A 72089-nucleotide genomic window follows, 5' to 3' on the forward strand; every position below is an offset into this window, starting at 1 on the left:
GAACTCTTGCATATTGTTTCAATCAAGTGTAATTGTTTTTATGGATGAATAGAATGTTCAACCTGAGTTTGCAAATTTTATCTTGATTGTACTTTTCATTCGCTCATTCAAGGGGGGCTCACTTGATGAGTGAATTGCTTTGTTAGTATAGAGTTTGTTTTCTGTTCATTTAGATGTTTTAGAACTTTGTTGTTCCTGTAGCCACTAATACTAGAATTAGTAGTTTGTTCCTACAACATAGTCAGTTGGAGTAGTTCCTAAACGTAGTTTCCTACTTTGATTAGAATACAATCGCTTATTAGTTTTAGTTTAGTTTTCCTGAAGCGTAAGCATTAAATTCCTTAAATAGGCTTAGAAGAGGAAGTTTGAAGCATATACTTTGCAGATGCCATTCCAAGTTTACATCCCTGGTCAATAATTAAATGAGACTAAATAGTGCATTAGGAGTCATTTGGGGTGTCCAATCTTGAATTAAGTAATCCATTGCTTTGGGTTTCTAATACCATTGTTTGGCCAAGCAGTTGGACACCTTAAGGTCAAGGCAATGTAACTAGGCAAGGTAATGTGATAAATTAGAATAATAATACTTGGTCTACTTGTTATTTATGTGTAAATTATGGATATATTATAGAAAATTGTGCAAGGATACATCTAAGATGAAGGATAGGAAATCAGAGAAACTTTGGTCCAGTAAGTTTCCATTGTCAAAAGTTTGGTCACCTAAGCAAAGATGTTATGAATGGACCACCTGCATCTAATAATAAAGAGAACAATATAAAAGAAAAGGTTAATTTAGAAGAAGTGAGAAGTTAGATGAATCAGACCTAGAAAAAGAAACATGAAGGTAGCATTGATGCAATTGATGAAGTTGTGATCACCCAATCAAATGGATCAGGTGATTCCCCATCACAAACTAAATAAAGAGGTATGTACGAAACCATATTGCAAATTGCTAAATTCTACATTAGTTCCTAATATTGAATGTATGAAAGTCCAAGTTAGCATATGATTAGATGCATAAGAACATATTTGAAGTTTCAACTAAGCAATGTGTATGGATGTCGAGTATTAGTAGTGGAGAATTAAATTGTTAAGTGGCTGAGAAAATATTGTTAGCATTGATCAAGTTGCGGTATCGATCGAGTTGAAGGAGTTTAGGAGTGTGACTATTGAGTTTTGCAGAGAAGGTGAAGACAGTTGTAGTGCACCCACTATGTATACAAAACATTTATGAGGCCCTAAATAAAAAAATTGAGCATTATAATGAGTTTTGTTAATCATTTGAAGAACCTTGCATTCAAGTTTTCAAGTGTTAATAGAGTTTGAACGATTTCAAAGAAAAGTTGAATGATTGTTTAAAGATATCATAGTGTGACGTCGACGTTGGAAGTGATATGGATAAATTATGTTGATACCGAGTGAAGCAGAGTTACAAGACCAAACCCTAAATGTGAAAATGGTATTGAGTTCAATTTTTGCAGAGAAAGGTGAAGCATCAAATAGTAGTAATGTGCAATTATTTCAGATTGAAGTTGTTAAGCCACCAAGTTCAAGGCTTGTCTTGAGATTTTTGTGAAAGGAGATTCATCTAGTGTCCTATCCTTTGTCCCATTGAGGGTTATCTTAATTCATGATGTGAGATATTGTTATACATGTAAGATTGGTGAAGTTAGAGATTTCAAATAATGTGTATGATAAGTTGTGCATTGATAGAAAATTAAAGGATGAACACATGCATATTGTTGAGACAAGAGTCATGCATCCCCTAGATTTTCTGAGGGTTTTCAAAATTGAGTGGATAAAGATTGTTTTGAGCTGACTTCTTGAAATGAAACTATGGTTGGCAGGTATATTAGTAGAGATCACAAAATAGATTGTTCACCGATTTATTCAATGCCCTATTACAAATAAAGTGAAGACACTTCACTATCAAAGAAAGAATGTGATTGAGGCTAACACAATAGTAGTATGGAACAAGCATAGAGTGAGTATTTCCACCATCAAGGATGCTAAGATATACTTTGTAGTGAGTGTTATTTCTCACAAATTCTATCAGTTAAGGTAACTAAATAGTGTCCCCTGCGTGGTTGTTGATGTCGCATGGAAGACTGTGAAGAAGGGTCATACCTATCACCTTGCCAACCTTCAATTGACACAATTAGTTGAGAATTTGGAAAGCATTAGGAAATCCAAGAACACAATGTGTAAGTTTGAATCCTTGCTAGTTTTCATATTCTCTTATATGCAAAATTATTTTTTGTACTTTAGGTGATATCACAAGAAATAAGAAGAATATAGTAACACAATAGATTAATGAGCTCATTAGTCAATTGGAAAAAAAAATTGAGATATTAATGAATGGTTTTTTTGAGGATTTCAAACAAAAGATGAAGAGTAGGTCAAGGACCCCTAAATATTTAGTGGATAAGTACTCTGACAACATCTTTTTTCTAGTAGACATAGATAGGACCTATATTTAGGTAGTCATCCCTGGATTTGCATGGTTAAAGTCATTGGGATATGAAATCAATATTGATGAAGCTATAACACATATTACAACATTACTAAATGAGCCTATTGACAAGGATTCTGAGCCATTTGACACAAAAGAGACTACAAAAGTGAAAATAATGACGGAGACAAAATTTCCTAAGTTGCAAAGAAATGGAAAAGTCATGATAGAGAATTTGGAGAGAGTTATGGGAGAAGGTGTCAAGCAATAGGCACCACTATGAATAACTAAAGGTAAAGGTGAAGAATTATCAAGTGATGAAGAAGAAGAAGAAGATAGTGAAGAAGAGGAATTTGAAGGAAAGAGAAAACAGGTAGCTATAGTCGAGCCTCAGGCATAAAAGGGAAAAAGAAGGAAGCTAAGCCTACCCCTGCTATGCCAGGAGTAGCTAGGCAGAGAACTAGGGCAACTACTTCTACAATTGTCAAGCCAAACAATAAGGGAGTGGTTAAAGTTACAAAAATAACACAAGGGAAGAGCTCAACAAAGAGAAAAGGTACCACATATGAAGTTGAGATGAAAAAACTTTTTAAAAAGCTAATAATAAAGGTTATAATCTCAAAGGATGATGATGATGAAGAAGAAAGAGTTGAAACAGAGGAAACAAGTAAGTTCGGGGTTGTTGTTGTTATTGGAAATATAAGAGGAGTAACTGATGTGGGAGGGGTGAATCCTTACCACAAAAATAAATCCCTTAGATGTTAGCACAAAACACAAACTTCACTAAAAATATTTTTTGCTTGACAAACACATATGCACTTGGTTAATACTGATAATATGCTATAACTCGATAACCACTCGAATGACTTCTATAACTCTATAAATGCTTAAAATACAATTCTTAAGATATTATTTGTGATTAATCTTACTTAACTTAGTTGCATACACATGAAAGAAATAGCATGAACACAAGTGACACCAAGATTTAACGTGGAAACCCAATTTGGGAAAAACAAAAAATTACAACTAGTTAATGTTTTTCACTCTTACGAAGTGAGCTCTATTAGGAGCCAACCCTGTTAAATGTTACAAAACAAACTGTTAGGTGTGATCCTGTTAGAGTATTTAATCACCCTGTTAGGAGTGGCCTTGTTAGAGGTCTTTATATACTTCAATCTAGAAATGCCACCTTGTTAGAGGATTTACAAATAGTTGTTAAGCCAACTCTATTAAGAGATTTAGATCACTGTTATAATGGTAAGAGAGTAACAATGAGAAAACCTAATTTTTGATGCAACTAAATTGCTGATTTTAGATCTCAATTGTGGCTCAAATACTTGATCCTTTTCTAATCAAATGTATCTTTGCAACTCCACAAGGACATTATGTTTATCCTTCTAATTCGCTTCCTCTTACCATCTTCTATTATTCCACACACTTGCACACATTCAATCTTCAACTTGACCTTATATTTATATCATATCCATTGCCAAGTCAACTTGAATACAACTTAGAATAATTAAGGTTCATCTCCATAGTCGGCTAGAGCCAACAAACAAATTCATTAAACTCAATATGCCAAAACAATAAAATCCTTTGTTAGCTGACCCTACTCGGTAGACACTAACTCACAAATGATTTTCCTGTGTTAACCAAGTGAACTAGGTTAACACTACATCTTCATAAAGTTCCTTTGGTAACTGAGTGAGCTCGATTAACATTGGTTCCATCCAACTTTCCTTTGTTACCCGAGTGAACTCAGTTAACATTCAACTTTTGTAAACTTCTCTTTGACACTTGAGTAAACTCAGTAGACACTGTCTTCTGATCTTGCCAAACACTAGAATGCTCGACAGACACAAGAAACTATCTTCATTGCCCAAGTGAGCTTAGAAAATACTAATTGGTAAAGATATGACATTTTATGTAACATCAAAGACAATACACAATTAACCAATTGTATTCAACAGTTGTGTACAAGAAATCCTAGACAATTAATGAGGTATGTGAAAACATTAGGGGAAGTGCATGCTTATCTTGATTTCATTTTATAAAGTTTAAGAAATTGAGTAAGGTTGATAAGAATAAAGTATAAGAAGCTTTTGTTGACATGATGGAAAACTTCAAGTATACTCCATTAGAGCTAAGAAATATGATACCTAATGAGTTATATAGAAGAATAGATGAAAAATCAAAGTTTGTACTAATGAATGAGAGGCAAATAAGGGAAGGCACACTTTCCCAAGCGATGTCAAAATTGAATAAGAAATAAATTTTGAAATCTATGAAAGATTACAATAATAGACTTGTTCCTAAGATGAGAGACTTTAAGATTTTAAAGAGCAAAGTAGAAAATGTTGTAGAAGAAAGCAATGTGATATAAAAGAAGATATTTGGGTTTATTCCTAATGATGAACAGAAATATGAGGAATAAAAAGATAAGCAAGAACAAGTTGAATTGGACAATATAGAACATATTTACGATGACACAAAAAATCTTGTTGACATTATTCACAATATGGTACAACATAGTGAAGGGTAAATTGAAATAGTTGTAATTAAAGATAAACCAAAAGAAAGACCAATGAGGAATTTAGAAAATGTAGAGAGTGTCACAGGTAAGCTAGACAAGCAAAGTAAAGGTCACACACATATTGAGTCAGTGCAAATGCCAACCCATGAAACATCAATGGACCCAAATCTAGTGATAGTGCAAGTAAGAGATTACCCAAAGACTGGTGCATATGAGTCCACACAACAGGTAAAATCTACACTTGTTACCTCTACTATTAATGTTATTGTAGCTAGTCCAAATCAAGCACAAGGTGAAGGAAATGTTGGTCATGCTGGTCAAGAGAGTCTATTGGCCAATGAAGAGAAAAATACACAAGTGCTTGAACAACAAAATGATGCCACAGAGAGCAACACTGATGTAAATAATGAAGGTAAGAAAGAAGAAAAGAGACAACATGATAAAGTAGATCAATCTACTATAGGTGAAAGATTAAGTGCCTCAGGACCTCTAATTGAGGGAATTAAGGAGGATGGACAAATGAGTTCCACTAGTGAACTCCAAACTAATGGGGACAAGGAGAATCAAAATGAATATGTATGGCAAAATGGTACAAAAGAGATAAGAGGTACTAGTACTAAAGAGGCAAGAACAAATGTGGAGTAAGAAAAAGCTAAGGAAACTATAGTGGAGAATCAAAGGCCAAATTTGGAGGTCCCAATAAAAGAACATCAGTTTGTGTCGAGCTTCAACACACTAGACTCCAAAGACAAAGGATTGGAGAAGCAGTCTCTACAAGGCATCAAAGGTAAACCTATTACAATTGATGAAGAGATTGTGATTCCTAATTAGGACACAAATAATTTACTTGTGATTAGATGAAAATATTAGGTGAGTTGCTAGCTAGAAAGACCAATCAAGAAGAGATGAGAAGAGAGCGCTAATAGAAAAAGGTACTTCATGATATTAAATATATATTTCTTGAAACTATTGATGTAGAAGATTTGAATCAAAAAGCCCCTATCATTAAGTAGTTGGAAAAAAATGTAAAGAAGTTAAATGAACCTGATATAAATACAAGGGAAAAATTAATGTAGTGGTTAGAAAAGAAATTTGAGAACAAGGCGATGGAGAAAGTTGCAACAGAGATTGCAATCAAATAGGTTTAACTTTCTAATCTTGTAAATGATTTTGAAAAGTTAGTTTTGAATGTAAATACATTGTTTATGAAGTTTTCTCAAGTCCCATCATTGACAAGGAAGATAAGAGAATGAATGGATAGGATTGATGTTGATTTATAGCAGTAATACAATTACCTTAGATGCAAGTTCAAGTTCAGTGCATTTTTCAAAATTAAGATTTTTGCAAGGCAAAAAGTCCAAATTGATGTAAGAAGAATGCAAAATAAGAGCAGAGATCACAGTAGTACAAGCTTTGTTGATACCTCATTTCGAGGAAATGCAAAGACATTTGCAAACTACTAAGGATCTCATTAAGAGCAATCAGAATTTGTCTATTGCAGTTAATATGGCAAATTTAGATACCAAATTGGAGATTGAATGCTATGTTCCCGAGACCCTCAAGACAAATTGGGATAGTACAATGTCACTAATTATGAGGAAACATCAACCATTTTTGGTTAGTTTGGTATAGTTACTAGTCCCCATCTTAATGTTACTATGATGCAACCATGATAAAAACAAGGGGGAAATATATTGTATAGACAAACACAAGGGGTGAATTATATATCAATAAATAGGGAAATGTATATAGTTACTTAGATAAGGAATAAGGCATGCCCTAAGGGGGAGTTACAGTTTTGAAGTTTTGTTATGTGTGTATTCTTGATAATGATAAGTATTTTTGCCACTAATGGAAAAGGGGGAGATTGTTGACCCTAAAGGCTATTGTCTATTACTAAAAAATACTTAGGCATTTACTAGGAAATGTTGGTTGGTCACCACTATGAGTGAGCCATCAAACAGGCTGAGCTACAATGTGAAGAAGTGTATATATTCAACATGTGCTAAGCAATAGTAGTTGTCAAGCAATCCATACTTGCCAAACATTTCAGTGGTGACCGAATAATTCAGAAGGCTACATGTGTTAAGCAATTGAAAAGGAAAATTTAGTTTTGGCCAAGTCAAATTTACACCAAGGGACAACATGAAGAACAAGCATAGCCAACCACCATAAGCCATATGTTTCAAGATGCACAGATTTTGTACTTGAGTCTAGAATGGCACAAAATCCTATGCAAACTATTATTGCCAAGATGGAAACACGTTTCTAAGTTTAACAAGAGAATCAAGGAGGTAATTATGTCTCTGATCATGCTTCATTAATCCCTATATTATGTAATCAACCGATCATAAAATTAGAAGGACCAATTGGTAAAAAAGGATGAATCCTAATCATTGATCAAGATCTAGAAGATTCTTTAGATGGCTATAAAGCAAGGGTTAAGATATAATTTTGTGTTGTTGAAGTTGTTAGCAAGATGTTTATGAAGTTGAAGGTGAATCAGAGGTTGAAAAACTAAAGAAACTAAGAAATTCATAGAGGAGACATTGCATATCAGTCACATTGAGGTGATTACATATTGAAAAGAGAATATACGTCATCAACAATCAAGTGCAAACCAAAGAATCATGGTATTGATTACATTCTAACTAGTGTATTAGGTTAATATCTTAATGGAGTGGTCCTAACAAACCTATTGTAAATCTCCTAACAAAGTGCTCACTTTATTGTCATGTATAAATTCTTTAATCAACATAGACTTAACATACTTATTAGCTTTTAATAGAGCAGACCCCTCACATGGTAGATCATAAAAAGTGATCAAAATTATAGCCCTTACATGATCACTTCATTGCTGCAACAGTGAATATTTTGTGGGTGTCATCCCCACCTTAGTTTTATGTTCTCATTGGAGGGTTTTTGCGTTACCATATCTTGTGTTATGTGTTGATTACATGTTTATGAGTTTTGTTCATGCAAGTAGATGTTATATCTGATATTACATGTTGTACATGATGAAGCATGGTTTAGGTACATGGTGAATTAAGTTTGATTTTTTTTTACATTTGAGGTGGTAAATTTTTTAGAAATCTTGATTCACCCCCAACCCTCTCAGAATCTCACTTTCCCATTATTTTTCCAAAAAATAGTATGAGAGATGAGTTCTCCAAGCAAGAAGTTTAACCACTTGAGAGTCAAAGGTCTTGGAAATGAAAGCCTGCAAATTGGGAAAGTGATTGAGATTCAAAAGCTTGATTTGCAACTTGCATATGAGAAATTCAAGGCTGCAAAGGAGGAACTGAAGAAATCCTTGAAAAGAAGGAAGGAGATGGAAATCCAACAAAATGACACAATACCAAGAAGAAAGCATTGAGCACTTATGTAATGAAGGAAGATTCAATGAAATTGATGCAACAATAGCAGATCTATTAGAGAATAACAACATCTAGAAAGAAGAAATAACATCACTGAAAAGAGAACATGAAATACAATCAGTAAGACTATGTGAAGTTATTGAATAGAAGAAAAAGGTTGAAGAAGGCAAGCTAATGGTTGATGAGGAAAAAAGGCAAATGACTACAAATCTTGATGAGAGGATCAATGAAGTACAAAGACTGACTCACAATCAATTTGGTATGGTCAATTAGTCATTAAGTGCTAATCATGAAATTGCTAGGAAAGTAGAAGATATTGCTAATCTAAGATAAGAGAACAATCAACTAAAAACTAATTTGAGAGATGAAAAGGAAATCATTGAAAGAATGAATAGATCGAAAGAAGCAATGAGAAAACTTGATGAACAATTGAAAGCATGAAGAAGACCTTGAGCAATCCATAGTTTTTGAGCATTTCAGTGGTGGTTGAATGATTCAAGAGGTTACATGTGCTAAGCAATTCAAAGAGTACATTTAGTTTTGGTTGAGTCAACTTTATGTCAAGGGACATCATGAAGAACAAGCATAGACAAGCGCGATAAGCCATATATGCTGAGTTAAACAATTTCTGTATTTGAGTTTGGAATGGCACAAAATCCCATTTAGATCATTTTTGTTGAGCTAGAAACATGTTTTTAAGTTCGAGGAGAGAACCAAGGAGGTAATTACATGTGTGATTACACTTCATTATCCCTATGTTATGTGATCAACCAAATTTTTTTTTGGAAGGAATAAGAAAAAAAAAGGATGAATCCCAATCGTTGATCAAGATCCAGATGTTTCTTTAGATATCTATAAAGCAAGGGTTCAAGAAAAAAATTCATGTTGTTGAAGTTGTTAGCAAGAAGATTGTGAAGTTGAAGGTGAATTAGAGGTTGAAAGAATAAGGTGACTATAGTGCAGAGAGGAGATATTGCATATCAGTCACATTGAGGTGATTGCATATTGGAAAGAGAAGACTTATCATTAACAATCAAGTGCAAACCAAAGAATCATGGCATTGATTACATTCTAACCAGTGTATCAAGTGAATCTCTTAACAAAGTGGTCCTAATAGGCCTATTGTAAATCTCGTAATAGAGTGCTCATTTTATTATGATGTATAAATCCTTTAATCAAGGTAGAATTAAAAATATTATTATCTTTTAATAGAGCAAACCCCTCACAAGGTAGATCACCAGAAGTAACCAAAATTGTAGCCCTAACAGGCACACTTTATTGCTGCAGTATTGAAGATTTTGTGGGTTCCATCTACACCATAATTTTACGTTCTCATTGGAGGGTTTATGCATTATCACATATTTTGTTATGTATTGATTACATTTTTATGTGTTTTATTCATGCAACTAGATATTAGATATAATATTACATGTTTTACATGATGATGCATGGTTAAGGTACATGGTGAATAAAGTTCAACTATGGTTTATGTTTGAACTGGTAAACATTGTAGAGATCCTGATTCACCCCCCTCTTACCATCTCAATTCCCCACTAGATTTATAACACGTGCACCATATAGTTAATAAAATAAAGAGTGTAGGCCTACTTAGCACCAAATTAGGAGTCCATTTGTAGTATTCATAAAATTAGTGTTTTTTAGCATGCTTTTTGCAAGGAGAAAGCCCCAGATAAAAAAAATTGCATGAAAGACAAGGTTTCTTATAAATAAAAAGATGTATATGTATTCAAGGCCAGTATTTTGATGCAATAAAGTATGTTTTTGGTGCTCTCATTTTGTGTCTAGTGTTTCTTGTTAGAATGTATGTTTCATTTATGAATTTATGTTCATCATTAACAATGGAGCCCATAGTTTTACTGTGTTAACTTTCTCATGTGATCAATTAGTTCTAGTGTTTGTCATACTTGTTAGCAAGATCCTCTATAGTGATGAATTGGAGAAAGGATCACCTTCAAGTTTTTTGTATAAAGATTTGTCTCGTGCGTGTGCACTTTCCATGGCTACACAATTTGATGAGTTGTGAAACATCATACGATTTTCATTAGTTCTATTGACTGTTACATCAGTGGAGTTAAGGATGTGTTGCTCTTGATTTCACTCATTTCCTTCTTGATTCTTTTGAAGATTTAATTCATAGACATGTTGCTATTATGACTTATGTCCATTAGGAAATTTTTTTTAGTAATTTGATTTGATTTTTTGTTACCCCATCTCAGTAATTTGCTTTTGAGTATGTGGTTAGAATAAGAATTCATATAGCTATATTGTTAGAATTCGCATTCATCATAAAATTCAAAAATTACAAAACTAATATTGGTATATGATCATATTTCTTCAAGTTTTGCATAATTTACAGTTACCAGCAAAGGCATCCTTATCAACATACATATTTATCTTCAATTGAGCTACCTAGTAGGTTGAAAAATAATCATATAGAACCTCGGAGTTGATTAACTTGATCAAATTTTCATGAGAGAAATTTGTAAGGATTTCTACCATTTCTACCGTGCAAATCAATTGCTCAATAGAAGTGGTGCTAGAAGAAGGGCTTTAGTGTTGTAGTTTTACAAATCTAAAGGTTCATAATCACAAAGGTGTGTAGGTGCACAACCCCAAAAGTGGGCAAACTAGAAGATCTTGATCTAGCATCTCCCTTTAAGTGAGCATTGAGGTCTTCACCCAACAAACATGAAGTCCTAGAGCTCAACCATTTTTGTAAACCTCATAGGGGAAAAGGGATCCCTAAACGTTGTCCATTCTCACTACATGTTCCATCATCATCATCTACTTTACAGTCCACTACCCCGCTTCACACCATGTCACTCAACCCTTACCAACATAAAGTTAGCTACCACCATCATGCACAATGGCCTTATTCAACATACAAAATTTTCCATTAGCCATTGTTGGGAAACAACACCACATGCCCAAAAATACTAAAAAGTTCTACTCACAGTTCATCTATGGAGAATCACAAAAAATTGGAGAGAATATTAAAAATTTCAAGGAAATTTGCAATCGAAAGCAAATTTAGCATATAGATGTGGTATATCACTTGTTCCCTTAAACTTTGGGGGAAACAACATCCAATTGGTACTTCAATCTACCACCAACATCAATCATCGATTGGAACTCTTTTGAGAGCAAGTTTCTAGCACAATTCAAGGTGTACATTGATCCACCTGTCCTACATGATCAATTCATCTCAATTAAGAGGGATCCCCATGAGTCTATTTCATAGTTTAATTATTGCTTCTATAGGATGTATCAAAGAATGGAGTCTCCTTACACTATCCCCCAAGAGGCTGCTATCTAGATCTATTTGGGAAAAATGAATTTATTGACTTTTATTTTCTAAGAAGGATCCCTCCTAGAGACATTAATACCCTTGAGAAGGTCTTAAAAGAGGTCATTTCATTCATAAAGCAGGCAGATCCCATGGTGGAGGAAACGTATGTCTCCCTTCATTTTGAATAATGCAAAAACCATACCACAACTTCTAGAAAGAGTGCCTACTATGCCCAATCAAATGCCCCTACTAAATCTAGTGCCTTTACTGCAAAATGTTACTGCTACTCTATTGCCAACAATCACATATTTAGGGTACAAGTGTAGTGCCTCTCGTGTTTGTAGTCTGTACCCTATTTATTTTGATCTAAGAGATACTTGTTACTCATGTTGTTATTTTTGCCTTTAAGATGACCTAAGGGTTAGATGTTATATTTTGATTTTAGTATCATAGATGTTTCATTACCATGTTGTTTAGTTGATCATATTTTCATGTTGATGCCATTTTGAGATGACAATATGTTTTATGATGATATTTGGTTATTCGGTATTTGGACATATCTCTGATTATGTTATGTGATGGATTTAATGCTATGGTTATTTACTTCATTCTTGATTCATTATGCTTATGCGAATATGAGTGATGTAAATGGATTATTTTAGTATAATTGAATAAATGGTTAAATTAGGTGATTTAATACATTTATTGCTCTGGCTATGTTATATGCAATTGCACTTGATCATGTGTTTTAGCGTGCATGATTTATATCCCTAGAAGTGGCACATGGAGATAGTGATTTAGCTGTTCATTTTACCAAGGTCATCCCTATATGGTCAACGTATCTTATTTAAATGTTAAATTAAACCTTCCATTGATTTGATAAATCCAGACTCATTTTCATTACGTGACTAGATCTATGAACGTGTTTGTGCATTTAGAGGTTCAAATTGTCATGAAGGTTGTTAAGGAATTTTTGTGATTTTTGTGTTTTTTGGGCTTTATTTTATTGATTTTTAATTTATGGAAGCTTTTCCATAAATGAATTCCAATTGCTTGGAATAACTTGTTTTCATTTGGGTTGATTTGGGGTCTAACTAGTTTAATTGATTATTTACACTAATCGATTATTCACTCGAAAAGTGAATAACTATTAAAAGAAGAAATTAATTCCTCAGTTCTCACTTTTGGAAATTGAGAATTTGAGAGCTTTTTCCAAAATCCTCTTCTGGAGGATTATGTTTCTGTTCATTGTGAGAGCTGCGGGCGTGGGATCTTTGTGAGGTTAATCTCACTGGATCCAACTCGGGGAGATCTTGCTTTGCCATGATTTCTAGCAGCTTATGTGAGTTATTTATTTTATTGTGTTGTTTCCTGGTTTTGCCCCTTTGCTGTTAGGTAGGGCTCTCCCATTTTTGTGTTTCGACTCCATTTATGGTTATGTTTATGATAGTTATCTATTAGAAGGTTGAGAATTAGTGTTCTCCTCTATTTTTTGTTTGCTAGTTCTATCCACTTGGTCAGGTATGAACATTTTCCCTATTTTTTGAGATGAGGGTTTGGGGTTTTGTACTCTTATGCAGGTCATTTTTGCATATAGTGTGTAAAACCAAATTTTATTATTTTTCGTGGCTTTTATTCCCTAAGACCAAATGGGTTTTATTTTCAAAGTTTTCTAGTTTTGGAGATTTTACCTCGATTTGCATGTTGCCCGATTTTTCTTGAGTTTTATTGGCATGATGTTGGTCGTGGACCTGGATCATCCTTTGGGATGCTAGTTAGATCATTGTTGCACTTTTATGTTGCATGCTACATCCATCCTCCTGAGCTTGTTTTCAGTGGAGTGATGTTTTTCTTGTGTTCTCATCCAATCCTTATGATATGATCTTCGTCGTCGTGGTGGTGCGCCACGCATGAGCACCTACGCGTGCATTTGTCAGGTGACTTGTGAGGCCTGATCTTCTATGGTACTTTAGGGAGTTATGATCATTTGGGATTGGGTTGGGAATATGCATCCCTATGGGAACTCATTGTTGGATGAGCATGGGTAGGGTAGGATAGCATCCATGGAGGAGGCTTCTATCTCGCAACCTAGTGACCATTGCCCAGTGGGTTAGTAGAGGAAGTTTTAATTAAGGGATAACTAAATAAAACACGAGGTGGTAATAAAATTTAAGATAATTAAAAGTTGTATTGTGCGCCTTCCGTTGGGAAGTTGATGTTGCCAGGATTGTGCGCCTTTTGCTGGGAAGTTGATGCTGCCAATATTAGCTTGGGCTTTCTCATGCCAAATGACTCTCCATGTTGTCAGCCCTACATAGTAACCCATTGAGTGTTTGACCATGACTTGTAGTACTTGCATTATCTTATGATCTTGATTTCAGTCATCATTACTATCTAGCATGAGTGTTAGCCATGGACATCTATTTTATGTGTGTCTATGGTTACATCATTATCTCCATCATAATGGTGGGAGTGGACTTATGGCTTTCACCTGGTTGGGAGGCGTAGCTAGCTATATCACTACTAGGGACCAGTGTACAGAGATGGAATATTGTCCTAGGAAGACCATTGCTAGATGTATTCACTTGGTACTTCGGATTCCAGAGTATGCTTTCTTGTGATTTATGATTTCATTGGAATGCTTAGATATCATGTTTAGATGATGTTAGTTTATTTGACACATTCCCTTATTATGATGTTTAGCATATGATTAGATGATGTGGTTTGCTTAACTTGGAGTATCTATTGGTTATTGGTTTAACATGTTAGATTTCATGTTCTTATGATGTTATTACATTTTAGTAGTGACATCCTCATAAGACAACTCTAACTATCTAGTTGGTAGTTTGGGATGTTACATGCAGGGATGGCTAGGACCTTCAAGGTCTCATGATGCTATTATGGTTGGGAGGAACCACACACGAGTTTTGTTATGTTTTTTCATTGCCATATCACTTTCAGTACTTTCCTTCTCTACTATGTTTAGATGGTTAGATTGAGTTTCCTTCTTGTAGTTATATTGTTCGAGTGTCTATGCCTCAATTGCGGATCTGGTACTCCCCAGTGTGGAATGTCTAACTTCTTATTTTACCCTTCGATTTGTCCTTAGAGTGTTTCTTGCTTTTCCTAGGTGACAATGTGTCAGCATTGGGCAATACTTATAAAGTACTGCATGCCCAAAGAAGAAGAATTGTACAATAGTGGAAAGTATCACACGCCCATAGGAAAACTATCACATGATACTTGAAAGTATCGCACACCCTTTAGGGAACCATTGTACGATATTGGTAAAGTATCACACGACCTTTGGAGAAGTATCACCCACACCTTGAAAGTGTGGCATGACCTCTTGAGAAAGGTCGTATGAATACTGAAAATTATCGCACAATACTGCATGAAAGTGTTCCTTGAGTCTTAGGAAATCCTATCTAGGCAAACAACTGGCACTTTTCAGTTTGTCTGGAAGATTTTAAGAGGTTTTTTGACTACCCTTTATGGTCTTCTTGAATCCCTTGGTTTTGGATTTTGAATTCAGAATGTTTCGAATTTGCAATCGTTTGTGTCCTTCTCTGGGTTGTCATTTTTGGTTAGTAGTGGCATTTGGAGATCTATTGGTGTTTGGATGCTTATTTAGTCTACCATTGCAATCTTTGTGATCCTTATATAATGTTGTCATGTGAGTTCATACCTTTTTAAATTAATTTTTTTTTATCTTGGCTTATATTTATCCTTGTTCCAAGGATCTTCGGGCGGGGCATTACAGTTGGTATCAGAGCCCATGTTGCAACATTGGGATCTCTTTGTTATGCTTCCATTATGGATTTATTTTCATTATGTGTATTGCTATCTTAGGTTTTCATATCTTAATATATTGCTTTGTTCATGCTTGCATCTCTTATGTTTGTGACATATGATTCTAACCCTATCTTGTTGCTTCCATAGTGATGCCTCTTGCATGTAGGTCTGGTGGTTGGGGTGGTAACCGATGAGTTGTTCAAGAAGAACACCATGAGGAGGAACAAAAGGATGGTGAGGGAGAACAGAGTAACAATAATTAGGGTGGCATTGGGGCATTGATGTTGGTGTTACAAGAGATTCTCGCTCGGTTGGGGCCTCGTATTAAGGAAAACCAATGTGACAATAGTCAAGAAGAGGGATCTCATCCTGGAGATTCCCACTAGTCAGAGCATAGAGAGGAGGAGCATGAACGTGAATGTTTCGTACACCACTTGGCAGTAGAGGGCACCAATAGAGGGGTCATGGTTGGAATGATAATGATGAATTCACCTAGGTGGAGATGATGTAGGAACTTCAAAGGTCCAAACCACCACTATTTGATGGCCATGGGACAAGGCTCAAGGCCGAGACCTAGTTACTAGATATGGGGCATTTCTTCTCCTTACTATCCTATGGGAGCAACGTGAAGGCCCATTGTATTATCACACAGTTGAGAGAACATGATTCTATTTGGTGGGATATGGAGAGGGAGAAGCTTCATGTTGATGTGATAGATCTCACTTGGGAGATCTTGGAGTAGAGATTTTGGGAGAAATTCCTTTCTCCATAGTATTGTGAGGCCAGTACTGATGAGTTCCATGAGCTCAAGCAAGGGAATATAATGGTGGACTAGTATGAGAAACATTTTCTTGGGTTTAGACAATATTCAAGCTATCAACATGATGAAGTACTCCTCACCCAACATTTTGTTAAATGCCTTAGGGACTCTATCATTGGAGATGTCTATGTTCACCAGTCGAGGATGCTTGCATTTATCGTGGAGAAGGCAAGAATTTTGGACAATAATGTGGCTAAGCTATTTAGTGGTGAATCTAGTTCTAAGAACCAAAGTGCACAGAACTCAGGGTAGGATACATAGTTTGCTCAATCCTTAGGAAAGAGCCAAACCTAGTCAACACCCTCATAAGGTGGCAGTAATTATCATAATATTGACAAAAAGGAAATTGGTCTAAAGGTGGTCAGATTTTTGGTACCTCAAGAAAGAAAGGAGATGAATAGAGCAATGGACAAAAATCTCAGCAGGATCACCCTCCTTAGAGCAGTCAACAAAACTCTAGCAAGGATAGTGCACTATATTCTAGTGCTACTCAGGGTGGTCATGGAACTACTTCTAGTTTTGTAGAGAATTGTTTTTCTTGTGGCTAGCCAAACACTAAAGCTTTGGGGTGTCCTATTAAACCATCTATAGGATTTGGTAGAGGTGCAACTAGATCAGAGCCTACTACGGGAGATACAAGAAGGAATCATCGAGTTTTTGCGGTGGTTGATAACCATCAACCCAAACATTAAGGTACAGTAATCAAGGCTATAGGTATGTTGCTTGGTATTTCATCTTCAGTATTATTTAACTCTGGTGCTTTAGATTCTTTTATCTTGCCATCTCTTGTTCAATAATGTGGGCTAATGGTAGCACATCAAGTCGATAGGTGGTAGGTTGAGTTAGCCATAGGATCCAAAGTGGTTGTAGAATCCTTGGTTAGTGGTTGTAGTTTGAATTTGGGAACCTTCACCACCATAGTGGATCTTCACATCCTAACTTTAGGAATATGATGTTGTGTTGGGCATGAATTGATTAGCTACCCATCAGGTGAATATAAATTTTCGCCATAAGTTAGTACAATGTGTTGATGACATAGGTGAATAGGTGAAACTTTTGGGGGTCCAGAGACCAATCTCACTTTAGATGATGTCAGCTAATCAGTTGAAGTAGAGTGTGCGAAAGGGTTGTTAGATGTTTGTAGTTTCTGTCAGCAATCTTGAGGATTCTAAGAGCTATACGATGATACTTGATAATCACCCACTCCTTTAGGAGTATGAAGACATGTTTCCTAATGAGATACTAGGTATGCCACCACAATGTGAAATTGATTTTTGGATCGACTTCATACCAAGATTAGAGCTAATTTCACTAGCTCCTTACCATATGACTACTCAGGAGTTGAGTGAGATCAAATTGTAGTTGGAGGAATTGTTGGCCAGGGGCCATATTTGTCCTAGTGTATCCCCATGGGTGCACCAGTCATCTTTGTGAAGAAGAAAGATGGATCATTGCATTTGTGCATTAACTACCATTAGTTGAATAAGGTGATGATGAAGAACTGATACTCTTTGTTGAGGATAAATGACTTGTTCGATCAGATGAAGGGAGCGTGAGTGTTCTCAAAGTTTGATCTTAAGTTGAAATACCATTAGCTTTGTATCCAAGAGGCTGACATACATCATATAGATTTTTGTACATGATATGAGCATTATGAGTTCAAAGTTGTAACCTTTGGGTTAACCAATGCGCCATCAATGTTCATGAGTTTGATGAATGGAATATTTTGCATGTACCTTGATTAGTGTGTCATTATGTTTTTGGATGACATATTGATCTATTCAAAGATTATGGAGGAACATGAAGTCCATTTGTGCCAAGTTTTACAATCCTTGTGAGATCATTAGTTTTATGTTAACTTGGGTAAACGTAGATTCTTCTAGTCAAAGGTAAAGTATTTGGGGCATATCATCTCTGGTGATGGTATTGCGGTGGACCCACAGAAAATCTGAGCTATCATGGATTGGTTGGTACCACTAATGTCTCAGAGGTTCGTAGTTTCATGGGATTAGTGGATTATTACTGTCACTTCGTGAAGGATTTCTCATGTGTGGCTCATCCCATCACTTCTCTTCAGCAGAAAGGGAAGAATTATGTTTGGTTAGATTAGTGTGAAGCAACATTTAATGCTCTTAAGGGGTGTTTGACTGGTGCAATAGTCCTTGTAGTGCCTGATCTTGTAGGCGACTTCATGGTTTGCACATATGCTTTGTTGGAAGGCGTGGGTGTAGTGTTGATGCAAGATGGTCGAGTGATTGCTTATGAGTCTAGAAAACTCAAGGACCAAGATGGGGACACAACCTAAGTACAGAATGGATACAACAAGAAAGGGAAAAAAATTATTAACTATGAAAATATGCTAGTACACTTAGTGCAGAGAAATAGATGCCAAAACATGCCCTATGGGCTTACAATGACATAAATCTGGAGATAAATTCATCTCTGAGTACCTTCTCTCAAACTCCACTCAGAACTACCTTTTATAATGCCAGAAATGTTCTTAAATAGACCCCAAAGGGTTAAGGATTAGGAATACATTCTAAAAAGTGCTAGTTGGCATCCACCGACCAAATAGAAGGCTCCAGAAGCTGCGTTAGAAGTCGGCGCAAAACTAGAAGAATCCAGAAACGGTAATCGAACTTTCGGGAGGCATAACTTTTGAATCGTAGCTCCGATTGACGAATCATTTACATTTTTAGAAAGCTCTTGAAGCACTTTATAGCCATATTGACCAGCTTTGCTCATCCCCCATTTTTTGGCCTTGTTTGAGGCCATTTAATGCCCCTAACCTGACTTTGAAGCATTCTTAGGAGGTCTCTAGAAACCAAAAAATTGCGATAACTTTCAAACCGTGGGGCCTTTTGACCTAATTCTTTTTTTGGAATGCTCTAAATTAAAATGAAAATCATCCGACCAATTTAAACCTTCTAGTTCACCAAAATGATTGCTCAATTACATACTCCTTTTTTGGCATTTACACGTATCCCAAGGTGATTAAAAACTCTAACCTAGAACACTAATAGTGGAACTGTGAGAGTTGGAACCTTTATTTGACCCAAATGGGTATCCAAAAATGAAAATACATGAAACAAAAACTAAGTCCAAGTACATTTTTTTGGGTGACACAGGATTGCCCTTATACCTCTGGATGCTTCTGCATCAGACCATGAGGTTAACTACCCAACTCATGATTTGGAACTTGTGACCATGGTACATGGTCTTGTTCATTGGAGACATTTCCTTTTGGGATACAGGTTTGAGTTGCATAGAGATCATAAGAGCTTGCAATATATATTTACTCAGCTAAACCTGAATGCATGACAACATCATTGGATGGAGTTCGTGTGTGAATACGAATTTGATGTTCACGACATTAAAGGGAAGGAAAATGTCATCATAGATGCCTTGAGTAGGAGGCGGCATGAGATATCAGTTATGTCATTGGAAGTGGATTTGTGAGGCCGTATCTTAGAGGCCCAACCTAGTGACACATGGTATTTGGAGGTGAGGGTGGAGACCGAGTCTGGATGTACCTTCGAGGGGAGGTTTTCAAGATATTGGCTTGAGTTCGATGGACTATTGTGACACTTGGGTCATATCTATGTACCCATGTTTGGTGATCTTCGTACCTTGGTTTTGTTGGAAGCACATCGTGCACCATATTCTACACATCCTGGCATCAAAAAGATGCATGTTGATCTTAAACACTTATACTTTTGGGCAGGGATGAGGCATGATGTTGTTAATTTTTTTGCTTGATGTCTTGAGTGCCAGTGAGTGAAGGAAGAGTGTTAGTATCTGATGGGTCTCTTACAGTTGCATGCCATTCTAGAGTGGAATGGGATACAATATCTATTAATTTTATCATGGGGTTGCCTATGTCATCACAATGACATGATTGTATCATGGTGACAGTGGACAAGTTATCTAACGTAGCACATTTTTCACCCATGAGAACATCCTACACAACTTTTGTAGCACATGTTTTCTTGGAGGATATTGTTTGTTTACATGGGATTCCTCATCGAATTATTTTAGATAGAGATCCAATGTTTACTTCAACATTATGGACATCTCTCTAGCATGCTTTGGGTATGCAACTCAATTTTAGTTTAGCTTATCACCCAGAGATCGATGGCTAGACTAAGAGAGTGAACTAGGAAGATATGCTTCACATGTATGTGATGGATAGGCAGGCAAAGTGGGAGGATTATGTATACCTTGTTGATCTTTCTTATAATAATGGGTATCTGTAAGAATTTGCCTTAGGGAAAAATTCACCCAAGAACTAAGAACTCAAACACAAGCACAACTGTAGACCAGAAAGAGAGAGTATGATCAAAATGATGATATATTCATTCAATATGCATTATGAAAGTACACTAGAAGTGCCTGTATATAAAGGCCTCTGAGATGCATCTAGAATGCCTCAGAATCAACTACATGATAAGTCATACGACCAGGCACATGTCCTCCAGATATGGGTTATCCTCCATTAAGCACAAAAGTAAGTGTGATGATGAGAGGATAAGCCTACAAGGGTGCAACATGCAAATCAGTGTTGTAGACAACATGTGCTAAGAAGGGAGTGCATATAACTATGTTGTCTATATGACAACTCAATGAATGATGCAAACTCTAGTGTTGTACACACCATGTGCTGAAATAGAGTTGCATACTTCTGTGTTAACATGACAACTCAAAAAGGTTCACAAACTCCTAAGTGTCTCACAAAATAAAATAATAAAATAATGCATTAACCTAAGTAAACTTAAGTAAGTGTAAATAGTAAATAGTAAATATGTATTTACACCAACACCCCCCCTTAAGTGCAACTCAGGGAAATACCCTTAAGCTTACAAAAACTAGGATGAAGTATAGGATGGGTCCTGGCTACTAGGCCATGTTAGGTACCCATATACATAATGAAATGCAATTTCTCATAAAGTGGAGAAAGAGGGAAAACCTCGTGGGAAAAACCCTCCCCCAAAAAGAGAGATAAAAAGTGATGAATGGATGGATGAGTAATCAAGACCCCCCCATTATGACATACATCTAGTATATACAAAAATGAAGAATGAGAAGAACAAGAACCTCATAAGAAGAAAAAGTCCCCCCCAGTAAGAAAGAAGAGGAAGAGAGACAAGGTAGTCCCCCCCAATGAAGAATTCTTGTCAGTGAAAACCACTCCAAGGAAGAAGCTGTTCCAAAAATGTAGAATGACATTCCTCCCCTTCGGAAGAAACAATGGCAAAGGTACAATCCCAAAGATGTATGGTGGCCTTGAAACCTGCTCAAGTATTCTTGTGTTGATACTGATGTTTGCCCCTTCCAACTGTGCTAAAAAGAATGAAAGAAGATTTGATAAGGATGTCTGTGGAATCTATTCCAATGAACCATCTGTCTCTTCAACTAACAAGGAGACCTCTGACAACTATTGTACATAAGGATCCACAATCACGCCAACCTGTGAAGATCGATCATGTAAAGAATGGACACGAGGGTCAGAGTGAGCCCTCGCAACAACTGTAGAAGGATCATATTCATCAAAGAGAAGATGTAAATCATCAAGACTGTCTCCCAAGTTTGTTGTGTGTGACTCCAAGAATAAACCTGCAATGTCTGCCATGTAGTCATCTATTGAAGCTGGAGCTAGAGGACAACATGTACCATGCTATACTAGACCTTGTTGGAAATATAGATGGAGTAACTGGGGGGGGGGGGGTGGGGGGTGGGGGGGTGAGTCAGTTACCATAAAAAAAAATCCACAAATCCCTTAGATGTCTGATAGAACTAATTATTGTTGTCATTTGGTAAACATACAAAAATTGTTGTAACTCAGTAGATGCAGTGTATGTTATACTTATTACCGATCTTTAAACATTCACAGTGATTAACATACAAGCATAAAAGAAATAACACGAACACAAGAGACACCAGATTTAACGTGGGAACCCAATATGAGAAAAATGACTAAGTAACTAGCTATTGATTTTCACTCTTCTGAAGTGAGACCTGTTAGGAGCCAACCTAGTTAAAAGTTACAAAACACAATTTTAGGTGTGACCTTGTTAGATGATTTAATCACCCTATTAGGAGTGGCCTTGCAAGAGGTCTTTAGAATAATTCAATGGAACTATGACCTTGTTAGAGGATTTACAACTGGCTGTTAAACCAACTCTGCTAAGAGATTTTGGAATCACTGCTACAATGGTAAGAAAGTAACAATGAATGACCTGAATGAGATGCAACTGAATTGCTGATTACAGATCTCTATTCTGCTTCATGCTAGATCCTTCCTGATCAAATATAACTTTGTTTCTCCTCAAGGATATCTGACCATCCTTCAAGTTCGCTCACACTTTCCTTCTCCAAACAATCAATACACTTGCATACTCGCTCATACATTTTAGAATCACAATTTGACCTTTTATTTATACCATTTAGATTATCAAGTAGGCTCAATTACAAGTTACAATCACCAATAATCATTACTTCAGTCAGCTGGAATCAATACTTGAAATAATTAAACTTCATATAAAAATCCTTCATTGGTCGACCCTGCTCGGTAAACACTAATTTTGAAATGATTTCCTATGTTAACGAACAAACACTTGGTTAGCACTATGAACTTGCAAAATCCTTTGTCAACTAAGTGAACTCGGTAGACACTGACTCTGACCATCTTTTCCTTTGTTAGCCATGAGAGCTCAGTTAACACTGCTTTCTGCCATATTTTCTGTCGACGCCCGAGTGAGCTCAGTAGATACTGAATGTGTAGAGGAATATCTAGGAATGCTCAATAGACAAGGAAAATTGCCTTGCTGACTAAGTGAGCTTGGTAAGCACTATTTTCCATCTGATATGACATTTGTGTAACATCAAAGACCTCCCTCTTTGGCATTGATGGCAACACAACATGTCATAGCACAATGAAATTTGAAAACAAGTTTTTTCTAACAGATAATTTCTCCCTCTTAGATTTTATGCCACAAAATTCTCTTATGTAGTAATCTCCCTCTATCAAGTAGTTACATAGCTTCAAACAAATGACAGTAAACTCTTCCTCATATAAATTTCAGAAAGATATGATAGTAAGCTCTCCCTCTTTGACAACACATGCCAAAGACAACACATACCAAATGAGTAACAATGTACCTTGAGTACTGATTCATATGCAATGTTTCTTTGACTATGCTGCATTAATTGATAGTTCTTCAACTTGGTTCCTGTTGATGCATCACTAAAACTTTTATTTTAGTAAGCTTCAGATATGGGAATGACCCCTAGCTTACCTCTTAGATAAAAAAATGCATCCTTAGGTAATGGCTTGGTAAATATGTCTACAATCTATTCTTTTGTATGGACATATTCCAATCTAATTTCTTTATCCTACACCGATTCTCTGACAAAATGATATTTTATAGCAATATGCTTGGTTTTGGAATGCATCACTGGATTTTTACATATGTTAATTGCACTTGTATTATCACAAAACATGATAACTGGTTCTTTGATCTCAACCTTCATTCCTTCCAACAATTACTATTTAAAACAAACAATATTAGAATAGTTCACTACTACTACAACATACTCTACTTCTGCTGTAGATTGAGATGTGCAATTTTGCTTTTTGCTTGTCCAAGATACCAACCTTTTTCCAAGAAAGAATGCTCCACCACTTGTACTCTTTCTGTCATCAATGTTTCCTGCCCAATCAACATCAGTAAACACTTTTAAGTCTAGATTTCCTCCAAGTTTATACCACAAGCCATAATCTTCAGTACCTTTCAAGTATCTCAAGATTCTTTTGGTTGCCATCGTATGATTTTCTCTAGATTTTGCCAAGAATCTTGTCACTATACCAACTGCAAGAGCAATATCAGGCCTTGTATGAACTACATACTATAATTTTCCAATAATTGATCTGTATAAGGTCTAATCTACCTCTTTTGATTCATCATCTTTGGTAAGCTTTAGTCCAGTACACATGGGGGTTACAACTGGTTTACAATCTTCCATACCAAACTTCTTGAGTATCTCCTTGATATATTTAAACTGAGTAATGTAGATACCATTCTCACTCTGTTGTATCTGAAAACCAACAAAGAACTTAATCTCACCAAACATAGACATTTCAAACTCTTTGTTCATTTGCTTTGAAAATTCTTTGCATAGATTGTCATTCCCTGTAAACAAAGCATCATCCACAAATATTTTTGCCAAAACAATCTTGTTATCTGGTCCTTCCTTGATGTACAAGCTACTATTATCATTAGTTCTCTAGAAACCAATCTGAATAAGGTAGTTATGCAATCTCTCATACCATGCTCTAGGAGTTGTTTTAGACCATACAATGCTTTGTGTAATTTGTAGACCATGTCCCTTCTGTCTGGATTAACAAAACCTTCAGATTGTTCAATGTAGACTTTTTCATCAAGAATACCATTGAGATATGCAGATTTAACATCCATCTGATATACTTTAAATCTTTTATGTGCTGCATATGCAAGTAAGGTTCTGACACCTTCCAGTCTTGCAACAGGAGCACAAGTTTCACCATAATCAATTCGTTCTTCTTGAGAGTAGCCTTTACATACCAATCTAGCTTTTTTTCTTGATACCTTACCATCTTCATTCAACTTATTCATGAATACCCATTTTGTTCCAATCACATTTTTATCTTTAGGCCTAGGTACAAGAGTCCAGGTTTTGTTCTTCTCTATTTGCTCTATTTCTTCATTCATAGCCTCAATCCAAATTTCATTTTCCAATGCATCTTTAACATTTCTGGGTTCAAAATCAGCAAGTAAACATGTACCTTTTAGCTTACTTCTTGTCATAGTACCTTCTGATTTATCTCCAATTATTTGGTCTAGTGCATGATGCCTCCTGACATACTTGGTCAATGTAGGTTCTTTTCCTTTTGAATGAATTCCACTATCTTCATTTTGAATTTAAACTTCTAGCTCTAGTTGTTCCGTCTGCAGCTTGGGTCCTTTAGACTCGGTAGGCATTGGCTCTGTAGCTTTAGACTGTGACTTAGTTTGAACTTCCTATGACTCAGTGACTGTGGAAGACTCAGGAGTTGGAAGTCTCCTTATTAATAAATGTGTCTAGCAATGTATTAGGTTCAATGTAAATAAATCTCTTGTAGTCTTTTGGTTCCTTTATACTTTCTTCTTTAGTCCTTTCTGCAAACTCATCAATCCTCATATGTGCACTTTTTATGATTTTATGAGTAGAAAAATTCAAACATCTATATGCCTTACTCTTGCAAGAATATCCTAAAAATATACCTTCACCACCCTTCACATCAAATTTTCCTTTTCTAGATTCTTTCAATATATAATATTTACTTCCAAATACTTTCAGGTAACTTACATTGGGTTTATAGCCATACCATAACTCATAGGGAGTTTTAAATGAGTCTTTCTTCAACTGTACTCAGTTCAAGGTATGAACTGCAATGTTGATAGCTTCCTTCCAGTGTTTGATAGTAATGTTCTTTTCAATCATTAGAGTCCTTGCACAATCCATGATAGATCTATTCTTTCTTTCAGCTATTCCATTCTGCCCGGGAGTTCCAGGGGTCAATACCTATCTTTTGATTCCTCTTTCAATGCAAAAGTTATTGAACTCATTGGAGATGAATTCACCACCTTTGTTTGATCTCAAGCATTTCAATATTTTCCATGTTTCCTTCTCTACTCTTTCCAAATACCATTTGAACTTCTCAAATGCTTTTGACTTCTCTCTTAGATACATAACAGTCATCATTCTAGAGTAGTCATCAACAAAAAGAATGAAGAACATTTATCCACTATAGCTCTTAATTTCAATAGGTCCACACAAATTAGTATACACAATTTCCAAAATATCTTTAGACTGATATTTTTTACTTTTAAATTTAGTCTTTCCCATTTTACCAATTTGACAATTCTTGCATAGACCAACATCAGGTTTCTTCAAACTAGGAATGCCTCTTACTTTCCTGAATTTGCTTATTTTCACCATGTTATCAAAATTTACATGACATAACCTTCTGTGCCATAACCAACTTTCTTCAACTTGAGCAATAAAACATGAGCACTCACCAAGATAAAGATAAAACAAGTTACCTTTTGTTTGTTTGCCTGATCCAATTAGTTTTCCTTGTCATCCAACAGTCTTGCCTTGTCATGCATGAATTCCACCTTGAATCCAATGTTGATTAGCTATGCCACACTCAACAGATTGTGTTTTAGTCCTTCAACCCAATAGGCATTATCACATACAAGTTCTTTGGTTAATGAGATTCATCCTCTTCCTTTTATGCAACAAGGTTCATTGTTTTCAAATCTCACACTACCACCATCATAGTCTTCAAAGTGTTCAAACTTTGTTTTGTCACCAATGATGTGAACATCCACTGTCTATGATCCATGTATCATTTTTGCTCACATGAGAGATAAGTGACATCTTATCTTCTTCATCATTATTAGATTCATCTTTCACAACAATGTAGACTATTTCATCTTCACTATTATTAGAATCCTTAGCCATGAAACATGTTTTCTTACCTTTGTCCTTGAATGATTCAAATTCCTTCTTATCATTACACTTGTGACCTTTCTTCTCATCCTTGCTTGCTTTGTTTGGGCACCTGGTTACAATATGACCAATTTCCTCACATGAAAAACAGAGTAGGGGAACTTTACCTTTGTATTTTCCTCTGCCTCTAGAATATATCCTTGCAAGTAGAGCTTCAACAACTTCAAGATCACTGTCAGAACTTTCCTCTGATTCTTCTTCACTTTCTGATTGAGTGTCCTTTATTTTCTTGCTTTTTTCTTTAAGTGAAAGCTTGGCCTCAAATGCAGATTCAATATTCTTGGAAGCTATAACATAATTGTCATAGTTATCTAACTTAAAGGCTGCCAATCTTCCTACCAGGGTATCCAAAGTTATCTTATGATTTGTCTCACATCTTCTTTCTTGAATTGTAGATACTCTAATTGCATAAATGGGAAGAAATGTTCTAAGAACTTTACTTACAACTATTTCTTCCTTGATCTCTCCTCTAGAAGCTTTGATTGCACTAAAAATTGCTATGATCCTTTCAACATATTTGGCAATGTTTTCATCCTCTCTCATTCTCATCTGATCAAATTGTCCTCAAATACTTTTTGCTTTGACTCTCCTCACATTATCATCACCACGATAGATATCTTTTAGCTTGTTCCACATTTCAAAGGCAGTTTTGCAGTCCTTGACATCATCAAATTCCTCATAGCTTAGAGTAGATGCAATGTCTATCATCATGGTGTTATGAGTCTTTTTCTCAGTAATGTCACCAATAGATAATGTACCAGAAGGAGTTGTGTATTCTTCATCAAGGTATTTCAATCCTAAATCACCAATGGAAGCCAGATGAAGTCTCATGAGACCTTGCCATGCTGAAAAGTTATCTCTGTTAAGCCTTGGAATTTCTCTCTTGTAAGACATCTTGATCTTTAGCTTAGGTCCTTGAAACCTTTCCTACAAGCACCAAAAGCTCTGATACGAATTGTTGGAAATATAGATGGAGTAACTAAGAGGGGTGTGAATCAGTTACCACAAAAAAAATCCATAGATCCCTTAGACATCTGATAGAACTAATTACTGCTATCATTGGGTAAACATACAAAAATTGTTGTAACTCAGTAGATGTAGTGTATATTATACTTATTACTAATCTTTAAACATTCACAATGATTAACATGCAAGCATAAAAGAAATAACATGAACATAAGAGACACCAAATTTAAACCCAATATGGGAAAAACCACCAAGTAACTAGCTACTAATTTTCACTCTTTCAAAGTGAGCCTTATTAGGAGCCAACCTGGTTTAAGGTTACAAAACACATTGTTAGGTGTGACCTTGTTAGAGGATTTAATCACCCTGTTAGGAGTGGCCTTGCAAGAGGTCTTTAGAACAATTCAATGGAACTATCACCTTGTTAGAGGATTTACAGCTGGCTGTTAAACCAACTCTACTAAGAGATTTTAGAATCACTGCTACAATGGTAAGAAAGTAACAATGAATGACCTGAATGAGATGCAACTAAATTGCTGATTATAGATCTCTATTATGATTCATGCTAGATCCTTCCTAATCAAATATAACTTTGCTGCTCCTCAAGGGTATCTGACCATCCTTCAAGTTCACTCACACTTTCCTTCTCCAAACAATCAATACACTTGCATACTAGTTCATACATTTTAGAATCACAACTTGATCTTTTATTTATACCATTCAGATTATCAAGTTAGCTCAATTAAAAGTTATAGTCACCAATAATCATTACCTCAGTCAGCTAGAATCAATACTTGAAATAATTAAACTTCATATAAAAATTCTTCATTGGCTAGCCCTACTTGATAAACACTGATTCTAAAATGATTTCTTGTGTTACCCAACAGATGCTTGGTTAACACTGCAAACTTGCAAAATCCTTTGTCAACTAAGTGAACTTGGTAGACACTAACTCTGACCATCTTTTCCTTTTTTAACCATGAGAGCTCAGTTAACACTACTTTCTACCATATTTTCCTTTGACGTTTGAGTGATCTTGGTAGACACTAAATGTGCGAAGTAATCTCCAGGAATGCTTGGTAGACAAGGAAAATTGCCTTGCTGACCAAGTGAGCTCGGTAAGCACTATCTACCAACTGATGTGACATTTGTGTAACATCAAAGACAACACACAATTAGATAATTGTATCCAATAGACCTTTCACTGTGGCAATATAAGCATGTGGACTAGACTGATGATGTGACCTCTCACTGCAACTATCGATAGAACCCTACTTTTCTGAATCTGTTGAAGCACTATCGCTGGTCTCACTATTAGTTTCGACTGTGTATGAAGTGCAGAGAGGATTAGAGGATAAGATGGGTGAAATTTCCTCAAAATGAACATACTTCACAAGAATCTCATAAGTCTCTAGATCCATAAGTCTGTATACCTTCACATTGTCTTCATATCCGATGAAAGTACAAGGCCTAGGTGTTGGTGCCTTGCATCCCCTGGAATATATGTTTGCCATGCTGGACAACCAAAGACTCTAAAGTGACTCACAACTGGTTTTCTACTGCACCATGCCTCAAAACAAGTCTTCTCGTCTAAGGCATTATGAGGAGACCTATTAAGAATGTGAGTAGCACTGCTAATGGCTTCAACTTCAAGTGTTGGATCAAGAGACTTGGCTTTTATCGTGCAAATTGCCATGGATTTGAGAGTCCTAATCCTCATAGCTATAACATCTATCTTGTGTGGATTGAATGCTGGTGGATTCTGAAGATCAATTCCCTCATGTTTACAAAAGTCTTTAAGTCTTTTGTTCACATATATGCTTTCATTGTCCACCCGTAGAACCTTGATGGCTTTCCTTAATTTGTGTTCAACATGAGTCTTGAAGGCTTGAAGCTTATGAACCACTTCACTCTTGTGATGAAGGAAGTAGACCCAAGTGAATTGTGAAAAGTCATCAATAAAAGTAAGGATGAAGTGGCCTTGGCTGACTGAAGTCACTGCAAAAGGTCCTGCTAAAACCATGTGAACCAACTAAAGAACAACTGGAGCTCTTGAAGACTTCCCTTTATCATACTTCTCCTTGAGTTTCATATCCACTAAACATGATGAACACTCACCTTTAGAAAAGTTGATGTTAGGTAGACCTTTGACCATGTGTTTTGAGCAAAGTTGCTGAAGATGGCAGAAGGCAAGATGACCAAACCACTCATGCCATAAAGTGATTTGTGAAGTAGAGTGAGTCAACAAGGCTTGAGAAGGAGACTTAGGCACAAAGTGGGAGAAGGAATAAAGCCTCTTGTCATGATTGACTTTCCCCACTGTAACCAATGAATCATCTCTAAGACTGTGCAACATCACTAAATCTGGAAGGAACTCAACTTTATGACCATGTCCAAGGTGAGTGATTTGGTAAATTGTTAGGATATTGGAGCTAAGATTTGGAATGTAGAGAAAATATTTGAATTCCTCATTTTCCATTTCCACATGTCCTTTTCCTTCAACTTCCATTTTAGTATCATCTCCCATGAAGATGTGTGGTACCTTTGAGTGCTTCAATGAAGAAAAGTCTCCCTTTGAAGAACCCATATGGTAGGAGGCACCTAAGTCAAGTATCCATTCTGAAGAAGAACTTGAATTTGCCATAAGTGCTTGCCCTTTTCCCTTTGAAGAGGTTGGAGTTGAATCATTGGAAGTACCTAGCACTTGAATCTTGTTCTTCCTGAGTAGATTTTCCAACTCATCGATTCTTTTAGTCTTGCAATGATGCTCATCATGATTTGGCTTTTTGCAATATGCACAAAAAAGTTTTTCCTTCTTTTCATTACTTCCCTTCTTGTTGGAAGAAGAACTGCCTTGCTGTAAGGAGGATTGTTGTGTCTCAGATTGTGATTTCTGCTTCAACTACTTCTTGTTGTTGCTAGAATTTTTCCCTCCCTGAGTTAATTGGTGCTTATCACTAGCCACCAAGCCTTTGGTCTTTGATGTCATGAGAAGTCCTGAATCCATCAAGTGAGATTGTTCAACAATCAACATTTTTGCAAATGCATCAAATGTAGGCTTCTGGTAAGCAGTTCCCATTGTCAACCTGTGAGTGTTGAAACTTGAAACAAACAAAGCATACTTTGAAGGTAACCTCTTCAGGATGTGATGAATCAACTTTTCATCCTTCATGGGATTTCCACAATCTTTAAGTAGTAATCCTAAATTGTGTCGAAGTTCTTTGGATCCAAGAGAAGTAGATCATCCTCAATTTGAAATCCCTTTTCTTCATCCACCTTACCACACAATGATTCAAGTTTGTCCCAAGCTAGTTTGGATTCTGTACAACTAGCAATGTGAAAGAAGAGATCTCTATGTAAGCAACTCCTGATAATTTTTAAATCCCGTTGGTCTTGTTTTTCCCATTCAATGAGTTCTTTAGCATCAATAGGTTTGGTAATTGTACCATCAACATAAAGACTGTAACCTTTTTCTATTAATCTACTCCAAGCAATATCTTTCCATGTAGAATAATTGTGTGAAGTTAGAGGTGGACATTTAAATGAACCCATGATGCAGAAAATGAAAAGATCACAAAAGAGAGACAAAAGAACATAGTACACCCCCTCTTTTCACTCAATCAAAAGACCGTGCCAAAAAAGATGCTTTTGGCACTTTATAACTAGTGCGTGTACAATGGGCTACTTGTCAAAATGAACAAAATGAACTTTCTAATTTTTCTTTTTCAACTGCATTTTGAGGCCCAAATCTATCACTAAGCATTGTAGCTCAGATGTACAACAATTCTGAAAAGTAATCAAAGTATTAGAATGTAGAAAAAGCCCTAATTCTAAAAGTGAGATTTATGTCCACACAACCCTATAATTTGACTTCAGATCTACAAAGTAGATAAAAAATAATGCACTTTCAAAAAAAAAAAACCTGAAAAGGTGACCAGATGTGCCCATACGGAGCATTTGAAGTTGCAAAATACAGGATTAAGTAGGTATAGTCACCAAAAAACACAATTTTTGAAAAATCCTTGACCCTAAACTAGAAAAGAACACCACCACTAGATATTTTAAGAAATTCTACCCAATTTCAAAAAAAATTGCACCTAAATTGGAGTCTGAATGACCAAGTTATGGGCTTGCAAATTCAAGCAGCCAAATCAAAAAGCAATTTGGAGAGGGACCTAGAAGGAAAATTGTGTGCTTAAATTTGATAGTCAAATGACCATTGTAGTAGTTGAAAATTTCCTAAGAAAGACAGTCAGATGATTGTCAATTTTAATCTTGCAAAAAGATGATGTCAACAAAAAAATCAACAGGCCAGGGTGACGTAGTAGGGTGATTAGTTTGTCTATATGGTACCAACTGTACGACTATTTGACACATGACAATCTACATGTCAGTACGATCTTCACTATTGACTAGGCTGAGGTGACGTGTCACAGTCGTATGCTGGAGTGGATGAGTCCAAGTGTACTACACGGATGCTGACTGTATCTCCACATAAGTGTTGACATAGGTCCATGTGGGCGGGTGGACATGGCTATCGATGTTGAAGTTTCCACCAACTATGTGTTGAGTTGCATGCTAGGCTAGTAGTTTGGGTGAACACATGGAAAAATTGGATGATGCCATGTGTTACTAAGCAGACTTCGTTGATTTTCAAGTCGCAATGGTGCCAAATTTAAATTGGTAGCTGGTATTTATTTAGTGGCACCGAAAATGAAGCGTGCGGCCATAATCACGTTATACAACTGCCAGAATAGTTATGTGGCAGCCGAACTTGTGGGTTTAGTCCCACATTCATTGTGGCATAGACCTCAAGTCACTTTAAAAGAAAGAGCCTGCCAAACCAAAATAAAATGTCATCGGGGACTTAGTGGAAGTGGTCACCGGTGGGTATTTGGCCGGTCCAATTGGAATGTAATTGGCAAAAATTATGTAGTACAACCACGGTGCCCACTATTTCTTGGCTTGAACTTGAAAGAAAATATGGAATATTTTCCTTATAAAAAATGCCACAAAATATTCCTCTATGCAGGGCCAGGATTTGACAGCTCAGTACCTGCAAAAAAATTTCTTCGTGTTGCAAATCGGGGCCTCCGGGTATCGATTTGCAATTTTTTTTGCCTCACAATTGACTTTGTCCTAGGGTAGCCAAGTTTATAGTTGATCTTCACCAAATCAGCGTTCTAGATGCAATAGCGAGGTTAGATCTCACTCTAGATGCTCCCAATTTTTGCAGTACTCTAAATTCGACCTAAGGTGTTGAAGCAACAATGGTCTCAAATGGTTATGTGATGAGAAAATATCCAAGCTCTGATACCATGTAAGAATTTGCCTTAGGGAAAAATTTACTCAAGAACTAAGAACTCAAACACAAGCACAACTATAGACTAGAAAGAGAAAGTATCATCAGAATGATGATATATTCATTCAATATGCGTTATGAAAGTACACTAAGAGTGCTTGTATATAAAAGCCTCTGAGATGCATCTAGAATGCCTTAGAATCAACTACATGATAAGTCATATAACTAGGCACATGTCCACTAGATATGGGTTATCCTCCATTAAGCATGGAAGTAAGTGTGATGATGAGAGGATAAGCCTACAAGGGTGTAACACGAAAATCATTGTTGTAGACAACATGTGCTAAAAAGGGAGTGCAGATAACTGTGTTGCCTACATGAAAACTTAGTGAATGATGCAAACTCCAGTGTTGTAGACACCATGTGTTGAAATAGATTTGTGTACTTCTATGTTGTCTACATGACAACTCAAAAAGGTGCGCAAACTCCTAAGTGTCTCACAAAATAAAAAAATAAATAATGCATTAACCTAAGTAAAATTAAGTAAGTTTAAATAGTAAATACACATTTACACCAAATATATCATAGTTTTGGAATGTCACCTTTCAGACCTTGTAGAATAGATCGTGCCATAGCCCTTTAAGTTGGGATTGTTAGGAGGACCGAGTACTTCTAGGTCCAGACATGCTTCTAGATATGGAGCAGCAAGTTGTTCATACTAGAGAGCATTTGGTTACTGCTTAGGATATGAAAAATAAGTATACAATTGCCAATAGGTTGGATCATCACTTTTCTGTTGGTGACAAGGTGTTTTTGAGAGTGTGTTTCAGGAAGGGCCTCATCTGTTATGGGAAAGGCTCTAAGTTGGTGCCACGTTTTGTCAAACTGTTTGAAATCCTCAAGAAGATTGGTCTTATTTCTTATCAACTAGTGTTGCCACCTAGCCTATCATGCATCCATGATGTTTTTCATGTTTCTATTTTGAGACAGTATATTCCCAATGTGACCCATGTTCTTGATTGGAATGCTTTACAGGTGGAAGAAGAACAAATTTCTTTGGAACCCATTTGTATCCTTTGATATCGGAGATTGATTTTGAGAGGTTCAGACACAAAGTAGGTAAGGGTCTAGTGGAAGTCGAGGATGAGACCTCTGCTACTTGGGAAGATGCTACATGATTAAGTAGATTGTACCCCTATCTTTTTGCCAGCTTCCACTAGTAAGCCTATGCCTAGTGGGGGAGGATGTAGTGCCTCTTGTGTTTATAGTATGTACCTTATTTATTTTGATCTAAGAGATACTTGTTGTATATGCTACTTTAGTATGTTAGAAACACTAAATTAAAACAATCAAAAAGCATTTGCATACTAATTTAACATAACTTCACGAGAGACAAAGTGAAGTCCTCAAATGAGAATATGAGCCATGGATAGGCTCTCTCAATGAGAATGATCACTTGATGTAGAGGTGTGTCTAATAGCTAAGATGGCTTGATTATGTATGTATGCTCAAATGCTCAAATGGGCTTCAATGGAGGATTTTTGATAGATTTTGGTGAATGGATTTGATGTAAAAAATGGCTTCTAAAAATGGCATTATGGCTTTTACTTTATAGATTGTGTTAAAATGGCTTGGGAGAGGATTCCTTAAATAGGCAAAGGGCTTGAGGGATCAAGGGCTAGGATGCAAGGATGAGAGAAAGCTTATGGAAGGTTTAGATTGAATGAGAGGAGAGCACATGGATTGTGTTTCCTTACAACCAATCAAGGAGTGACACGTGTCACAGGGTCAATGGTTAGAGCAAGAGGGGTTGAGGGGTCAACAAAGGAGGCTCAAAGCTCATAAAGACCATCATAATGGCTTGTAAGAGCAATGAATGGGCTTGTAAGAGTCATTTATGGCTTTGTGGGCTTCATAAAGTTTTATGGTTGGAATATTTGTGAGAGAGTTGAGATATTTTGACTTGGGTTGGATTAAGAAAGTTTTAAGCTTGATTTAGGAATGTGCAAATGATTAAGGCTTGGATTAGGCTTGGGTTAAGATTAGATTAGGCTTGTTAGAGATGGGCAAGTGGATGGCATTTAATGAGGGTGGGTGAAGGAGGAGATATTTGTTGGCTTTGGCTTGGGTTAGCAAGTCTTAACCCATGTTTAGGGAATGTGACAAGGTTAGGGGGGGATTAGGATTAGGATCAAAGATAAAGATTGACATCTTCTAGAAAAGTCTAGGCTTTGGATGAGGATGAAGACTTTCTAGAAGAGTCTAGAACTTCCTAGGATGAGGATAAATAAGGTTTTTAGGAAATAAACAAAGTTTTATTTATTTCAAGGGTTTGGGTTGAGGAGATATTTATTAAAATATTTTTAATAAACATGAAGATTAATATTTAATTTTAATTAAATATTTTGAGTTGGGATTAGGGGTAGGAAATGATGGGATTAGCCTTTAATCAAAATTAAAGAAGGATTAGAAGATTTTGGAAGAGGTTAGTGGTCTTAAGAAAATTGGCCAAATTTTGGGCAAAAAATAAATAAATAATTTATTTTAGAATTTTTGGTCAATTTATTAATTAAATAATTAATAAATAAGGAAATAATGTTTAAATAAGATTTAAACATTTTTGGGAGGGATTCCTTAATTAAATATTTTTAATTAAGATAAAGGGATTTAATGGCATAAAAATAAATAAAATAATTAATTAATTAATAAATGATGATGTCATCAGGGACTTTTTCAGAAAATAAAAATACTTTATTTTCTAAAGGATTTTTAGGTGTCTATACTTGTTACTCATGTTGTTATTTTGCATTTGAGATGACCTAAGGGTCAGATGTTATACTTTGACTTTAGTATCATAGATGTTTGATTACTATATTGTTCAATTGATCATATTTGCATGTTGATGCCATTTTAAGATGACAACATGTTTTATGATGATATCTGGTTTATTTAATATTTGGATATATCTCTGATTATGTTATGTGATGGATTTAATGCTATGGTTATTTACTTCATTCTTGATTCATTATGTTTATGCAAAAGTGAATGATGTAAATTGATTATTTTAGTATAATTGAATAAATGGTTAAATTAGGTAATCTATGCATTTATTGCTTTGACTATGTTATTATATGTAATTGCACTTGATTATGTGTTTTAGTGTGCAAGATTTATATTCTTGGTAGTAACACATGGAGTTAGTGATTCAATTGTTCATTTTACCAATGTCATCCTTGTATGGTCGACATATCTTATTTAAATGTTAAATTAAACCTTCCAGTGATTTGATAAATCCAGACTCATTTGCATTATGTGACTAGACCTGTGAATGTGTCTATGCATTTAGAGGTTCGCATTGTCGTAAAGGTTGTTAAGGATTTTTTGTGATTTTGGGTTTTTTTGGGCTTTATTTTATTGATTTTTAATTTGTAGCAACTTTTCCATAGATGAATTCCAATTGCTTGGAATTGTTCGGTTGATTTGGGGTCTAACTAGTTTAATTGGTTATTTAGGCTAATTGATTATTCACTTGAAAAGTTTCCTCACTTCTCACTTTTGGAAATTGAGAATTTGAGAGATTTTTCCAAAATCCTCTTTTGGATGATTATGTTTAAGTTCATTATGAGACTTGTGGGTGTGGGATGTTTGTGAGGTCAGTCTTGTTGGATCCATCTAGGGGAGCCTTGCTTTGCCATGATTTCTGATAGCTTCTATGGGTTATTTATTTTATTGTGTTGTTTCCTATTTCTATCCCTTTTACTGCTAGGTAGGGCTCTCCCATATTTGTGTTTCAACTCCATTTTTGGTTGTTTCTGGTAGTTGTGTGTTAGGAGGTTGATAACTAGTGTCACCCTATATTTTTGTTTGTTGGTTCTAGCTAGTCGGTTGGGTATGAATGTTTTCCCTATTTTCGGGATGAGGGTTTGGGGTTTCACACCATTGTGCTGATCGATTTTGCATACTATGTCCGAACCCAAATTTAATTAGATTTTCATGGCTTTTATTCTCTAAGACCAAATGGGTTTTATTTTTAAACTTTTCCAATTTAGGGGTTTTTACCTCGATTTGTGTGTTGATCAATTTTTCTTGAGTTTTCTTGGCATGATGTTGGTCGTAGACCTAGATCATTTGTTGGGATGCCAGTTAGATCATTGTTTCACTTTTATGTTACATTGGGATGCATTCCACATCTGTCCTCCCAAGCATATTTTTGGTGGAGTGATATTTTTCTTATTTATCATCTAGTCCTTATGATATGATCTTCATAATAGTGGTGTACCACACACAAGGACATGCATGTGCATTTGTTAGGTGACTTTTGAGGCTTGATCTTCCGTGGTACTTCTAGAAGTTATGATCATTTGGGGTTGGGTTGGGTTGGGTTGGGAATATGCATGCCTATGGGTACTCATCATTGGATGAGCATGGGTAGGATAGGGTAGCATCCATGGAGGGGGATTCTATCTCACAACCTGGTGACCATTGCCTAGTGGGTTGGTAGAGGAAGTTTTATTAAGAGATAACTAAATAAAACACTAGGTGGTAATAAAATTTAAGATAATTAAAAGTTGGATTGTGCGCCTTTCGTGGGGAAGTTGATGTTGCTAATAATAGCTTGGGCTTTTCGATGCCAAGCAACTCTCCATGTTGTCAGCGCCTATATAATAACCCATTAAGTGTCTGACCAGGATCTATAGTACTTGAATTGTCTCATGATCTTGATTTCAGTCATCATTACTATCTGGCATGAGTGTTAGCCATGGACATCTATTTTATGTGTGTCTTTGGTTGGATCATTATCTCCATTAGCCTGATGGGAGTGGACCTATGGGTTCCACATGGTTGGGAGGCATAGCTACCTATACCACTATTGGGGACTGGTGTACAGAGATGGTTTATTGTCCTAGTGCAACTATTTCTATATGTATTCACTTCATACTTCAGTCTGAAGTATGCTTTCTTGTGATTTATGCTTCCATTGGAATGCTTGGATATCATGTTTAGATGATGTTAGTTTATTTGATGCATTCCCTTATTATGATGTTTAACATATGATTAAATGATGGGGTTTTCTTAAATTGGAGTATCTATTGCTCATTGGTTTAGCAAGTTAGATTTCCTGTTCTTATGATGTTATTACATTTTAGTCGTGATGTCCTCATAAGACAATTTTGACTATCTAGTTGGCAGTTTGGGATGTTATGCGCGAGGGATGGTTAGGACCTTCAAGGTCGCAAGATGCTATTATGGTTGGGAGGAACCACCCATGAATTTTGTTATGTTTATTCATTTTGATGTTACTTTTAGTAATTTCCTTCTTTGCTATGTTTAGATGGTTAGATGTAGTTTCCTTTTTGTAGTTATATTGTTTGAGTGTCTATGCCTTGATTATGGATTTGGTACTCCCCGGTGTGGAGGTTTTGACTTTTTATTTTACCCATATGTTTGTCCTTGGAGTGTTTCTTGTTTTCCTTGGATGATAATGTGTTAGAATTGGGAAATACTTATAAAGTATCACATGCCCAAAGAAGAAGAATTGTGTGATACTGGAAAGTATCGCATGCCCATAGGAAAACAATCGTGTGATACTTGAAAGTATCACACACCCTTTGATGAACCATCGTACGATACTGGTAAAGTATTGCATGGCCTTTGGAGAAGTGTTGCCTAGACCCTGAAAGTGTCATATGACCTCTTGAGAAAGGTCACACGATACTGAAAAGTATCGCACAATGCTGCATGAAAGTGTTGCTTGGGTCCTAGGAAAACCTATCCAGGTAGACAGTGGGCACTTTTCAGTTTGCCCAAAAGTTTTTGAGAGGTGTTTTGACTACCCTCTATGGTGTTCTTAAATCCCTTGGTTTTGGATTTTGAATTCAAAATGTTTTGGATTTGCAATCATTTGCATCCTTCCATGGGTAGTCATTTTTGGTTAGTAGTGGCATTCAGAGATCCGTTGGTGTTTGGATGCTTGTTTAGTCTTCTATTGCGATCTTTGTGATCCCTGTATGATGTTTTCATGTGTATTCATACTTGTTTTTAAATTTTTTTTATTATCTTGGCTTATATTTATCCTTGTTCCAAAATCTCTGGGCAGGGCATTACAATGAGCCTCACAAAACTACATTCTTTGAGTAGACAACTTCTTCACCTACTAAGCTTGAGAACAATATGGCTGGTTATTTTGAGGCTACAAAGAAGACAATAACTCATTTATCCAATGAAATCATCAAAATGAAGTTGAATTCCTCCGGCAATCAAGGCAATGATCCAAGATAACTTTTTGCCCAAACCAATTATTCTCAAAATCACAATAGAATTTATGGCCCCTATAATAACATCAACAATGAGAAATGGCATTATACGTACAAGTCCAAGTGAAAATGGAAATAGGAACAAGGATGTTTCAAAATAGCCTCCCAAACTATAGATGAACAACCTTTGCAATTTAGTGTTGTGTCATTTGAATCATATGATAAATCTAAAGGAGAACAAAGTTGTGAAGATGACCAAGAGGTGTTTGTGTTCCCACTCAATGAAGAGGAAGAGCTTGAATATTCTAGGGTACATGTATATTGTAGTGTTAATCATAATACATACAAATTGATAAGAAGATAATAACCTCTAAGAGATCATGTCCCTCTTGGGTTACATCCTACTCCTCCCAATCTGTAGGTCAATAATAGTTCAATGCTTTAAAAGTCTTCGACTAATGTTTCCTCAATATTTTGAGAAGATTTTTATATTAGAGATGAGGTTTTCAAAGGGTTTATGGATAAAATAACAAGGAGTTTTAAGTGCCTTGTAGAAGGTCAAGACTAAAATATTCTTTTGCATCCCAACTATTTTTGCCTCCATCAAGAGTCATTCTGAGTTGGAATGTGCTAGTTGCCAAGATGCAATATCTAACGTGTTAGCACATATGGGTCAAATTACTGAAATTTTTGAAAATACTTCATCTTTTTACTATTTATAATCGTGCACTTTCTCATCCTAATGATAGATCATGTAGTGATGCTAAAAAAAACATAATCAAATCTAGAAAATAACTTGTTAATTTGATAATGTTAATATTGGAGTTGCTACAACTTTTGATGTTGTAGTGAATGTGAAAATTCCAAAAAATTTAGAGGATGAAAAAAATTGTGAAGTTCCAAAAATCTACAGAGTTGTAGAAAATCTCAAAGTTGCAAAAAATTGCAAGAATGCATAAAATATTGAGGTTTATGAAATTTCTGGATCAAGAAGTAGTCATGAAGAGGATACTAGTGCTTTCTATTATAGTACTAATCTGCTACTGGATAATGATGAGATACCTCCACCAAAACAAACTATGTCATCAGAGGAGATGGAAAATGTGCTTAATTTAAAATCATGCTTTAGTAAAGAAATGTCTATGTATGGTTATTCCATGAGCATGTCAAACCATGCAATAACCAATTCAAAGTTCATCTATTTGAGCTACATTCGGAAAGAAGTTGTCCTAAATTCTTATTATCTTGGGAGATCACTATGAAATGTAAGAATGATCTTGAACACGCTTCCTTGGGGCATGAGGGATAAAACATTATGATTAATGATACTATCAAACCTTGTAATTCAAAAGGAAGGTTCAGGATTGAGTTTGCTAGTCCTAAGGAGCCTAAATGTGAAAATCATGGTTTAGGAATAATTATTGTGGTAACAAGGATCATAAATACAATGCTATATTTTTTGAGTATTGCTTTTATAGCTATATTACATCATTGACACGTATGTTTCCATGTATGCATGGAGTGACCACTAGAAAGAGAAATCACAATGTGTGAGTGTACCCCTATGATAGGGTACTCACTAAATTAGGTGATATCTATCCATTATCCTTCCCAATTTGATGATTTTCATTTTGAATATGACGTGAAAGGTAAGAAAACTTGTTTATGGATTAATCATGACCATGGAGAATTAACACAACTTTTGATTTTGTGTGATTTGTGCCCAAAATTTGAACCAAGATTGTCCAAATATTATTTTATTGAGTACAAAGACAAGTCAAAATGTTTTAGAACTATATAGAGCAAGTTATTATTACTAGAAATAATGATAAATCTACTTACAACCAACACATTTTCTTATTGTTCAAGATTTTTTGTTTATAAGTTTTTTTTCCTTTTCTTTTGAGTCTATTTAGGTATGGGTTAGTTTTCTTTGTTTTGGTTTTTTGCATCTTTTTTCTTCTTTTTCTTTTTAGTCTTTGAGTCAGGGAGTCAACATGCTTTGTTGGGGGTTGTTCCCAAAATAGGGTCCATCCTAACTAGTTATGGTTTTTGGAAGAGTTATTTCTTAGTCAAAGCACTTAAGGGTTCTATCCTACAAGAAGTTTCATATGTGTATCTATTAGAATGGGGTTTTCGTTATACCAAAAGATTGATCTATCAATGCTCAATACAACCTCTCAACTTATAGTACATAGGAGATACTTAAGCCTTTGTCACGAATCCCAATGGGAGTGATGAATTTTTTTATAATAATATCCCCCTCAGTGTTACTAGAGGGTCTAAGGATTCAAACCTATGACCAAGCTCTGATACCACCTATTAGAGTGGGGTTGTTGTTGCACCAAAAGATTGATTTGTCAATGCTCAATACAACCACTCAACTTATAGTACAAGGGAGACATTTAATCCCTTGTCATGAATCTCAAGGGGGAGTTAAATAAATGTCTAACAATATCATAGAAGAAAGCGTGGGTCTTTAGTTATCAAGATCATGTCCTAAGTTGATCGTTCTCATCACTTTACACGTCTAAGAGAGATACTAAAGTTATTGTGAATCCAAATGAGTAGTAATTAAGATTCATCCAAGTTGATTGGTATGAGTGATGCTCATTTCCAAAGCCTCTCCATGTTGCTTCTTGGTACATCAGTTTCCCAAAATTTTAAAAAAGATGACAACAAATAATGAGAGTCAAAGGAGGTAAACAAATTAAGAAAGTTCAAATGCTCCTACAACACAATCTAATCCCTTCCTGAGAAATCTAAAAAGAAAAGAAAATGAAATAAAAGGAAACAAGAAAAGAAAAGATCATGTAGGGTATCATGGTCTAATCGCTTAAGAGTGACGAAAATGAGTTTCTTAAAGATTATCGAAGCTCTTGCTGGTTGATAAAGATTGGTCTAAGTTATTGCTTACTTGTGATTTTCTTCACCTAAGAATTGAAAGGAATCAAGACATGTACATACACTACAAGTGAAAACTGAAGATTTGAGTCACTGAATACAAATGCTTCGTTACCTCTTATGGAACTAGTGTTGAGTTTATTGTTTGATTGAATCTGAGCATACTTGCTGATAAAAAATACTTGTTTTCATTTCTTCCTTTTGTCGGGGCTATTTTTTGTAGTTCCACAAAACACGCCCCATTTTCCATGTTGCAAATGGGGACCCACTTCTTTTGTTTTTTCCTCACATCTTTTGTCTCCTTGATCTATCAAATTATGCTCACTTTCAAGGGACTCCGATGGTCGAGAAGCTCTAGGTCATGTCAAGTAGGTCTTCTGGTCAGTGTCATTAATTTCATTTTGTGTTGAAGTTCTATTTTTTTGTCTAAGTGTTTATCACACTTCTGTAGTTGTGCAAGAATGTACATATGTAGGTGCACATAACATAGTTGCGCATAACACATGTGCACATAACAACAATGTGTAGGGCCCATTTGCCGTTGCACCAAAAGCCATGACTGTTAGTGAACATGGAACACCACATAATTAACCACCTGTGGGCAGGGGAGCGCATCGCATCACCCAACAATCTCCCCCTCGACGTGCATACCAGGTGCTTACGCAGGTCGGGAAGGCACCGGGGAGATTTGAACCCATGACCAAGCCAAAAACAGGCTCTGATACCAATTGTAGGGCCCATTTGCCGTTGCACCAAAAGCCATGACTGTTAGTGAACATGGAACACCACATAATTAACCACCTGTGGGCAGGGGAGCGCATCGCATCACCCAACACAATGTGCTCATATCACAAAAATGTGCATGTATACACAACACAAATATGTGCATGTGCTCATAACATGAAAGTGCACAGGTTCAAGTGAAGTTGTGCATGTGTGTATAACAAAAAAATGTGCAAGTGTGCATAACACAAAACTGTGCATGTGTTCATAACATGAAAGTGCACATGTGCACACATAGTTACACATAATGTGAAATTGCACATAAAACATAAGTACGCAAGTGTAAATTTTCTAGTCTTCCCCTTGTTATCTATTTGGCTAGGGTTTTAAAGTTTTTTGTTTGCTTTCTTGAGTCATCAAAAGTTTTATTACGTGTTAAAAACTAGAGGTATTATTTTCATACAGATTACCATGATATCCTCATTGTTAATAACAAGTAGCAACAAAGATCTCACCTAATTTGGTGAATTTTAATTACAAAGGAGCCCCACACAAGTCCTACTTCATGAATTTGCAATTGGAGATCAAAGATACAGACATTGGACACATGAACCTAAACCAATTCCTTGCCTTATGTAACTATTATGATGTGATTCAACACATACACCTTAGGAATTCATATTAAAATGTAGTTCAAGTCCATGCTAATTTTGGACTATAAGGAGGGCATAAATCGTAAAAAAAGCACAAATAAGTATACAAGAGTGCTCCTAGACCTCATCTAAGAAAAAATTAGAAACCATTTTCAAATATAGGAACTTTGATTTTTTTGGCAAAGTTGCGCACCTTGTGTAGGTATCCAAGGTGCGTAAGTGCACAATTTTGAATTCTTAAAGATGCACAAGTGTAAGGTCTCCAAGGTATCCAAGGTCCCCAATGTGCTAAGGGGCATGAGTGCACAAATCCACATTTTGATGATTTGGTGGAGGAATACATTTTGTCCCTGAAGGTGCACAGGTCTGTAACTTTATAGGTTTGCATGTGCAACGATTTTTGAACACTCCCAGTTGCACTGGTAGTTAACTACTAGTTCTATTTTTTGAGTGTTTTCATGTACCAAAAACACATTTTAATGACAATTTAATTGACAGAAATAGATGGAGAATGTTGAGTTCACATTTTTAGAAGTCCTAGAGACTCCAAGATCACTTAAAGTCTTCTCTCTTCTTGTCTCTTCCTTCTTTTCTACTTTTAGAGTCATATAATGGTCCATCCACCATGTAATTAATAAAATAAAGGGTGCATGCCTACTCAACACCTAGTTAGGAGCTTGTTTGTACATAGATTTCATAAAATTGGTTTATTTTGCATGCTTTTTGTAAGGAAAAAGTCCTAGATCCAAAAATTTCTACTCAGTAGGTTGAAAAACAACCATTTGGAACCTTATATCTTCAATTCAGCTACTCAGTAGGTTGAAACACAATCATTTGGAACCTTATAGTTAGTTAACTTGATCAAATTTTCAAGAGAGAAATTTATAAGGACTTCTAACATTGTCACTGTGCAAAATGATTTCTCAAAAAAGGTTATGTTGATTCAGATTTAAAAGGAGACACTTGTTATATAATTTTCACTTCGCAGGCTTAATCAAGATGATATGCTACAAAAGGCAACTTATGCTATAGGAGGTTGTATTCATTGAAAAACATAATTGTGGCTACATGAAGAAACAATAAAAGTTCATGTTGTAGGGAATATTCAACTTCAAGAATAAAGAAAACTGAAGTATATGTTGCTACAAGAAGTGTACAATTTTGTAGTTGTTGATTTTGATTATTGTTGTCACTTCACAATATGGTACAAAACTTTATGGACACATGGAGGTTAAATATCATAATCAAATGAAGTGTATCTTGGTATTCTTTTAATTAAATCAATTCTGAGGAGTTTTCATGAAAAAATGAAAGAGTTATGTCTATTTCAGTGATAATACCTTGCGCAAAAAATATTTTTGAGCTTGCAGCCAAAAGTTTTTTGATACAATCACATATGGACTCATATGACCCCATAAATTGGCGAGGAGTTGGATATTAAAATTAAGAAAACAAATTCTCTTACTAGAAAAAAAATTATATGGACATTTAGGGGGTCATATAATTCATTTTATAAAAATTGCCCTATTAAAATGAATGCTAAAGCATATTTTTGAATGACCAACTAGTTGACTTGTAAATGCCTAGATCTTAAGAAGTTGATATGAATTTATTATTACTATAAAATATTAAATAAGATGATGTCTTATAAATAATTTTATTCAAATATTATCTTTAAATGTAAATTGGGGTAGTTGACAAGTTAAAATATGCAAGTTTTAGAAGGGGATTTTGTTTGGTGAACTATGGAAGACATATTGGTTGATTATGTGAGGGTATGAAGTGTTTAGGTCTTGGGAACCATAATTCATGGAGTTGAGTTTCTTTATGCATATTTTTAGATATCACTGGATTCTATGTTCCTTATTCACTCATGGATTTGGTAGAGGTGATAGACATGATTTTAGAATTTGGGGAAGATGCATATTTTTTCTTGAAGCCTATAAATTTCCTTGCTCTTGGCATTTTTTAGTTAGCTCTTGGATTCTACCTATTAGTTTGTGGTGACTGATTAGGAAAGTACTATACATACTTGTATAAAAGGGCTTAGGGTTAGGGATTGTTTCATTGATGTGATGCAAAAAATTGGTTCTTGCAGCGGTATTAAACTGTAAGGGATTACAGATTGTAATTAGGTTGTAATCACTGGACCGTAATAATATCAAACTTGCTTTTTGGTGGACATAGCCTAGGGATTGGGTGAACCACATTAAATTTTGGTGTCTTGTGTTCTTTTCTGTGTGATCTATTATTTTCTGATATTGGTTATATTTGCATGTAATTTTTATTTTTGTCCATGGTTTAACCCTAACACTACCTCATTGTAGCTCCTTCTAAATAATATGTAGCAGTGATCCTCTTTGGCTCTATTTGCCTTGTCCTTGTCTTTTATGTATTTTAGGTTCTAATTCATTTTAATCTCTAAGGTCATCTATTTAAAGTTTAAATGTTAGGAGGCATGTGAGGAGAGATTTTTTTATGTTAATTATTGTCACTTGTGTCCAACCAATTTTAAAAGTTGTGAATCTATTTCCCTTGTTTTAAATATCTACACCTTTTTACATTACATAGATCAAAAGTTAGTATGGTCAATCTATGAAAGGCTATCATATAGTTATTCTAGTTGTGTTTCTCTTTCGATCTGCAGTACCATTCATAATATTGGTGAATGACCTTAAGTTTAAAGTTCAATTTATGATCCTTCTATCCCTTTTCCTACCAAGTTTAGTCAAGCTTCAATATGTGATTCAAGAGAAGCCAACCCTTTATACTAAAGGTTTCTCCTTTACATAGAATTCCCACATGCTAAGGATCATCTCATGTTTCATTAGATGGATGAAAGTCCATTTTAGTACAAGAGTGAAATATAATTGACAATAACACTACAAGTTATGTTTTTACTATAGGTTGTATAATGATCAAGCAAATCTCTAGCTCATAAAAGGTTGTATCACTTTCAATCACATAAGTAGAATATTTTGTTTCTATAGAGGTTAGTAAGGAGAAGATTTGGTTACAAAGGTTTATGGAGGAATTTGGCAAGATACTAGAGAATAGTAGGTTGTGTAGCAATAGTCATAGTGAAATTCACCTTGTAAAGAACTCATCCCTTCTATCTAAGACCAAACATGGAACAACCAAGGATACGAGAGACCTCCAAATATTTATCCAACCCTTTTATAAAGACTATCGCAATAGATATAATTGAGATACAAGAAAGAACATCCTTCTTATTATCAATAAATTCAATTTCAATGGATTTGCAACATGCAGTTTGATATACCAAGAATATAAGACTAATTATATATGAACTCATTAGCTTCTAACTTTAGAGAGATAATCATATCCTTCAAGAATTTTATGCAAAAAAACTAAAAACAACTACCAAAATTTATACAATTGTATGAGCCACAAGTCAACTTCAAAAGGATTGCATTCTCAAAGAATAGGAAAATGTACTATAAATATGGGTTAAGACCCAAATCTAAAAACAATCTCCCACAAACAAAATTAACACAAAGAGTTATCAAAAGTTGAGTCGACCATGGACTTGTGAACACATAGGTATGCACAGTTAAGCTTTACCAATAGAGAAATAAATTCATAATATCAAAAAAATCAACTAGCCATGTACTATGTAGGATAAAGGTGCTGCCAAGAATCCATCAATTATCCCTTGAAGTATTAGATCAAGGTGTTATAATATAACCAATCCAACATGACTTCAGAAAAATGCTGCAAGGTTCATTAAAGTAATAAAATTTTGACTAATGGCTAGCTAAAGAAAACTTAGAAATTGTATGATTATGAAATTGAAATAAAAAATATCTTTGGTTGATGCACTATTCCCAAGAAACCAAGATGCTCATGCACTAGACAACCATGATTATTACAAAGTGAGCTTCTCATTTTGATGGTAGAGGAAAACCAAGATGATCTACCCCACCTTGAGAAATCCATGAGGAATATTCTACTTTTTTTCCCTTCCACTTAACAAGATGTTCTTCATATTCCTCAGCTCTTGTGTTCTTGCCAATTCTAGTATCCAAAATCTTCTCCTGTTGGAATATCTTAATGGGAAGAGTGCTTCTGAGAGGGGGGGGGGGGGGGGGGTGAATCAGAAGTATTGGCCTTTTAACTTGTTTTAAATCGTTAATAACATATAACTGAAATTAACATGCATGCATATAAACATTAAACAATCATGAGAAGCAAACATGCATCACCACATAACACTTGAGATTTTAGTGACCCAGAAACCCTCCAAGAATAAGAAGGTAAAATTGGGGTGGGAATGATACCCACAAAATTATTGTAGCAATTGATTTCAATCACTTCTAATGGTTTACCCTGTTAAAGGCTACAACACATTGTTAAATGTGACCTTGTTAAAGGATTTCTACACCCTGTAGACACCTAAAAACCTTTAGAAAATAAAGTATTTTTATTTTCTGAAAAATTCCTGATGACATCATCATTAATTAATTAATTTATTTTTATGCCATTAAATCCCTTTATCTTAATTAAAAATATTTAATTAAGGAATCCCTCCCAAAAATGTTTAAATCTTATTTAAACATTATTTCCTTATTTATTAATTATTTAATTAATAAATTGACCAAAAAACCCAAAATAAATAAAAAATTTATTTTTTGCCCAAAACTTGGCCAATTTCCTTAAGACCACTAACCTCTTCCAAAATCTTCTAATCCTTCTTTAATTTTGATTAAAGGCTAATCCCATCATTTCCTACCCCTAATCCCAACTCAAAATATTTAATTAAGATTAAATATTAATCCTCATGTTTATTAAAAAAGTTTTAATAAATATCTCCTCAACCCAAACCCTTGAAATAAATAAAACTTTATTTATTTCCTAAAAATCTAATTTATCCTCATCCTAAGAAGTTCTAGATTCTTCTAGAAAGTCTTCATCCTCATCTTAGGAAGTTCTAGACTATTTTAGAAAGTCTTTATCTTCATCCAAAGTCTAGACTCTTCTAGAAGATGTCTTTAAACCTAATCCTAATCCCCTCCTAACCTTGTCACATTCCCTAAACATGGGTTAAGACTTACTAACCCAAGCCAAAGTTAACAAATATCTCCTCCTTCACCCACTCTCATTAAATGCCATCCACTTGCCTATCCCTAAGCTAATCCTAAACCATCCTAATCCATCCTCTAATCATTTGCACAATCCTAAGCAAGCTTAAAACTTTCGTAATCAAGCCCAAGTCAAAATTCCTCTCATCTCCTTCAAAATATCCCAACCATAAAACTTTATGAAGCCCACTAGGCCATAAATGACTCTTCCAAAGCCCTTTCATTGCTCTTACAAGCCATTATGAGGGTCTTTATAAAGATTTTATCCCTTGAGCCTCCTTTGTTGACTCATCCTTCCCCTTTCCTCCATCCTCTCACCCTATGACATGTGTCACTCCCTGATTGGCTATAAGGAAGCACAATCCATGTGCTCTCCTCTCATGCAATCTGAGCCCTCCATGAGATTTTTCCCATCCTTGCATCTTAGCCCTCAATCCCTCAAGCCTCTTGCCTATAAATTGGATCCTTCCCCTTTGCAAAATAACACAATCCATGAAGTATAGTCATAATGCCATTTTAAGAAGCCATTTTACATCAAAACCATACACTCACACCCAAATTCCAACTCCATTTGAAGCCCTTTTTGAAGCATAAGCTTGAGCATACATCCTATCTATTTAGACAAAGCCACTCAACAAGAGAGCTTCTCATTGAGAGAGTCCATTAATGGCTCATATTCTCAACTGAGAGTTCATCTTAGTCTATTTTGAAGTTTATGAATTTTGTTTAGTTTGTAGAAGCTTTATTTAAATTTGGTTTCTATTAGCATACTAACATTGCTCATATACACACCCTGTTAGGAGTGTGCCTTGTTAGAGGACTTAATAACATTCAACTTAGAATGCCACCCTGTTAAAGGATTTACATAAGGCTGTTAAACCCACCTAACTCAATAGGATTTCCAAATTTCTAATACAATTGTGAGAGAGTATTAGAATAATACACCTAATCTAATGCAATCTTTGATGCTGATCTTAGGCTCTTGATTTGCTCTTCTATCACTGATCTCTGCTAGATCTGATCTGCTAATTGCATTCCTTGTTCTGTTCTGATCAACTAGATGTATAAATGACGTCCTTTCCACTAAATCTTTGACACCAATGTTTTGCAATGACCTTATTAATAGGCTCTGCTTTTCCTTCTTCTATCGACTCCTCTCTATTCAATGGCATCAAGACTCCCTTATAAAGATTAGTGGTTCATTATGCATCTTTGATTCAAATTTTCCTGCCCAAACCCTTGAAATTCACCTATTGGCTACATGCAGTCTCCAATTTTTTGATTGGCTACATGAGGATTACATAGGTGGTTGGGAGGATTTGATCTTATCCTTTTATCCTGTCATGTGTCATGCATAACCATTTTGCATCTTGGCTTGCAATTGCACAAAATTTTATGCTGATCTTGCATTGCTCAGCACATGAAGTAATATTGATGCTTGGCACCACCTATTCTGGATTGCTTGGCATCCACTATAGTTCCTATGTTACTCGGCTCCTATAGAATTACTGTGTCACTTGGCACCTATATAATTTCTGTGTTACTCGACACCTATTAATTTCTTGTGTTACTTGGCACCTATTAACTTCCTGTGTTACTCAGCACCTATTGGACTTTTGCTTTGCTTGGCACATACTGTCTTCTGATCTACTTGGCACTATTTGTAACTCGGCATGTGTTAGAGTTCTAGCTCGGCTTCCATTGTATACTCAACATGTATAGTGAAGATGGTTAAGTGTGTTGACACTCATTTGTCAATCTTACTTATTTGATCAACAATCTCTCCCTTTGGCATGAGTGTCAAAAACACTTAACTGATCATTCATGATCTAATCCTTATGTGTCCATTCTTCACTTACAAAATTTTCAAAAAGATATTGTGAACAAAAATATACCTTATGACTCCCCCTGAGTTGATCATGTCATGAATTTTGATGTCTTGTGCCATTGTGCCTTATGTTCTCTATTTCTGACCTGTTCTTAACTTTTGAACCTGTTATCTCCTTATCTTCTTGCTGTATGCATTTCTATATCTCCCCCTTAGAATAATATCTCCCCCTTAGAGTATTATCTCCTTCATTATCTCCCCCTTTTTGACACTTATGTCAAAGGGTTCTGAATAGTAATGCTAGGCTTGGCCAAAAATGTTTTATTTACCTCGAGGAGTATTTTGAGAGCTGTATCCTAGTTATTCGATGCAATATCCAATGACTTGTGTTGGATTGCAAGCTCTGCTGCTAGATCAACAAGTCCTTCATGTGTAGAAATATTTGGATCCTTCTTGAGGACTGTTTAAGCATACATTTTCTCCTTGTGTAACACTTCCAAATGAGGAGTGATAGAGGCTTGTATTTGCATTAGCTTTTCTTTAATAGTGGCCTCTTCTACTGATAATGCAGCTAATGCCCTCTGAGTGTGAAGCATTTGAGTAAAATGCTTCTCACTGTGTGCAAGATTTGAGGGTAGTTGTATACTAGAGAGCATCAATTTTCTTTCAAGGTTCAAAATTTTAGGATTTATTTCTTGTGTGAACCTGGAAAAATCACACAATTTGCTATAAAGGTAAAAGATGTTCCCTAGTATAATCTTTACCTTATCCAATTTCTTGGCTAGGTCAACCTGTCCCAAAATAATGTTATTAGCTATCTTTTGGTTGACCTTACCTAGAAACTTCTTCTCTGACCATTCCATGAGTTTTACATTTGTATCATGGTCTTCATTATTTACTTGGTTAATTATATTAGATAGTTGCTCAAGGATTGACCTGCTTGCATCTAGAGGTTGTAGACTGAAGGCATCCATGAATATATCCTTGATCTCATTCATTGCTTACTTGTATTTGTCGTCTTTCCTCAATGCCTCTTGCCTCCTTATTTTGTCCAATGCACTTTGTATTTCATTCATCTTTTCCTCAGTTAAAGTGCTTGAATCATAATAGGGTATTTTAATTTCTTCATCAAGCTCAGGAATGCCATAATGAATGGTCCTAGCTACCCTAGTAGAACTTGAGCTTGGTGTCCTGGCTTGTAAGGTCAACATGTCAATACTCAGCTTCTGAATGGGTTTGGTAGGAGTTCCTATTTTTGGCAATTCAACCAAAGTTTGTATTGTAGACTCCTCCTTATCCTATGTTTCTTCCTTATCCTCTTCTTGTACTACTATTGCTGGGGGTGTACTTGTTATTTGTACTGATGTACCTATGACTTCTCATGCTGTTGCACTCAACTCCTGATAAGCTTGCATGGCTATTCTCGGTGGTGATGGAGATGGTAGAAATGAAAGTCCAGTAATTTGAGTGATTTGAGGTGGTTCTTGTGGTGACACCTTGGCTTCTTTGAGTTTATCTATTGACTTTTGGAGCTCATCTACACTAACCAATATGGGACTTGTACACAATTGTGCTTGAAGAATTATTTAGTCAAGGATCTTAGTGAGATCCTCTGTAGTTAGTGGATTGATGTTTTGACTTGAGGTGTCAACAACATCCTTAATCTTTATGATTTCTATAGGTGTGGTAGTAGAGTGAGGAGGACTAGGAGGTGGAAGTTGTGTGTCTTGCACACTTTGCTGTTCATTAGTATCTTTGCTTTCCTCCTCTTCAACCTTTTTCTCTACTTCTATCTTCTCTTCTCTTCTCTTTCTTCTCTCTTCTAGCTTAGCAGTAGCTTCTTCTTTGTATTCCTCTTCAAGGACATCTTCATTTTTCTTATATAAATTCTTCCACAATCTTGTGGTTCTTTGTACAACTTCTTCAATTTTGTTCTGAAGTATGGAAAATGCCCTATACTTAGGTATAAACCTAGTGTTATGCCTTTTGATTGCTTTAGTTATCTATTCCTTTGTCAAATCAGGCAACATGCTTGCTAGGGTTGATTCCCTCATCTCTTTCTCCATTTTAAAACAAAAATGCCATCTGTCTTCTACAATTTTAGACAATTCCTTTGGCAATTGTCCATCTAGTTCAAGAGGTGTATACTTGAACTGTACCATCATTAGATAGACTGATTCTTCTATCCTATTTTGTTCCTCTTTAGTGAACTTATTGAAATCAACCTTTTTCATGTCACTTAAATCTCCATTCCTAATCTTTTCACATAAAGTGTCAACTTAAGACTTAGGAGGATGACTTGCCTTTTCAATCTAATCTTCCTCATCAGTATCAAGTTGAGCCACATATATTTTTCTTTTCCTTGGCTCTTCCTGTGCCTTCTTGATTGTCTTCTTCTTCTTTGTAGCTTCCTCTTTGGCTTTTTGTGTAGAGGCCCTTGTTGTAGCTTTGGTTGTTGGGTTCTTGGGTGTTGGCATGGCAGCTTTCTTTGGCTTAGGCTAAGGAGTAGGAGGTGTTTTTGCCTTCCTTTTGATGACCTTGCCTTTAATGGGTGCTTCCTTGACTTCTTCTTCCTCAACACCCTCATCTTGGTCTTCACCTTGTCCTTGTGTCAATTCAAGTGGCCCTTGTTCTGGCTCATCTTCATCTTTCTCATCATCACCTTCTTCTTCATCATCACTAATCTCTTCTTCTTCTCCCGCTGCACTTGTTTCTTCAACACCAAGTTTCTTCTTTTTTTTCTTCACTAGCTTGTCCTTCTTCTTGACTATTGTGGCTGTTTTAAGGTCTGTTACCACCCTTGATCTAACAACATCATAGGTTCCAAATGCCTTTGTATTTTTGTCCATTTCCTCTACAAGTAAAGCTGTGATGGCTACTGAAGCTTGGTTAACATCAAGCTCATATCCCAATGGTCTGAGCCATCTCACTCTTGGAAGGACTGCCTGAATGTAAGTATAATCAATGTCAACAAGAAAGCATATGTCATTTACATGTTTGTTCACCAATGAGATTGGTATCCTCATTCTTTTCTTCATTGCATTCTTGAAATCATCAAAATAGATAGACATTTGATAATCAAAGCTATCTCCCATTTGTGCAATAAAATCATTTATTTGATCAACAATTGTTTTGTTCTAACTCTAGTTGACTTTTCCAAATGAAGGAAATTCCTTCATCACATAAAAGAACATGCATACCAACACTGATCCAAATTTGCATTGTGCTCCCTTAGACTTTCTAATAGCTCCCAGATTTTCATTTATCAACTACAACATGAGCTTTGCAAGGTCATGTATGCGTGAATATGTGGCCTCTACTAACACACACACTTCAACATGGTCATTGTATGTGGATTCATCTCGGAATGAACATTGGATTGTTCATTCAAAAATCAGCTTGCAAAGCGACCTGTTGCCTTCTATCTAAAGGGAATTGCTTGTTAGATATCCTTAGATTCGAGGTGTTTAAGAAACTAGACCCTGTAAGAATGAAGGATTTGAATGCAATTTAAGCTATATGAATGTGCAAGTAATCTAGATGAAGTGCAAGCAATTAATCTAAGAAATAAAAGACATTAAACTAAAAATGTATGCATTATTAAGCTAGATGAATTTAAACTAAGAATGCAAGATGTATGTAAAAATATGAGCAAATGTGAGTATGAATTCTAGCAGCAATTTGATGCAAATTCTCCAAATTCATCCTCTTCTCAAAATGAAGAGATGAGGGCCTCTTAAATAGACTTTCCTAGAATCCATCAACGATTGAGATCGATTTCAATCAACAGTCAAGATTAAAGGTGAAGTTTAGTCATAAAGGAAGATTCCCAAATTAAAGGGAGTTAACTGATTTAATTTGAGTAAAAAAAGGAGTTAACTGATTCAATTTGAGTAGAAAAAGGAGTTAACTGATTTAACTCATTTTTGATGAATAGTGAACTGGAAATTTCCCTTTTTAAACTGAAGAGAGATTTTGGTGAAATATTTAACTTAATAAAATGAGATATGCTCTCATAATTACCTTTTCTATTTAATTAAATAATCTTTTAATTAATTTAGAGGCACTTTTCTTATTTAATTAAATAACTTCATTTAATTAATTAGGAATGATTTTCCATTTAATTAAATAATTTTGTTTAATTAATTAGAAGTAAGTTCTCCATTTAATTAAATAATTTTGTTTAATTAATTAAAATAGGCACATTTATTAAATTAAATAAATTTAATTTCATAGTACATTAGCCTTTAGGATATAATTTAATTTAATCAAAGTATAAATACTTAGTAATTAAATTAAATATTAATCAATAGGTTTAATGCGACTAACATGAGTACGTACTATAGAAATTAAATAAGAAATATGATGAATGCAAATTAGGGTCTTCTACATCTGACAATTAAGTCAAGTAGCGAATAGCAGAATGAGAATTGCCTATTAGAATAGGTCTTTAGGATTGGCTAAAAATATACCAGAATTGGTATCATGGCAATGGGCCAATTTTGGGGTATTACATTTTGCCCCTCTTTGAATGAATGTGACAGCAACACATTCAATTCAAAGATAATTAGAAAGCATGAGGCGAACATGAGATTGGTTCCAAAGTTGATTACATGGAGACCAATTGATAAGCTTTTAAGGCCTATCTCTAGAATAGAGCTTAATCCTAAGGGATCCAAGTAGAGCACTTAGATACCTAAGATTGATAGCATTTAAAAGATTGTCTCCAGAATGGAGTGTAATCTTTAAGGATCTAGATAGAACGTCTAGATACCTAAAATTGATAGAATTTAGAAGATTATCTCCAGAACAAAGTTTAATCTTCAAGGATCCAGATAGAACACCTAGATACCTAAGATTGAAAGCATTTAGAAGACTATCTCCAGAACAGAGCTTAACCTTCAAGGATCCAGATAGAACACCTAGATACCTAAGATCGATACAAGATAAAAAGGTCTAATCATGAGTTATATAATCATCCCTAGAACGAGGCTTGATCCTCAAGAGTCAGGGTTTAGACTATCCCAATACCTATCTATCGAACTCCGGGAACAAGATGCCCTGAGTGATGAGATGCCCCAAGTGATGAGAACGTAAGATGGGAACTAGATGCACCGATCATTAAGCATTTAATGATGTAATCATCCTACCCCCTCGGGAGTGAAATCAAAAGATGACACACCAGAAATATGATTTGAAGCAGTATATCATGAGATATAGAAGAAATTTGAGATTCAACAGAATTTAGAAGAGATCATAACTATCTAAAGAAGATATATGAAGAGATCAGAATGGTCTGAAGAAATTTGGAGAGATCAGAATGATCTTAAGAAATATGAAGAGATCAAAATGATCTGAAGAAATATAAAGAGATCAGAATGATCTGAAGAAATATGAAGAGATCAGAATGATCAAAAGAAATATAAAGAGATCAGAACAATCTGAAGAAATTTAAAGAGATCAAAATGATCTTGAAGAAATATGAAGAGATCAGAATGATCAAAAGAAATTTGGAGGTTGATTCGAAGTGATTTCGAGATCCAAAAGACCAAGTTTGAGTTGAAAAGATTCCAAGAATTGCAAAGTATCAAAAAGATTTGGATTGCACAAATTTTTTTAAAATGCATTTTGAGCCACTTAAGTGTGTTAGATTTTGAATTCGATCCCGAAAAATGGCTTCAGAGCAACCAAAGTAGCCAAGAGGGTGATTAATCAACATTTTTGTAGTTCATGAAAGAACATGATACTTTGAAGAGATCAACAATCCCTCATCAGAGAAGGTGAAAGTAGATTTGCAATTGAATCGCATGCTTATGCAAATGAAGTATGCAATGCAAGACTATGTTAAATGCAACCTAGGTCTGGTTACCAAGCCTCAATATTTAATCATCATCGGATATAGAACAAAGCTCGTAGGTCATACAATTCCCACTGACATTGCAATCATGGAAATATGAATATATCATACATTATTGGTTTGTCAGGATTAAATGTAAGCATTCGAGGCACAAGAAGCCAAAATGACCAGAACATTTGTCCCTTTTAATGTAGCAAGTTAACATCAGCATCAAAGCATAAATGCTAGGATGACCAGAATGTTGCTTGCATGACAAGCACACCAAACACATGAGAGATCCCTCTTATGCTAAGCATTCAGTATTCATTCTATCCGCAATGACACTTGCGTTCGTAACTTGAGACAGAAGTGTGCTAGATATACTCGTAGTGACCCGTACATTCACTTAATAGGACGAGTATCAGTATGTACTATAGCACAAAGAGTTTACTCCAACAAACAAGTTGAAGAACCAATGTTATTGGTGTATTCGTATAAAAGGAGTCGAGGTACACACGGCCATCCAATACGAGATGGAGGCTCTTATAGTGGAAACCCCTCTTATAGGAATAAATCAACTTATTAGAACTAAACCACAAACATAAAGTAAAGAAAAGATCATGCCCCCAATCATTACTTCTCTAGTCGAAGATGACATCATCGAGTTGCTCGAAGGGATATGATAAAGAAAAACAAAGCAAACAAAAAAAATGTTGAGCATATCCAAACAGGTATATCATTTTTGACTTCAATGTTTTCGGGATTGATGTCAAGTGTCAATGTCCAGAACATGTTGAAAGAAATCTCTTCAGTAGGGTGATGACAGTAGGTAGACATAGTCAGAATGACTGGTGACTGAGGTCAAAGAGGAATCTTCATGATGAAGAACCTAAAGAGGACTAAGTGACAGTAGACAGACATAGCCAGGATGACTAGTGATTGATGCAAAAGAGATCTTCCATAAAGGAATCTTGAGACATGACCCGAGCAATGGTAGGCAGACACAGCTAAAAGAACTAGTGATTGTTGCGAAAGAGATTCTATGAGGAGAATCTTGAAAAGAGAGTGTCACTGGCAATAGTAGGCAGATGCAGTGAGGACTACTGGTGACTGTTGTGAAGGAGATTCTATGAGGAGAATCTCAAAAAGAGAGTGACACTTGTGATAGTAGGCAGACACAGTGAGGACCACTGGTGACTATCACGAAGGAGATTCTATCAGGAGAATCTCGAAAAGAGTGACACTAAGTGGGGATGCCCTCGAGCTATGACAAGACTCAATCCATGGATACATGAGCAAGAAGCAGGAAAGTGAAAGTGTGAAAGTGACTACACAGAATAGATAGAGGATGCACTGCAAGATGGAGCATTGGGAACAAGAGGCACCTGTTTACCAGGTTTTCACCTTCTTGGCAAGATTCTCTTCTTTTTTTTTTTTTTTTTTTGGTGTTACCAAGGCGCCTATTGCTAGGTTTTCACCAGGGTAACAATTTTCTTTTCAAGACTTTTTCTGATTTTTAGATTTTTCAAAAATTACTAGTTCTCAAGAAGGATTAACTTGATTTTGTTCCAGTGTCTAGCAAGGTGCAGGACAATATGTAGTAGCAAGCTAGTGGATAAGTAGAGATGGAAAGGCAAGGAGTATGAAGTAGTGAATATTACCTCAAGGAAAGCCTTCACAAGATTACCCAAGGTAGGGAAAAGGATATAACAATATGCGCTCATAGTGTAATGAAGGGTATCATGTAAGTAATCCAAGAAAATGACCATGTCAAGAGATTGCTAAGAACCGAGTTTTCTTCTTTCTTTCATTGATCAAGACCAAAGGGTTAATTGAATAGGACAACAAATTTTGTTATGGAGGTTATGAGTGAATGACTTCAGGAATGAGGACATATGAAGGATAAGCAAGATCATGATAGGATGTCATGGATGGAAGAATTACGCATGACGCCTGTTTACCAAGTTTTCATCATGGTACTTATCCAAGGCGCCACAAGAAGTGGTTTTCACCATAGGACGGATTTATTTATCTTTACTTTTGCTATCAAGGTGCCTGTTTCCAAGTTTTCACCGAGGCACATTTTTTTCTTTTTTTTTTTGGATTTTTAGAGTTTTTGGAAAGAATTCAAGCCTTCTTCAATTTTAATAGTGCTCCTATAAGAAAGATAAGTTATGATAAGCCAAGGCCATAGCAAGGTACACTCAAAGATGCTGATAAGGTAATAGAAGGGAAATGATAGAAAAATGAGAGTTAGATGGAGGATAAGGTTGTTGGTTTTGGAAGACTGAAGCAAGGAAGGATGGCAAGAAGGCATAAGATTTAGAGGACCTCATGAGGGTGGATTAGATATTAGGCAAGATCAACATTGACACACACCTTGAAGGGTAGCAGAATGATGGATGAAATATGGATGAAATAGATTGAGGCTTAGATATATGAGGTAGAAAAGCCATTTTGGAGAGGGGTGGAGTAGAAGGTTTTGAAACCTTTTTAGGAAGATGTTGGGAAGAAGATGGAGTGGAAGCCTTTGGAAGTGTGAATGTCAACTTTGATTTGTTTTCAATATTCAAGTCCTTAAAAAAGACTCTTGGGAATCCATATAGCTTTTGATTTTTCATTAGATGCTTTGGAATGCATTTCTTCAATAACATATTTAAGAACCCATACTTTCTTTGGTTGAGCTCTTCCAATAGTGGACCTTTGCGGTCTCTTTTGCATATTTTCCTTCTTGACATTCACATGTTGATTAGAGGAGACATAGTGAACTTTTGAGGATGGATTCATGCACTTGTGTTTGAGTTGATCATCCAAATTGCTTCCAAAGGACTTGGGACTTATGGATGAATGAGGCCAATATGACTGGTTTAGATGAAAAGGTGGATGTGAAGAGTTCAAGTATGTGTATCTTTGTTGATCTGGGGTAGGGTAGGAGGAATGTGTAATGAGCTAGGAGTGGCAATAGGAGATAGAGGAACATAAGGTCCCAATATGGATGGAAGACTTGAAGGTTTTAGCTTAGATGGGTAGGGACCAAGGATAGATTTAGAAGATGTGAATGAACCATGAGTATGGACATCAACATCTTTAGAGTGAGCACTATGACCAAAGTCATCAATAGATTTATGAGTAACTATTATAGGAGAAATACCTTTGACAAGAGTATTTACAGCTTGAGCATAGTTTGGAAGTGAATGTAGCGAGGTAGAATAAGAGAGCGAGGGAACACTTGTCTCTTCAAAAGGAATTTTGGCTAACATAGGAAAAGTATCCTTCTCTTGGTCTTTAATCGTCTCCTTAGGGATGGTTGAAGGAATATCATGATATTGCTTAGTAGAGGTGAATGACATAGGAGATGGAGGACTATGTGGCTCTTGAGATGGAGGCATGAGATCTTGGAAGATTTGAAAGGGGATGAATGAATTTTGGTCTTGATCAACACTTGTTTCTTCATCATGTAAGTAGTCCTCTTGACATGAAACTAATTTTGAGGATGAGGGAGTATCTGAATCTATATTCGAATCTATTTCTAGAGTCTGCATAATAGGTTCTTGAAGGGAAAATGGAGGAATAGCTAGAGTGGGGATAATAGGAGAAGCAACATATGGAGGTTTTGGATCTTTGCTTTGTGTAGTATGGGAGAGGTTTGCAACTAAGTCAAGATTAGCTTGAGTTTCCTTTAAAGGTAGTCCTTGAGGGTACACATAGTCAACTGGGGGAGTAGTGGGTTCTTTTGGTGAATATGTGTTGGAAAGATTGGACAATTTAGAAGGTGGATGTATGTTGGAAGAAGTAGAAGTTGCATTCAAACCATTGCTAGACATGGTTTCATGATGTTGATCCTTCTTGAGAGTAGAATCTATAGTAGCTGAGAGTTTAGATTTTTGAATTATGTCTTTGTCAAAGAGATCTTGGATCTTGTTTTTCAGCTCCTTACAATGTGAAGTTTTATGTAAATTATGTCTATGATAGGCACAATAGTTACTCATAAAGGAAACTCCCACCAAAGTGACCTTAGGTAATACAATGAGTTTCTCTTCAAGAAGTTCTTCCAAGGTTAATTCATAAGATTTTCCCAAAGGTGTGAAATCACGCTTTGGTTTAGGTTCCCAAGGTTTTTCTTCAAAGATATTTCTAGATTTCTTGGGTATTTGCAGAATGTTTTGAGATGGCTTGGACTCAACATTATAGGAAGGTAAATAATCTCGCAAGGAGAATTTGTTCGATGATGTGTCTTCTTCCTCCTTTAGTCTTTGAAGTTGAGTGCTCATTGATTGGATTTGTTGCTTCATATTTGCAATAATTAGCTTTTCTTCCTCACTAGGAATATTGGATTTTGTCCATTTTTTGTTAGCCATTTTGCTGTACTATGTTTCAAGTAGTGACAACCAAGTTTTAGAACATAGGTCAAGTTGCCACAGTCATAAACAATGACAAAAAGCAAAAGCTTAGACAAGGACCACACTAGAATGTAGTCTCAGAAAAGCAAGATAAGAGTGCAGTATACTAAGGTATGAATAGTCTGATTTGAAGGCTAGAACAGCCAAAGATTATGACTATCATGACACAGAGTACAACAAGCACTAAAGGACAAGAGCAAGATAACTGAGAGACAAGACTAGTTAAAGTATGGATCGCAAGTCATTAGCTAAGCAGGATGCCATTGTTTGAGGAATGTTTGCAGATAGAGAGCGATAAAAGGACGTAGAAAAAGACAGCATGCAGATCACAGATAGCTAGATCAGACCAAAAGTGGAAATGCTGACACAAGATCTCACGCGAGAAACCTTTATGGGTCACGCAAAGAAGTTTTACAAGCCACGCGAAGAAGTTTCTGTCTCGCACGAAGTTCAGTGACATTTTTTAATTTTGCGCGAGAAAGATCACAGGGTCGCGTGAAGACTCATGACAGAATTTTAATTTCGCACAAGGACAAAATGATTTCATGTGAGGACCAAATGATTTCGCGCGAGACTAAATAAGTTTTCGCGTGAGAAAGCAGATCAGTTTTAGAATAGTGACTGATTTTGGCAGATTTTTGGACTTTTTAGACAGATTGGGTAGATTTTCAAGACAAGTTCAATATAATAGATAGCAAATTTGACCGTTTTAGTAAGCAAGCAGATAAACAGGCATGTAGAACAGCAAGTAGGTGATATCAAGCATGTCTGAAAACAATGAGCAAGGGCAAAAGCAACCTTGCGCATGAACGATCAAGTGACTTAGTATGCATTGATTCCTAAGAGAGCTATTTGTGCATGTTTTCAAAAGGTTTTGCAATCACACATACATCCCTAGAAAATAAAAGTTGGCCTCTCTAAGGTTTTTAGTAATGGTTTGACTCTGCAACTTTTATGACTCATAGGGGTGACCTCCAATCCCGGTGCACCGAGGTTTTGACACAGTTTGAGAACTTAATCTTCAAGAGCTGCTAGGAAGATCTGACAACCCACAATGAACCACACTCATGGAGATTTCTTCCACAAGGACATTTATATAGCAGTTGTCACTACCATGGCGAAAATGGCTATTACCGCTTGAGGTTCCGTTAACGCAGTTTTCCCTGTAGAGGGATTTTCAGCTACGGTTAACCCTCTCTAAAGGTGATCGACTCACAATAGTATACCACAAGGGGACTTAGCTTCCAGATTCAAGGTTTTGACACCTTTTCACCTTTAGCCCAATCAAAGTAGACAGATTAATCTGACACGCTAAACTAAGAGTATCTCTTGAAGATCTATGATATCAACTCCCAATGATCTATCAACCTCTCTGGAGAAAGGATGCCTTAATCAACAAGTTGAAGATTCATCTATCTGCGAGATGTGCAAAGTATCCTCCCCACCTACAAGGAATCCATCTTAGAGAGGAGTTTCACTAGGAATCCACTCTCTCAAGATTCACGAATAGTGTTCATGGGGGTCTAATTACTATGTGTGTACAGATGTTAATTCTCGAAAGAAAATCTATCCAAATGCAATCAAAGAGCAAAAGGTGGTACACTTAACACTTTAACTAATGTGAGGTGAGTCCAAAGATGTGGAACATTTAACCCCTCACACAAGCCAAAACGAGTCCACAAGTTAGAAATTAGTGAGTTCTAGAAAGCACAAAAGGGTTGCCTTGTGGAGCATTTAACGCTTATGTCCTGTAGACCCCTCCCCTTTAACGTGGTGCTGATCTTGCAAACACAGGGTGGAATGAGGGGCCGGTGGATTAACGAGTCCAATAACCCAAGATAGCTAATTAGATCTATCACTAATAACTAAGCCTGCTAGATGAAACTAATAGAGATCACAACCTAGTATCAAATTATGCATGTGTTGTAAAATGAGAACATGGAAGGAAATACACACAAGCTTGACATAAGAGATGTTCATTTTAGCTCCAAATGAGGTGTTATCAGTCAAAGAGAATTACCTGGTAATCCTCGGAATGCGCTTAGTGAATGTTTTACCTGTTCTTAGCAACTTTATCACGCTTTTCCAATTGTCCCACAAACCGCTGTTATGCTGCAAAAAAATCAGAAAAATGGATATAAAGATGCTTAAGAGAAAACATGTTAGTGAAAACTGAAGCTTAACTATGGAAAAATAAAATTTAACTTTTTTTGTTCATTTTTATACCCATAAAAAAAGCTTAGAAAAAGCTAAAACCTATGAAAACATCAAAAGTCAAAATTCGTTTTATACTATTTTTTTTTTTTACATTATTTTATCTGGAAAATTGGAAATTTTTTTTTATCTTTTGTATTGCTGTTGCAAAATTTCAAAAAACACAGAAAAAACTAGAAACAGTGAGCAGTTAGCAAAAAACATGAAAATCAATGCAAAAAATAGCATTTGTCAGCAGAGTCTCGTGCGAAGTTATTTCTATCTCGAGCGAAACTATTCGAAGCCTATGTGAAATTGTTTTAGGATCACTCGAAATTCTATTAATGCTCGCGTGAAATCTTGTGCAGTGTCATGCGAAGGAACAGGTTTTGCACAAAATTATTTCAGGCCCGTGCAAAATTATTTTACGGCTCACGCAAAGAAAACAGTGGTGGCGTGAAGTTTCGTGCGCTCAGGCACTTTCTTTCACGATACAGAAAGAATCTTCGCGTGAAAATGAACAGTCTCACGTGAAGATTCCTGAATCAGTACAAAACTGTATGGACAAAAAACATGAAAATGATTTAAAAATGCAGAAAGAGGCCAAAAAAATTGATTTTCTCGACCCCACGGTGGGCGCCAGAAATGTCTGCGTGAATATGTGGCCTTTGCTAACACACACACTTCAACATGGTCATTGTATGCGGATTCATCTCAGAATGAACATTGGATTGTTCATCCGAAAATTAGCTTGCAAAGCAACCTGTTGCCTTTTATCTAAAGGGAATTTCTTGTCAGATATCCTAAGATTCGAGGTGTTTAAGCAACTAGACCCTGTAAGAACGAAGGATTTGAATGCAATTTAAGCTATATGAATGTGCAAGTAATCTAGATGAAGTGCAAGCAATTAATCTAAGAAATAAAAGACATTAAACTAAAAATGTATGCATTATTAAGCTAGATGAATTTAAACTAAGAATGCAAGATGTATGTAAAAATATGAGCAAATGTGAGTATGAATTCTAGCAACAGTTTGATGCAAATTCTCCAAATTCATCCTCTTCTCAAAATGAAGAGATGAGGGTCTCTTAAATAGACTTTCCTGGAATCCATCAACGGTTGAGATCGATTTCAATCAACGGTCAAGATTAAAGGTGAAGTTCAGTCATAAAGGAAGATTCCCAAATTAAAGGGAGTTAACTGATTTAATTTGAGTAAAAAAAGGAGTTAACTGATTCAATTTGAGTAGAAAAAGGAGTTAACTGATTTAACTCATTTTTGATGAATAGTGAACTAGAAATTTCCCTTTTTGAACTGAAGAGAGATTTTGGTGAAATATTTAATTTAATAAAATGAGATATGCTCTCATAATTACCTTTTCTATTTAATTAAATAATCTTTTAATTAATTTAGAGGCACTTTTCTTATTTAATTAAATAACTTCATTTAATTAATTAGGAATGATTTCCCATTTAATTAAATAATTTTGTTTAATTAATTAGAAGTAAGTTCTCCATTTAATTAAATAATTTTGTTTAATTAATTAAAATAGGCACATTTATTAAATTAAATAAATTTAATTCCATAGTACATTAGCCTTTAGGATATAATTTAATTTAATTAAAGTATAAATACTTAGTAATTAAATTAAATATTAATCAATAGGTTTAATGCGACTAACATGAGTACATACTATAAAAATTAAATAAGAAATATGATGAATGCAGATTAGGGTCTTCTACATCTGACAATTAAGTCAAGTAGCGAATAACAGAATGAGAATTGCCTATTAGAATAGGTCTTTAGGATTGGCTAAAAATAGACCAGAATTGGTATCATGGCAATGGGCCAATTTTGGGGTATTACAGGTCATAGGTGTGGTCTTTCTTTACAAGCTTATATGCCACATCCACTACTATGCAGGGTACACTATTCAACCTGATGGATTGATAAAACTTATGTGATATGATCCTTACAACAAAATCTAGAAAGGGATCAGTTATGGTGTCTTTGGTCATGCCTTTGTTATTCCATTTTGCACCTGTGTTCTTCTCTATTGTTTCCTTTTTGTCACTTCTCTGCGTCTTTGGCCGATCTAGGGTTGGAAACTATGACCCTATGAACCGTTTTCTTGGTAATCTTGACTTGTCCTTGCTCTAGCTAGAATGATCCATCATGGATTCTGCTAAGTATTATGCGTATCCACTCAGTTTTGAATACGATTGGAAAAACTAGGGCTTTGGTTAAACCCTTCTTCTCTATGATTGAAAACTCATCTTTTAATATACCATTATCACAAAGTTTATCATAGGCGTTGAAGATTTTTAGGTCTCTTATGGCTCCAATCTTACAGTTGTAACACTTTCACACATCCTGAACCATAACAACTTTTTCGAGGATCATAGACAATGCACTTGCAGGATCATTTTTGTATGCTACCTCTGGTATGGGCCTAAACTCAGGTTGTTTAACCTCGTCGCTGACAAGTTGAATTTAATGGCTCTCTTTCCCTTTGGTGGACTTTGAACCAGATGCCATTTTTAACTGAACTAGGGTTTGATGTTTAAAATAAACTTCACAAACTGTACAACTCGACACTTGAAAGAAATACCTAGTTAAATGTTTAAATCGCTTGGGTAGATGCTAAATCGCTGCAAATTGCTGGTTGAATGCTTGAAAATTTCTCAGTTGTGCTCCTAGAAATCACTCTTCATTCGAATGGCTCAAAATAAATCAATTTTCACCTTTAAGCAACTCAAAAACCTTGCATTTAATGCATTCTTGTACCTTCACCTGTCACTCAGCTTCCAAAGGTTTTCAACTTGGCATCCACTCCATTTTACTCAGTAGCTATTCTTACTCGACATCTACTAACTTTGTTAATACCTCGGCAACCACAGTAGTTTTACTCAACTTCCACTAAACTTCTTAACTCAGCTTCCAAAGTAGTTTTACTTAGCAACCAAAGATAGCTCGACATCATCATTCAAGTTTTGTCTTAGCATCTTATCTCATGCAGATTTATACTTTGCAGTGCTTCTTCTCTATTTAGGGCTGATGTATGATACTTCCTCATATGTATCAGCCCCATAAGCTCATCTTGTGATTAGTTGGATGAGATATGATCACTTGACCTCTTGGGTGAAGTGACCCTTCCATTGGATGTTCTTGGTTCATCTTTTTTTTGCCATTTCTTCTTCATGTCTGTTCTGACGTGTTCCTCATCAACCTTTTCTTTGCCCTTATTTACTTTAGTCTTGGGTGCCTTGGCCTTTGTTGGACAATTCTTGCTGACATGTCCAATTTTCAAGCAACTGAAGTAAGTAGTTTGGTTCAACCATCTTTTATAGATCCCCTTGAAATGTGTTCCTATGTAGTTTTGGGGTATATGTCCATACTCTTGACAATAATGATAGCTTTTCCTTGTATTGCAGTCCCAATTGTAATGGTGTACATAGTTGTCCCTCCTTACATGCTAATTTGGTGTCCACATAGGCTTTGATATGCATTCAAAGGCTCCATGTCCATACTTTTTGCAATTATGGCAGTGCCCATCAAATCTTTTTGTCCTTGTGACTTTAGACCTACAGTCTTGTGTCATGACCTTGCATGTTGCACTTGCGATAGTAATCCTTGCTTTTGGGTGTGTTTGGCTGATTGATCCTTCTACTCCTACAAATGTTAGCAATATGCCCCTTTTTATTATAGTAATGACAATTGGGTTTAGAATCGTTACCTTTGTCACTTCTTTGCTCAACACTCTTTGATGATTCACCAACTTTAGTGCTGGTGTATCTAAGTCCTGATGTATCATGGGCTGATCTTGGGGATTTCATCAACTATTCAAAGTACTTGATAGCTTCACTTGACTTGTTGAGATTATCTACTATTTCTTTTTCTTTCTTCAATTCATTCTGTAGTTGTTCATTCTGCATCTTCAAAGTAGAGATCTCAATATCTTTCATATTGAGTTCATGATGAAGGTTCATCAGTTGGGCAAGTGCATCCACCTGCACGTTTGAGATCCTTGTTAATTCAGTACATTTTTCTTCAAGTCTGTTTGCAAGATTTCTTTTGTCATCTTCCATCATGACTCTATCCTCAACTGCTCTTTTCTTTTGCTCAGTGATTTCACATAGCATCATGGGTTGTGATTCATGATCCATCTTAAGAGTTCTTATCTTTTCTGCTTGAACTCTATTTTTCTCCATTAGTTCTATTATTGCTGCATCAAATTTTTTGGAATTTCCTTTGGAAAATACTTGTGTGGTGTCAATCTCCTTGTAGTGAATATCATTTTTGGGTGAATATCATTTTCGGCTATAGCTATTTCCTTCCTTCTTTTTAAGGATTTTCTTAATTCCTCTCTAGCTTCCTCTACCTTGTGTAGAGCGAGATGCACATCTATCACCTGGTTCTCAATGATCTTCCCAAGTTTGAAGACTTCCATCTTCAAATCTTATTGTCCAAGATTTTAAGCTTCTTCTTGAGAGAACTTGGCTCTGATACCAATTGTTGGAATGTCTTAATGGGAAGGGTGCTTCTAAGAGGGGGGGTGAATCAGAAGTACTAGCCTTTTAACTTGTTTTAAATCCTTAATAACATATAACTGAAATTAACATGCATGCATATAAACATTAAACAATCATGAGAAGCAAACACGCATCACCACATAACACTTGAGATTTTGGTGACCTAGAAACCCTCCAGGAATAAGAAGGTAAAATTGGGGTGGGGATGATACCCATAAAATTACTGCAGCAATTGATTTCAACCACTTCTGATGGTTTGCCCTGTTAAAGGCCTGCCCTGTTAAAGGCTAGAACACACTATTAAATGTGACCTTGTTAAAGGATTTCTACAACTTGTTAGGAGTGTGCCTTGTTAGAGGACTTAAGAACATTCAACTTAGAATGCCACCTTGTTAAAGGATTTACATAAGGCTGTTAAACCCACCTAACTCAATAGGATTTCTAAATTCCTAATACAATTGTGAGAGAGTATTAGAATAATACACCTAATCTAATGCAATCTCTGATGCTGATATTAGGCTCTTGATCTACTCTTTTGTCACTAATCTCTGCTAGATCTGATCTGCTGATTGCATTCCTTGTTCTATTCTGATCAACTAGATGTGTAAATGTCATCCTTTCCACTAAATCTTCGATACCAATGTTCTGCAATGACCTTATTAATAGGCTCTACTTTTCCTTCTTCTCTTGAATCCTCTCTATTCAATGGTGTCAAGACTCCCTTATAAAGATTAGTGGTTCATTATGCATCTTTGATTCAAATGTTCCCGCTCAAACCCTTGAAATTCACCTATTGGCTGCATGCATTTTTGGATTGACTGCATGCAGTCTCCAATTTTCTAATTGGCTGCATGAGGATTGCATAGGTGGTTGGGAGGAATTGATCTTATCCTTTTATCCTGTCATGAGTCATGCATAACCGTTTTGCATCTTGGCTTGTGATTGCACAAAATTTCATGCTGATCCTGCATTGCTCGGCACATGAAGTAATACTAATGCTCGACACCATCTATTTTAGATTGCTTGGCATCCACTATAGTTCTTGCATTACTTGGCTCCTATAGAATTACTGTGTCACTCGACACTTACAGAATTTTTGTGTTACTCAACACCTATTAATTTTTTGTGTTACTCGACACCTATTAACTTCCCATGTTACTCAACACCTATTGGACTTCTGCTTTGCTCGACACATACTGTCTTCTGATCTACTCGACACTATCTATAACTAGGCATGTGTTAGAGTTCTGGCTTGGCTTCCATTATATACTTGGCATGTATAGTGAAGATGGTTAAGTGTGTTGACACTCATTTTTCAATCTTGCTTATTTGATCAACATCTCCATCTTATCCATTTGTTTCTTAAGACATTGTTTCTCAATATATGATCCATCATTTTCACTAAAAGGAATCTTATATACAATTACAATATTGAATACAAGTGATATATCCACATCCTCTAAACTCTACTTCATATGTAATATGTGAATCAAATCTCTTGAATATCTTACAAGTTCCAAAATTCCTCATATTTAGCTTGTTTTATGTTCTAACAAGAAATCTACATTTCTTCAAATGTGTCATCGTTTCATCTCCAACATAAAAGTTCTTATGTCTCTATTATTTCTTCTGCTCTCTCATTCTAATTCTAATTAATCTTCTCTAAATGTATTTTTAGATGCTCATGCAATGAATTCATAACCTCTACAAATTCATCTCCTTTTATACTCCTTAGTTCATTACTAATATCTCTTAGTTATGATTCTTCCTTAGGATTCATGCTTATGCCTATCTCAAATGGTGTCTTCCATATAATCCTATTGATTGAATTATTGTACACAAAATTTTCTCATGCTAGGACTAAATTCCAATTACCAAGCTTCTTGCTAACCATACATCTTAACAAGTTCCCTAAACTTTGGTTTAGTACCTCTTTGTTTCTATATGTTTATGGGAAAAATGTAAAACTAAAATGCAAATGAATATTTATCTTCTCCCAAAGTGTCCTCCAAAAATAGCCAACAAACATTCTACCTATGTCTAAAACTATGATTGTAGGTAACTCATGCAATCTCACAACTCTTATGACAAAAAAATCAACTACATGTACTTCATCTATAGTTTTATTGCAAGGAATGAAATATGACATCTTGGAAAATCTATTGACCACTACAAATGTAGAATCATTACCCCTTAGTATCTAGGTAAACCAAGTACAAAATCTATGTTGATGTCCTCCCAAGGTCTATTAGGCACTGCCAATGGTGTTTACCATCCCATATTATAACTACTTCCCTTAGAAACTTGAAAAATTCTAAAACTTTGAACAAACTTCCTTACATGTTTATGAGTATGATAATAAAAGTAATTCCCATTACCAAACTTATTATCTTATAAATATAAAAGTTTCTCGTTAATCCTCCATGATGTTATTTCTTGATTAGATAATCCCTCGTCGAACTCCCAAGTACACATAACTAATATCCTTTAAATAAGATATCTTCTTGAATGAAATAGTCCAAGAATTTGCTTCGATATGTTGTAATAGGTTTTCTACAATATTTCTAAGGTTATTCAAACTCAAGGTCATTCCCATACAAGTTCTTTGATTCCATATATCAAAGCACTCCAATCCTCAACTCTGTTGGTAAATTTATTCCTTCATTCAAAGCATTATAAAATTTATTTAACTTACCAATTCTAATTGTTGAATAGGTCAAATAACTAAGAGGGCGTGGAACAATCAATCCCATATGTATTTAAAAACCTTTAACTATTAATGATTACTTAACAAATATTAACCATCACTTAAAGATCTATTAGTTAAAGCACAAGAAATAATAAAAAACATAGATAAACATGAGAGCACATAGACACTAACATAATCAACACTAATATTTTACATGGAATAATCAACACTAATATTTTACATGGAAATATGAATTGGGAAAAAACCATGGAGAAGCTAATTCTCATGAGATAAAAACACATTTGAAGGTGACACTAGTTAAAGATATTCTTACAAAAAGTGTTGATCTCTAAGCCCGAGTTTTCTTTTAGTGTCCAACACTTAGTTATTTCCAAGGCAACGTTGATCAGTCATCACCATGACTGAGCCATCCAGAGCAGGCCAAGCTAAAAAGGACTTGTTTATATTTCATTATATGTCAAACAAGTCAAAGGTTGGAGAGTACCCCAATGGAGACTGAGCTAGCATACATTTCAAGAAAAATAATGAAGACAAAGAAAAGTAAAGGTTAATTTATGCCGAGCGAGTTAGTATATTCTGAGCCTATAGAAGCTAAGTGCTAGCATGAATGTTAGTTATGACCGAGCATCAAGTGTCGAATAAACCACTTTTGAATATGAGTTTGTAATGACACAAACACTTATGTAAATAATTTTAGTGGACTTCTATGCAAAATTTAATTATTGTAGAGATATTTAAGGAGAAGATTACATGTTTTGGCAGAAGGCATTAATCCCAAGAAAAAAATATTAACCAATCAGACAATCAAAAGGGAAAAATGACAAAAGGATGAAATATGGATCATTGATTAAAATATAGAACTTTCTATGACTATCTATTTAAGAAGGGATTTAACCCTATATTGTTATGATGCGAATATGAGCAAGAACAAAAGTGTTAAGGACTAAACAAGTGAAGTACAGAGTAAGGAAGGCTAAGTCATATATAAGATTAGAAAAAGAAACTTAGTAGTGAAGGATATAAGAGAGCATATTAGATAAGGAGATCAAATTAAGACATTGAAGAGAGGAGAACCATAAATATCTTGTAGAGAAAGTTGAAGGATTAGGTACTAAATTAGTTTTGACAAATTGAGTCAAGGCAAATATCTTAATAGAGTGGTTTTAATAGGCCTTATTTAAATCTCCTAATAGAGTCCTTACTTCATTGTAAGTGTAAAAATCCTTTAATCAAGGTGAGACTTAACATTCTTGTAAAGCTTTTAATAGAGCAGACCCCTCACAGGGCTGATCATCATAAGTAATCAAATTGTAGCCCTAATAGCCAAACTTTGTTGTTGTAGCAGTAAAGATTCGTGGGTTTGATCCCTACCCTAGTTTTACCTTCACCTTGGAGGGTTTCTAAATTGCCAAATATTTTGTGTTATGTGTTTATATTTTCATGGATGTTATGCTTAGATAGATTTCAATTTCAACATTACATGTTTGTGATTATATGGAATGTGATCTAAGATATGAGATGGATTAGGAGTGAATGCAGTTAATTTGAGATATTATTTTAATAGTGAAAATTTTTATTGATCCTAATTCCCCCCCACTCCTTCAGTATCTTGTTTTTGAATAAGACTCCCAATAATTGGTATCAGAGCATTGGTTCTCTTGAAATGAGTCTAACAACTTGAGAGTACAAATCTTGAAATGGAGGAATAAAAATTGGGAAAGATCATTGAGAATCAAATGACTTAAATCCAAATCATACTGCAACAACTTGAAGGAGCAAAAGAAGAGTTGAGGAAATTCTTAAAGA

Source organism: Cupressus sempervirens, chromosome 4, assembly GCF_028749045.1.
Source record: "Cupressus sempervirens isolate cs-2001-9-10 chromosome 4, ASM2874904v1, whole genome shotgun sequence".
Lineage (NCBI taxonomy): Eukaryota > Viridiplantae > Streptophyta > Pinopsida > Cupressales > Cupressaceae > Cupressus > Cupressus sempervirens.